The 72,089-nt window shown below is 33.2% G+C and overlaps 3 protein-coding genes and 4 pseudogenes across 3 annotated transcripts; 3 read left to right on the top strand and 4 right to left on the bottom strand.

The window, feature by feature from the left end:
* Positions 1-13,206: 13,206 nt before the first annotated feature.
* LOC114715087 (disease resistance protein At4g27190-like) lies at positions 13,207-18,698 on the top strand. The gene is made up of 4 exons (XM_028899891.1): positions 13,207-15,660; positions 16,499-17,248; positions 17,887-18,582; positions 18,681-18,698. The coding sequence occupies exons 1-4, from the start codon at positions 13,207-13,209 to the stop codon at positions 18,696-18,698; spliced, it is 3,918 nt and encodes a 1,305-aa protein (XP_028755724.1).
* A 787-nt stretch (positions 18,699-19,485) lies between these two features.
* Positions 19,486-23,918, top strand: LOC114715086 (uncharacterized). Its single transcript, XM_028899890.1, has 4 exons — positions 19,486-19,532; positions 19,865-19,914; positions 21,628-22,332; positions 23,100-23,918. The coding sequence occupies exons 1-4, from the start codon at positions 19,511-19,513 to the stop codon at positions 23,916-23,918; spliced, it is 1,596 nt and encodes a 531-aa protein (XP_028755723.1). The 5' UTR covers positions 19,486-19,510.
* A 2,237-nt stretch (positions 23,919-26,155) lies between these two features.
* On the bottom strand, positions 26,156-26,978 carry LOC114715108 (uncharacterized; annotated as a pseudogene).
* A 550-nt stretch (positions 26,979-27,528) lies between these two features.
* Positions 27,529-29,171, bottom strand: LOC114715109 (SAP30-binding protein-like). The gene is made up of 2 exons (XM_028899904.1): positions 28,847-29,171; positions 27,529-27,821 (listed from the first exon to the last, which is right to left on the bottom strand). Exons 1-2 carry the CDS (start codon positions 28,955-28,957, stop codon positions 27,612-27,614), a joined length of 321 nt encoding a protein of 106 aa, XP_028755737.1. The 5' UTR covers positions 28,958-29,171; the 3' UTR covers positions 27,529-27,611.
* A 9,193-nt stretch (positions 29,172-38,364) lies between these two features.
* LOC114715084 (calmodulin-binding receptor kinase CaMRLK-like) lies at positions 38,365-40,854 on the bottom strand (annotated as a pseudogene).
* Positions 40,855-40,991: 137 nt separating this feature from the next.
* Positions 40,992-54,127, top strand: LOC114715083 (CBL-interacting serine/threonine-protein kinase 12-like; annotated as a pseudogene).
* Positions 54,128-57,884: 3,757 nt separating this feature from the next.
* Positions 57,885-62,319, bottom strand: LOC114715082 (CBL-interacting serine/threonine-protein kinase 20-like; annotated as a pseudogene).
* Between the last annotated feature and the right edge of the window lie 9,770 nt (positions 62,320-72,089).

The following is a 72,089-nucleotide window of genomic DNA, read 5'->3' as shown; positions in this document are numbered from 1 at the left end:
ACAACAAAAGTTTATGGATTTACAACCCAAATTTGGCAAACACAAGAGAATGTACAACCCAAAATGTAAGTGTTTAAGTGTAACTGAATAAGTGAAATTTGACCATTTATAAGTGGAATTTAGCAATTTACAACAAAAATCAGGCAATTTACAAATAACATAATCGATGTCGTAACCCTAAATGCAAGTGTTTAAATGCAAATGAGCAAGTGAAATTTAAAGATTTACCACAAAAGTTTATGGATTTACATCCCAAATTTGGCAAACACAAGAGAATTCACAACCCAAAATGTAAGTGTTTGAGTGTAAGTGAACAAATGAAATTCGACGATTTACAAGTGGAATTCATCAATTTACAACAAAAATTAGGCAATTTACAAATAACATAATCGAAGTCATAACCCTAAATGCAAGTGTTTAAATGCAAATGAACAAGTGAAATTTGAAGATTTACAACAAAAGTTTATGAATTTGCAAGTGAAATTCGACAATTTACAACAAAAAATTAGGAAATTTACAAATAACATAATGGAACTCACAATCCTAAATACAAGTGTTTAAGTGTAAATGAGCAAATGAAATTTGAAGATTTACAACAAAAGTTTATAGATTTGCAAGAGAATTTCACTTGCTCATTTGCACTTAAACACTTGCATTTGAGGTTATGACTTCGATTATGTTATTTGTAAATTGCTTAATTTTCGTTGTAAATTGTTTAATTCTACTTGTGAATCGTCGAATTTCACTTATTCACTTATACTTAAATACTTACATTTTGAGTTGTGAATTCTCTTGTGTTTGCCAAATTTGGGTTGTAAATCCATAAACTTTTGTTGTAAATCTTCAAATTTCACTTGCTCATTTGCACTTAAACACTTGCATTTGGGATTATGACTTCTATTATGTTATTTGTAGATTACCTAATTTTTGTTGTAAATTTCTGAATTCTACTTGTAAATCGTTTAATTTCATTTGTTCACTTACACTCAAATAATTGCGTTTGTTTTGTTATATGTATTTTTATTTGCATCTTATGTTTGAATGGGTTGCTTGGCTTGGTGGTTGCAAATCTTTTGGTGTGCCAAGGGAGCATGGGTTCAAACCCTCCCTTGGCCACGTTGTTTTAGACAAAAAAAATTTCAGCCACCGGAGGTTGCCCGGAGCTACTGTTCCGGCCACCCGTGGCAGCCACATGAGGGCCGGTGGTCGGAATAGTATCTCCAGTTAATATTTATTTTTTAATAAAATAAAAAGGGATGGGTATTATTGTAATCTCACTCTAAATTTTAATTTCAATTTGGTTCTTTGATCTTGCAGTGAAATTTCAGAAAGTTTTGGTCTTTGATTCATATAAATTGTCTTCTGTGGTCCTTAACTGAAATTTGTCCCTTTTTTTGTGCCAATCTTAGAAAGAGACGCAGAGTAGGGGGAAAATTGGGAGGATGGAGTAATTAAAACCGTAATTTCTCTAAAATTCAATAGGCATAGAGACGTGACAGCATTCGATGAAATGGGGTATTTAGCTGTAATTTTTGCCGAAAATGAAAAAAGGTTGTCAGATTAAAAGTTCGGTGTGGTTTTTATTTTAAAAATATAGATGTGAGATTAGAAGTTCATCACGACGTGTGGGGAAATAGTTTTTGGGTATATTTGAGGTGGCAACGACAGAGATAACTTTTTTTTCAATATGATTTTTACAGAAATCAAATTGAGTAAAACTTAGATAGTATAATGTAATTTATGTTTGGATTGATTTTGTTAAAAAGTCAGTTTAAAAAGCTGAAATTTGTTTGGATTATTAATAAAAAAAATTTAGATGTAAAATGACTGAAAAGGACATTTCTTATTTTACATTTAAAAAATTTCAGTTTCTTTTTTGTCATTGTCCCTAAATCATAATACAAACATTCTATATCTATAATATTTACACTTAGTATATAAAAATTTATCAATTACTTCTTACTAATTAAATTTTTAATACAACATTTTTCTCAATTTTCCATAGATTTTATAGATATGATAGAAAATAATACATTTATTTCTTAAAAAAATGGTTTTATTATTCAAAAAATAATTTCTTTAATACTACCTCCGGTCGTAATTATAAGGCTAGTTAACTAATTTAAGGAGATTAAAGAAAGAAATTAAGTTAGTTATTTGTAATAAATATGTGTTATCTTTCCTAAAATATCCTTGCTAATCAAATGTATTGGCTAGAATTACCATTGTTAGGAGGACTACTTTGGAAAAAAAATACATAAATTATGAGAAACAAAGTAGATTAGGGTCTTATATTTAGGATCAAAATAAAAATCAAACAAAGTCTTATATTAAGGATCAGATATAGTATTAAAAACCACCTCAAGTGGCTAGGTTAAAAAAAAACGCAAATCATGCATAAAGCATTATCTCTCCTCCCTCACTCATAGACCCCACCTATCCAAACTTGCTGTGGAGAAGTCCAAAGCAATGGATTGGAGCTTTTGGGGGGGGGGGGGAAAAAACTCTTTTTAGATATAAGCCTATTTACCTCTATCACCGTTCCAAACATAACATTTAAACAAAAAATTATTTTTTTCATCATTTTCCAGTGGACAAGTCGGTTTGGGGTATGACCGTGATGCGAAACACACTCTTTTGGATAATAATTTTTAATATTTACAGTATTTTGATAAAGATGCCGTCAAAATTAAGTTTTTATCATATGTGAAGTGTTCACGCCACTAATCTTAAAAGTTGAGAAGTCTTGACGACCTATTTATCACAGAGGATGTTATGTTGAAGGACCAAATTAACTTTTGGCCAAAAAAAAAAAAGGAAAGAAGGACCAAATTAACAAAGTTTTTAGTGCTTAAAGATCTCGAATATACCAATAAGAGTTGGTCCAAGTGGTAAGCGGCTTGGTACCACTTAAGCGAGTTTTCGAGTTCGAGCCTCAGCGTATGCAAAAATCTTAATTGGGAGACTCATCCACCACAGCCAGGTACACAATGCGGGTTGGATCTAAATGTAGTAGGAGCAAAACTCTCGTAAACTGGGTAAACAAAAAAAAAATCTCGAACATGTAAAATCATTGTGAAGGGAAATGGCCTTGTTTAGGAAACTAAGTAACGTATGAAGATCAAACTGTCCTTATGTTTAAAAATGGAGGTGGCAGATATGAATTCTTGAAGAAGTGCCCGCGCTAAATAATGGAAGCTAAGAATTATATAATTTTTATTGTTACTGTTAAATGATAGAATTGCTATGATTGCCAATTTTCCTCAAATTTATTTCTAATAGAGAGGCGTTGATCCTTCTGTTAAAATCATGTGGTAACAGCATCTGCTGAAGTGAGCCCCGACTTAAACCCCCGCCTGACAATCCAAGGTATTAAGTTCTGGTAAAAAAAAAAAAAAAGTAACCATTAAGTTGGATTTTTTTTTGGGGGGGGGGGGGATACATATATAAAATAGCTTTTGACTGACTTAGAAGCAAGATTCACAGGATGAATTCTCAGTAATCACAATTCTCAGCATTTCTCAATTTCATCTGTGTAAATATTGCCTTCCTCACATGGTACTTCCCAAACAAGGAAAGGAAATGTCTAGTGTATGAGGTGAGGGTGCTGAGTTGACAAGTAAACAAAGAGATAGATCTGAAAATACAAGCAGCTGGCACACGCTCATGTGAATCCAAGCTGAGCAACATGAGGTTTTTTCTTAGCCTAGAGGAAAAGTAATTAAAATTTTTATTAAAAAAGTGAAATAAAATAGTAATAAAAATTAATTAAAAACTTTTAATTTTAATTTTTTAATTTTCTAAATCAAACTTTTTAAATTCTTTTCCTCTTTCCTCAATTTTTATTTGTACCAAACAGATCTACATGAAAGAATCAAATTAACAAAGTGTTTAGAAATCTGAAAAAATACTTTTTAAAACTGTTTTTATGTAAATTGAGATAAAATCATGATTTAATTTACACACAAATACCGCATAAATCACTTTAAATAATCCCTTTGCCCGTTGGAGCCTTGCTTTTTCTTGCTTTTTCCCTCTCTTACTACTCTTACAGGCTCACATGTCTCTCCTGCCAGGCTGCCGCCAAGGACACTGACCAAATAAAGCCAACCCTAAACCTGCCCCACCCTATCATGATTCATGAACCACTTTATCAATTTTTTTTGAATTAAAAAAAATTAAAAAAGGTTAAATTTCAAATTAAAAATTATTACAAAAATATGTTTCCATTTATCTTTTTAAATGTAATCATTTTCTTTAGGAGTACAGTGATTAATACTGATTTAAAATTCAAAAGTTATTTTTTAAAAAGATTTTCAAAAATAAATGGATGTCTAGATTATATACGACGTGGTATGAATATATGATATTGATATCCCCGTACATCACGCCTTTTCTATTTTTGTTCCCTATTCTCAGCGTTCCTTTCACTCCTTTCCTTGTCAATTTTTGAATTTTTAAATTACTATTTTCAGTTTTTAATATAAAATTTAATTAAATAATTTAAAAATATTAAGAAAGTTAATAAATGAGTTTAAATTATTTATGTTTATTATTTTCTTTTAAACTAATTTGCTTCACTTATAAATTGATATAAAATATAATAATATGCATAGATATTTTTTAGAGAGATCATGTTAAATATGCTATAATTAAACAATTTAGTAATTTTTTTAAATTACTTGGTTAGATCTTATATTTAAGATGAAATGTAGTAATTTGATAGGAGTGATTTTATGGTATATGACAGCTTTTCACTTACTTAGGAGGAAGATTCACATGATGGATTGCCATAATCAAAATGTTCTGGTTTTGAAAGGAATAACCCAGGATTATAGATTAATAAGTACCCTTTTGATCATTTTTATTTGTCATTTGGAGGAGCTTCTCATTTAAATACATGAACTCTTTTACTTTTGTCCTTATTAAATAACTCGCATGGGCAAAATTGAAAATAAAGAATTAAAAAGATTACAATGACAAATAAAAAGGAACACTCCTCTTATAATTGACAAATTAATACTCTCTTGATCCTTAATATAAGACCAATTTAACTAATTTGATTAAATTAAAAAAGTTAAGTAAGTTAGTTAATTATAAAAAATATGACATATTTTTCCTAAAATACCATAATCATCTTCCTTAATATTTTCCTCCTTTTTCTACTTGATTATGGTTTGGGGATTATCTATATGGGTAATTTAGAAAAAAATTGATAAATATGAGAAATAAGTCTTATATTTAAGACTAAAATTAACTCAATAAACAGGTTTTATATTAAGGACAAAAGGAGTAACACGTACTAGAGTGGTGTTTCTCAATATGGTCTTTCTGAAAATTGCCTTCGTAGCTAAGGGCAATTCTAAATTTTGTCACTTACAAACTTTGCCTTCTTAGTTATACTTCTAATACAGATATTTCTCAATCAAGTCCATCCAAGTAAAACTATCATAAATAACTATCCCTCACATATGAGTACGACTGAATTTGATAGACAAACAGAAATATTCGATAATAAATAGATTTATTTAAAGAAATTTTTTTAGAAATAATCAAAGTTGAGAAACAACTTATGTAGGAGGTGAGGAGTGAGGACTTATGAATTGTAAAATAAGCAGGGAGATGGATTTTACAAAGTGATTATACAATGCTACCTCCAGTTATCAATATAAAAGTTAATTGGAGGGTTAAATTTGATTATAAATGTGAGATTTTAATTTATTATCTCCTAAATTTATAATATTTTCTGTAACAAAGTTTTAAGAAAAAGGTAATCCCAATAAACAACACATGTATAAAAAATTAACTTAATTAATTTTTTTAATATTTTTTGATTAGTTACGTAGTTTTTATACTAAGGAGAATAGGTGATAATAATCTCGTATCGGTGCGCAATATGGTTGTTTCTGGGGTGGTTCCCTTGGAATGGTATGCAGCGCTTTCATGCACTGAGTTATCATGGGAACCAGCAGAAAGCGCTACATAGCGTTTTGAAATAAAGCATACCGGAGGAAGTCTTCCCTCGGTCTTCCCCTAATGTTTCGCGGACCCACACGCTCCTTTTGTCACTTTCAGACCCTACAAAGCCATTCTTTCCTTCTCTCTCTCAAAAAAGCCAAATTGAAACGAAGGGGATAACAATGAAAAACAATGGGGTCTCTTTTTCTTTGCCCTCGTAAAGACAATGGAGTCAGTCTTCACCCCTTGTCTTTGTGGCAAAAATACTTCTATATACAAAAATCATCCTTAACCCTATAAAAATAATAATGGAAGGAAATTAGTATGATAACTTGTTCATGGGCCTGATTAGGATAGTATTCAAAAGCTCTTATAAGCATGTTTAAAGTACATCTAGATAAAACTTATCTGACATACTTATCTCGTATTTCGTAAATTACAATTAAAAAATTATTTATAAACTATTCCAAATAAGCTTTGTATTACTGTAAATTTGCTTTCGCGGATGTTAGTATTGTTAATTAGAGTTGGTGTAGGGCCCAATAAACAACAATCTCCCAGTTATAATAGATAAGGTTATCATATGACGGACATGTAGCTTAGTGTTGTTTCCGTAAGTACTCTTGTTTGTTTTGATCATTATCAAATTTATTTTTGTGATTTTGTTGTTTCTTGAGAAAATTATTTTGAAAATACTTATTCTTTCTCATTCAATTTTTAATTTGATACTTAGTGTGTTTCTCTCTTAATTAAATATTTAACTTTATTCTATTAGCATAGTGGCTAACAGTTCACATGGAGCAAATATCGGGGGTTGCTAATTCTCATAGAATAAAATTAAATAATTTAATTAAAAAATACATAGATAATAAATTAAAATTTTAAGAAAAGCAAAAGTATTTGTAAAAGGATTTTTCCATTGTTTTTTGAAGTAAAAAACATCACAAATGCTTCTTAAAATTCTATTTGAAAATATTATAATTTATTTTTCTTGCAATCACTGAGCGCTTCCGCCATAAAAAACACCCGAAGCGGAACCCACTTGCTTTACGAGCGCGTATCCACTTGCTTTACGGGCACGCACAATTTCCGTCGGTGCCCTCTTGTTATTTAAGTACATCCAACCCAAAGTTAAATAAAATTTTTAAAAATATTATATTTATTATTTTTTAAATTAATTTTTTTACACTTATAAACTGATATAATTTAATAATATGTATAAGTATTTAAAAAAATAGTTAAGGTACATCCAGTATTCTGAAATTTTTTACTATGAAGTATTTTTAGTACATATAATACCTGAAGTATTTTTTTAGGTACATCTAACACCTTAAAATATTTTTTAGTACACCCAATACCAAGGCACAAAAATATACTTCAGGGTTGCTGGATGTACTGTAAAATATTTTAGGATACTGAACACACATAAGGAAATACTTTGAGATGTTGAGTGTACCTTAATTCTTTAAAAAATGGGAAAATGACATAAAATAAGTTGAAAATTGTAATATTCTAATTTAGGCTATAAAAATCTAAAGGGAGAAAGTAATACTTGGTCTGGTATTTTATAAATATAGTTAAATAACAAAAATACCCTAGTATAAAAATTTTTTTTAACAAGTTGTGAATTGAAAATGACAACTGTTGAATGGTAAATGATAAGAAATATACTGACAATGACAAGTTATTTATTAATAAGTTATAAACTAGTAATGGCAAGTATTGAATAATCAATAATAAGAAATATATTGATAATGACAAGTTTGATAATTTTTTTTCAAAAGAAAAAACTAACAGAAGGGTATTTTAATCATTTGATTACATTTATATAATATTATATCAAACATAACTTTCTCTCTTGGGATTTTAACCTCCTCGTTACTTAAATTAGAATATTGTAATTTTTAACTTTTTTTTATATCATTTTTGTGAAAAAGATCATGTGACGTGAGTCATAATTAAGTATTTTTTTAATGAATGATGCGAAAGCCTTAATTTTTTAAACTTTTTTTTAATTTTTTTTGAAGTCACTAGGTTGAAAAGGAGTCTCAAAACCCTTTAAAAAAAAAGAGGAAAAATCACATATAAAAAAGTTGAAAATTATAATATTTTAATTCAAATACTTAAAATTTCAAAATTTTAGGAAAGAAAATAGTACCTGATTGGATATTTTGCAAATATAGTTAAATGACTAAAATGTCTTGGTATCAAAATTTTTTTTACAATTTATAAAATAACAATGACAAGTATTAAACAACAAATAACAAGAAATGTACTGATAATAATAACAAATTATTTATTAACAAGTTGTGAACTAATAATGATAAATGTTAAATAATCAATGACAAAAAATGTATTGATAATAACAAGTTTGATAATTTTTTTTTTCAAATATGATATAAAAATATTTTAATTAATTATTTAATTATATTTATAAAATACTATATTAGGCATTTTTTTCCCCTTCAGGGTTTGGAAACGTTGGCTGTTTGGTCTTTTTTTTTTTTTGGACTCAAGCTGTTTGGTCTGAAATATGGCAATTTCCCACTTCTTTACGTCATTATGTGTCATTATGCCGGGGAAAAAGGGCACGCAAGTAATCCTAAACCACAGAACGTGTTTCCCCCCACTAATAATAATAATAATAATAATAATACTATGAACCGCACAGTGTCTGAACCAAAGTGCAATGACTTGACTCCCATCTAAACCAGAGGTTTTGTATCCACTCCTCCCAAGTAAAAGCTTCAGATCTGCTTCTTCTTCTTTTCTGTTTCACAAATCTCCTACTTTCTCCCCTCTGCATTTCTCAGCTTCTTCTTTTACTTCATCTGCAGTTTCCACTGTCATTCTAATTTCCTTTTTTCCTTACTTTCTGAATCTACTGCTTTTGCAACTTTCGATGGTTCTTAAATCTTCTTTCGTAGTTTCATTGTTCACCTCACTCCTTGCTAATTCTCTCTTTCCTTAACGTCTTTCGGGCACTTTGGGTTTTGCTTGTATTTCCTGATTTTTATTTTCTCTCTACCTCACCCATATTAAAAGATAAGTTCTTAAGGAAACTCTGAATTTGCTCCTTTTGCAGTTTTTTGCTGGCTCTTCTCTGTTGTGATCGTTTTCAACTTTATTTTTCTGGTTTTGTGATATTTCTTCCAGAAAAAAAATGATTAAAAAAAACTGGTTTTCATCATGTTTGTGATGTTGTTTAGTTGATGTTTTTTTCTTGTTTAATTTCACAAGTTCTTCATCTTCTTCGTAAACTTTCACATCATAGTTGTCTTCTATTGTTGTGAAGCATCTATTTCTCAAACTTGTTCAAAACGCCATAAAAAAAGAGGTGTCTCATGGTTTGATCTGTGTTAGAACACTGAGGAAAGCTGATTACTGTTGGAAGATCTGGGGTCTATATACTTGAAATTCCAAAGTTTCACATCGGCCATTACTGTAAGTTTGAAATCATAGATTTTTGCAAAATCGGTGGGTGTTTAATTGATCTGTATTTACAAAGTTCAATTTGTTTTTCAACTTTTGCAGCATATCCTCGTGTTTCTGAATCTAGATAGCAACCAACAAACAGAAGAAGAAACCTGTTCCACCTTCCAACCACATCAAAGGCAAGTTCCTTGAGGTGTGGCTTCCTAGTTTACATTATGTCTAAAGATACCCTCTTTTATTCTTTTTTTTTTTGGTGCTAAAATAAGAGTTATTTTAAAGGAAAAATTAGTCATTTTGGTCTCATAATTTCAACTTGATTATTGACTCTCAATCTCCTAAATATTAATTTTTTTTGAAAACTTTGACTAATTGTAACTTGTTTTTTGTAGCGTTCACTATTCGAATCATTAATTAGTCGCTGAGTTTGAAAAAATAGAGTTCACATGAATTAGACATTTAAATTTAATATATGTATAAGACAAGTTTGAAAATATATGCTGTGAAATTGTATTTTTGAATTTATTTTAAACAGCATTTGTATTAGAGAGAGAGAGATATTTTGGCTCAACATGTGTAATTTAACACTCAATTAACATTTTGGGATATGAAAATAAAATCTTCAAAATACAATGGAGGTTTGTTCTGTACAATTTTCAAAGTATTTTTGCAGTGCTTTGTTCTCGCCTTTTCCTTGAAAAAAGTATCTTCGTAATAGCATTCAACAATCTTAAATAAGATTATTGTATGATTTACATGCTATGTTGTAATTTTTTTCAATGTAAATAATTAAAATCAGTGATATTTTACAAAACTAACTCATATAACCGTGCATACAAGGAACTCACTTGATTTTATTTATACATTTAAAACCAAAAAGAAGGGTAAAGCAACGATGTGCGCATGGATTTCCAAATTGGGGGGGCCCACACACTTCTTTTGTCACTTTCAGGCCCTACACGCCATTCCTTTCTTTTCTATCTCTCTCTCAAAAAGCCAAACAGTGAAGTCTTGACCTCTGATCGCTTAAAATTTAAATCCTAAGGCGTCTTGCCAATAATGTCATGTGCTTGAAATCAACTTTAACAAAGTGCCTTTCTTTTTAATTGCTGCGGGTTTCATTCATTGCCATATACTATATTGACTCCTCTATGCACGAGAGGCTTTGCAATCTACACCTCCCAAAGCCTCATGTCTGCTTCTTCTTCAGCATTTTCTTAGAATTTGTTGTTTTTGAATTTTATTCCTTTTCTTGGCGTTTTTCACTGAATTCTGCTATATTTTTGTTGGTTCTCGTTGTCTTCTTTCATAATTACACAGCATTCCTTACTTCTCCTTACACAGTGTATATATACCTCCGATATGTTTTTCCCAATTATTATTTAAATACGAGAAATAAAATTAAGTTAACAAAACCGACAAAAAAAATTAAATTTAGGAAAACATATGTATATATAATTCAGAAACGAGCTTTGATAAATAACGAGTTCTTCAGAATTTTAATTATTTTTCTTGCAATCGCTCAGCGCTTCCACCATAGAGAGCCACCGAAGCGGAACCCACTTGCTCCAGGAGCGAGTGCGTGCGATTTCGGTCGATGCCTTTTTCCGGGTGTGCGGTAGTAGGGAAACCCAAGGCCTGAATCAAGAAAAGACAAAACCAACATTCCTAACCCTCCATCGATGCCCTTTTGTTATTTAAGTAGGATTTATTATTAATATGAAATTCAGTTAGTTAATTTAAAGAGATTTAAAAAGCTAAATAAATTATTTTAAAATATTATATTTATTATTTTTTTTACAAATTAATATGTCTAGGTTATAAATTGATATACTCTTTCTGGTACTAATTATCAAACCCTGTTTGTAGTATATAAATGAGCTCTTATAATTAGGAATGTAAGTAGTATAATCTAATAATATGTACAACAATCTTTTTCATAAATAATGCAGAAGCCCATTTTATTTCTTACTCAGAACGGAACGTGGGTAATTAAATAATTTTTTAACTTTTTTTGGTTTTCTTGAATTAGTTAACTAAGTCAGTAGTTTAAAAAAGAGTTTCAATTTCAACAATCTTTAGAGAAAATGACGCAAGTAATTCTCCTAAACCGTACAACGTGTTTTTCCTTCCTACTAATAATAATAATAATACTAGGAACCGCACAGCGTCTGAACCAAACTGCATTCTTGAATGCTATCTAAACCACACACTCTACAGCCACTCCCTCCCAGCTAAAGCTTCAAATCTGATTCTTCTTCTTCTTCTTCTTCTTCTCCGTAGTTTCACTAATTTCTTCTGCTTTCTCAGCTTCTTCTTTTACTCCATCATCTTTGCAGTTTTCATTATGTTATATATTCCCACTTTCTGATTTCCTCTTTCCTTTCTCTTTTCTAGACCCAAAAAAAAAAAAATCCTGATTTTACTGCTTTTGCAACTTTAATTTCGCTTGCACTTGAGTCTTATTTCATAGTTTCACTTTTCATATCACCCCCTGCTAGTTCCTTCTTTATTATTGCTTAATTCCTCACCTTGTTCTGTAATGTCTTTTTGGCACTTTGTTTTGCTCGAATTTCCTCATTTCTGTTTTCTCACCAATATTTAAAGAATTCTTTAAAAAAATCTGAATTTCCTCGTTTTGCATTTTTTGCGGGCATTTCTCTGTTGTTGTGATCATTTTTAATTTCATTTTTCTTCGAGAAGGAAAAAATCCCAAAAAATAATTAAAAAAACCAGCTCCTGCAATTTTTGACGGCTCATATATCTCCCCAAAAAAAAAAGACTAGCTTAGTTGATGTTGCTTTTCCTGTTTGGTTTTGCAAGTTCATCATCTTTCTCTGAAAACTTTCAGATTTTATAGTTGTCTTCGATTCCCATGAAGCATCTGCTTCTAAAAGTTGTTCCATCAAAAAGAGGTCTCTCATGGTTTGGTCTGTGTTGGAACACTGAGGAAAGCTGATTACTGCTGGGAGATTTAAGGTTTATATGCCGTCAAATTGCAAAGTTTCACAGCGGCCGCTGTAAGTTAGAAAATATAGATTTATGCCAAAGTCAATCTGTGTTTAATTTATCTGTACTTGCAAAGTTCAATTTGTGTCTCAACTTTTGCAGCATATTCTTGTGTCTCTGAATATAGAGAGCAACCAAGAAAAAGAAGAAGAAACGTATTCCAGCCATAGTGCAGATACTTAGGTTTGGCTCCCTCATTTTAATATTTGAATATTTTCTTCGAAACTCTCACTTGTCACTCCTCCTAACTAAAGCTTCAAATCTGCTTCTTCTTCTTCATAGTTTCACAAATCTCCTACTTTCTCCCTTCTACTAATTTCTACTGCTTTCTCAGCTTCTTCTTTCACTGTTTTCCCTTTTCTTTTGTCTTTTCTCCGCCAAAAAAAAAAGAAAAGAAAAATCCTGAATTTACAGCCTTTTGCATTTTTTGGCTGGCACTTCAATTCTCTGTTCCTTATTTCATTCAATATCCCTTACGTACAATGGCCCACAGCGTCAAGAACAACAGGTCCCTCATGTCTTCCCAATGTGAACATTGAAATAAAAGCCATTTCCTCTGCTTCCCCACTTTCACTGCTCTCACATGTGACATGTCTCTCCTGTCTCTAAGGACACTGGCCAAATAAAGCCAACCTTAAACCTGCCCCACTCTCTCGTGATTCAAGAACCACTTTATCATTTTTACTTTATTTTTTGAATTAAACAGGTATAAAATATTTATAAATTTAATACTATCTATTACTATATCTAATTATAAAATGTGCATTAATTATTTTTGCTATTTCTTTTCAACAGAGCACAAACTAAATGGATACTATTACTTGCGGTTTGGTTGAGAAGTTCCGAGACGTAGTGCTCGACCTAACTTGGGAGCAGCTTCTTTATCTCATTCACTATCGCAGAAACATTCGGCACTTCGATGAACAACTTAAGGAACTCATCCTTAAGAGATGCTCCATACAGCATCGAATAGATGAGGCTACGAACAATGTAGAACCAATTGAAGAGGAAGTTCTTCATTGGTTGCTCCAAGTAGATGGGATATCAATGAAAGTACGAAAGCTTCAAGAAAAGAGTCAGGCAAAAACAGAGTGTAGCATAACTTCATGTCCCAACCCTTGGCTACGCTATAAACTGAGCAAAAAGGCAAAGGAGATTGCGCAAGAAGTTGTTGAAATTTGCGGAAAGGGAAACTTTGATAGAGTTTCATATAGTGTTACACCCCCGTCAATGTCAGAATTAACGAACAGAGACAGCAATGAAGGGATTGATTCAAGAGTACCGATTATGAATCAAATGATGGAGGCATTACGGCATCCAAGTGTTAATATGATCGGATTGTGTGGGCTTGGGGGTGTTGGCAAGACCACCATAGCTAGAGAGGTTGAAAAGAAGGTGAAGAATCAAAAGATGTTTAAAAATGTGATCATGGTAATCGTTTCCAAAGAATTGAACGTTGGGAATATTCAAGGCCAGCTTGCTGAGAAGCTGGGTATGCAACTCAATGAAAGAACTGAAGATGTCAGAGCTTCTCGTTTGTGGGAGAGGTTGAAGAAAGAGAAGAATATGCTCCTAATATTGGATGACCTTTGGGAGGAACTTGATTTGCGCAAAGTTGGAATTCCCTTTGTCGATGTTGAAAATTATAGCAGAAAGAATGAAGCTTGCAAAATTTTAGCAACTTCAAGGAATAAAAGGCTGCTGTCAGACCTCATGAAATGTCAAGAAATTATCGAAGTGGGTGTTTTGTCAAAGAATGAAGCATGGAAGTTGTTCAAGAGGATTGCCGAATTTTCTATTGAATCAGGCAATCCCGATTTGAAACCTATAGCGTATGAGATTGTTCAAAAGTGCGGAGGCCTGCCACTAGCGATTGCTACAGCTGCCAAGGCATTAAGGGGAAAAAATCTAGATGAGTGGAAAGATTACCTTGCACGATGGAAAAATCATCTAAGGCGAAATAACACAGGTATCAAAGAAGTGGATGCCTCTTTGAAGTTGAGCTATGATCCTCTAAGCCAAGAGAACAAAACTATTTTCTTACTTGCTGCCATGTTAACCCATGATCCCTCGATTGAAGACCTGCACATGTACTCTGTGGGGTTAGATATTTTTCAAGGCATAGAGAACATGGAACAAGCCTATGTTGGAATCTCTGCTATTGTGAGTAAGCTAAAATCATTAAACTTATTTCTGGATAGCGTTTCTAGTCATCATGTTACAATCCATGACGTCTTTCGAGATATTGCATTATTAACTGCATCCGATGAATTACATGCATTCATTTTGAGGCATAAAAGCTTGAGAGAATGGCCAGACGAAGATAAGCTAGAAGGCTACAAGGGAATTTGTTTGCAAGAAAGTGACATCATTGTTGACCTTACAGAAGAGTTGCATGCTCCAACATTAGAATTCTTTCTACTGCACAACACAAAACAACATGACTTGACCATACCCAGCATGTTTTTCAAATCTTCAAAGAAGCTAAAACTGTTGGCATTTACTGATGTGCGTTTTTCATCACTACCATCACTCAGTTTCCTACTAAAACTAAAAACATTGTGTCTGCACTCTTGTTTGCTAGAAGATATAACTGAAGTCACAAGGTTGAAGAATTTAAAAGTGTTAAGTCTTGCTTACTCTGAAATTGAATGGCTACCAATTCAATTAGCAGAGTTGACTTCTTTACAAATGTTGAATTTGTCCCATTGCTCCAAGCTCAAAGTGATTCCCCCAAAACTTCTATCTAGCTTGAAAAAATTGGAAGTGTTGTACATGGGAAACAGCTTTAACCGGTGGAAAATTGAAGGATCTAGTGAAGCTAATGAAAACGTAAGTCTTCAAGAGTTAAAGGATTTGCCAATCTCTTCTCTCGATATTCATATTCCTAATGTCTCTATGTTGCCGGAGGCTTTGTTCTTAGACTTGAATTTGAAGAGATATAGAATATTCATTGGAGAGCATTGGGAATGGCAAGACAATTATGAAACTTCAAAGATATTGAAACTTGAGCTAGACGGTAGTATCCATTTGAAGCCTGGGGTTCGGAAGTTGATGAAAGGAGCTGAAGATTTGTATTTATATGGATCTAATGGGCTTGAAAATGTTCTTCACTGTCATGATGGAAGAGCATTTCCACATTTAAGGCATCTTCAGATTGAAAGTAATGATACTAGTGGATCCATTGTTTTGAACTCAGCACACGATGAAGCTGCAACAAATAACATATCCAACAAAATGTCTGAGTTACTTTTCACAAAGGTATGTGCAGATTTTCACAATTTTTTTTCTTATTTTATCTTCTTACAAAACTTGAAAATTATATGCCAAAATCATTTTCACTAGAATTACTTGCTCTACTATTAGGCAACTATGGTAGTTTGCAGCTTTTTATTTTTTTAATTACTTAAAATCAGCTAATAGTAGAAAAAAGCTAATAACTTCAAGTCTTAAAATAAATAATGAAGCCTCAAATTATTCAGTTTACATCCTAAAAACGTGTCAACTTGATATTTTGGAGTGTTTTAATATATGAATTGTTCCTGTTACTAAAACAGTATTTATGAGTATTTTAGATGCTGTGAATAACGACCTTGTTGGAAGGGGATGCTAGACGCTTGTGTTGTTCATTACTGAAAAAAATATTTATGAGAATCTAGCTCATGGTTTTCCAATCCCTTTTCAGCAATAGGTTATATTCATATTATTTAGTTACTTTTTCTTGTTTTAACTTTCCGACAAAATTTCAAACTTAATTTCCCGAAAGAAAAAAATCATTTTCACTACAATTATCTGCTTTGTTGGCATTTTGCTGGATTGTTTTTCTTATTTTTTCTAACGAGATCTACAAAAATTACATTCACTGGAATTACTTAATTTGGTATTTAGCTAGTTACTATAGCATTTTACAGTTGTTTCACTTTTTTAATTACTTAATTTTTTATTTTGTGACCGTGAAATTTCAAATTGAACTTTTAGCAATGGCTTGAAAAGTATTGTGGTAGGTGAGATTTTTATTTTGACATCTAAACAATCTTTCATGGAAAGTAAGCCCATGGATTATAAGTTATTTGTGTTTAATCATATTTTCGTTCAACAGGTGTTACTTCCAAAATTGGAGAGGTTGGAATTGTCCAATTCAATCAATGTGATTCCAATGGTGTGGGACGACCAACTTTCACACACCTCATTTAGCAATTTGAAAATATTGATTGTGAAAAACTGTGGCTTTGTGAAATTGGTGTCCCTTCGTGTGCTGAGATCTTTAAACAACTTGGAAGAACTAGAAGTTACGCAGTGTAACATGTTGGAGTTGGTGTTTGATTTTCAAGATTTGAATTATTATAAAGGGGAGGCGGAGTCGTCATCACTGATTGTGCCGCTGAAAAAGTTAACGTTATATGGATTGCGAAAATTGAAGAATGTGTGGAGCAATCATTATGAAGGAGACGTCTCCTTCCCAAGTCTAAGGAGCGTGCGTGTGTCCGAATGTGAAAGCCTCACAAGTCTGTTTCCTGCATCTATAGCCAAGGGCATGCTTCGTGATCTTGAATTTCTTCGAATACAATACTCTGGTATAGAGGTAATTGTAGCAAAAGATCAAGTTTCAGAATCTGTTGCTACTGTGTTAGAGTTTCCTAGGCTGAATTCCCTTCGGCTTTATTGGCTTCAAAATTTGAAAAGCTTCTATCCACAGAGACACACATTAGAATGGCCACAACTTCAACAGTTAGATGTTAGATATTGTGATGAATTAGAGATATTTGAAAAGGAAGTCTCAAGTTCACTGGAAATACATGAGGAACAGAGCACATTAGCCTCAAAATATCCTCTACTGTCCCATGACAAGGTACATTTCTAAATTGGTCATTAATGTGTTATTTATTTTGAAAATAAGCTAATAAAAGAGCAAAAAATAACTTTAAGCATTAAAATAAATAATGAAACATATTTTGCTTTACAACGTAAGAGCACACTTGAATTTGATATTTGTGAGTACTCAAATATGCAAATTGTTCCTGTTACTAAAACATTTATTAGAATATAACGTAGTTTAAAATGATAAAAAGGAGTAATTCATAATCATTATTTTAATTAATTAATAGATATTAGAATTAATTAAATATTTTTTCTTTTGAAAAAAAAGTGGGACTCCAATCGTCAGGTTTCCATCTTCATCAGAAAGAGGTGTGTCATTTTTTTGGGGTAATAAAAGGGGGTGTCATCTAATCAAGGGAGGGGATTTTTTTTTTTTTTTGGTTTAACATTTTCAAGACATTATAAGCTTTAATTTGATTTTTTTTATTTAAAACAAAAGAAGGGAGGAATAACGGTTGTGTGTGATAATCAAAGATTGAAATTCCAGGCTGGAAATTTATATTCATTTTAATGTATCATAATTATTATTTGTAGTTGCAAAATGCACACAGCTGGATTTTGACGCATTGATTAGTTGTTACATTTAGTTATGATTTATGTATTATGCAGGTCACTCATAATTTGGAGGAGTTGACATTGTGGGGTACAGGAGCTGAGATGATAGGGAGTGGCCAGCTTTCAACGTACCGCTTCCCTAAAGTAAAACTGCTTTGTTTAAATACTGGTTATGATAAAGCAACGACTATTTCATACAAATTGTTGTGGAAGAGCTTTCCAAATTTAGAGACGCTGAGACTGCTCGGTGACATTAAGGAGGCTTCTGGAGGGGATGATGTTCCTCTTCCAGTAAAATTGGCTCTCCAATTTAATCAAACTATCACAAGCTTGGCATCACTCTTAGTTTCTCCACCAAATCTCACACATCTCGAAGTGGCATATTGTCATGAGTTGACCACTCTGATGACGTCATCAGTTGCTCGAAGCTTGGTCCATCTCACAAGTCTCTCAATTAGTTGGTGCTCTAACATAAAGGAAATTATATGGAAGCGGGAAGGAGAGGATGATGACGATGAGGAAGTCGTTTTCAGCAAGTTGCAGCATTTGAAAGTTGAACAATTACCAAAATTGATGAGATTTTGCCGCTACAATTACACTTTCAGATTTCCGTTATTGGATCAGCTAATCATAACAGAATGTCCAAGATTCAAAGTATTCTCTCCAGGACTCATTGATACACCATCTCTTAAAAGCGTTCAAGTGTCACATGAAACTTGGGACACCAATCTTAACAAATTCTACCAACAGGTACGTCTAGAATGCTCCATTCTTCCTATTTCCAGCTTTTACAAAAATATGAATCTATAAATGTTCCATTGTTATGATATTTAATATAAATATACCAGTACATGTTTCGGTTTTAAAGTTTCTACTAAAATTTTAGTTATCATATTTTAATTACACAACTTTAATTACAAAACATCCCAAACAATTACATCATAATTAATTAATTAATTAATGGGATACACAGTGAAATGTTTCAGTAAGAAATGGATTTTTCCCCCGGATATACCCTTATTTATGAGGGGAAAAGTAAGAGAGAGAAATAGAGTAATAATGAGAAAAAGTATGAAAGATAAGATAATATACCAAGTTCTCAACCTTTTAATTAATGCAATGTATAAAATTAATTAGAGACAAAAAGGATAAAAACACATTAAATGTTCAGACAAATCCAAGTTGGCTCTATAAAAAAAAAACCAAGACAATTCAAATTTCAAATTTTTATAAAAAGAGCTGGAGGGAGTAGTTATCATTTTTTAATTACATAACTTTAATTATAAAATATCCCAAACAATTACGTCATAATTTAATAATTAATGCAATACACACCAAATGTGTCGGCATTATTGTTTTTTGTCGTGGCTGATATAATTATTTCTTTTCCAAGATTATTTATGAAAAATAAATGAAATCAAAATGTTTCGGACTTCTAGTGATCGCATTTGATCTTGGGACACAATAAAAAACAAAATAATATTTCTGATTCAATAAGAAGTTGTGACATAATTAATAAATTAATATTACCATGCTTCTGACTCAATATCTGTTTTACAGAGATTTGTGGCATCAAGAGGGATGGTGTTAGATGAGGATGATGTTAGCATGATAAGGAATGACCAATTTCCAGCGGATTGTTTTGCTCAAGTGGAAATTCTGTGCATAGAAGGATTTGATGATGAAGGGGCAACATTTCCGCATACATTGCTTGAAAGATTTCCGCGGCTGACTGAGCTTCGTGTGGAGGATAGTTCTTTCGAGGAGATATTCCCATCACCCGTTGTTCATCAAATTCAACAACTTCATAATTTGACAGTGCTGAACGTGTCCCAATGTCATCAGCTCATCTATTTAATGACAAATTCAGCCGCCAAAAGTTTGGTGAATCTTGAAACACTGGACATATTTTATTGCAAAAATATGAAGGAAATTATAAAGAATGAGAATAATGACGATGTGGAAGGTGGAATCACGTTCAGTGCGTTAAGAAGATTAAAACGCAGTAGTCTACCAAGATTGAAAGCGGAAGAGCATAAAACGGATTTCAACATTGAAGACCCAGCAACAAATAATCATAAGGTATGTTCAAATCAATTTACAGTAAAATATCCTAACTAGTCCTGTGTTTTACCTAAGTTATAGAAACCTTCCTTTTATTTTAAAAATATATATATAACTCCCTTAAAATTAAAATACATGTTGTACAAACCTCCCTTGTATATTTGACTGAAAGTTCCATTTCCATCTACCCAACCGTAAGGTTACAGTTAAGTTTGACCTTTAAACTTGTATTTTGACCAAAATACCTCTCCTTCACATAAAAGTTATTTAAACATTCATTTTTTAGCAAAAATAATTTTTAATACCACAAAAAATAATTTTAATACATGTATTTTCAGACTTTTTAAAATGTAATAAAATTTGTTAATTTTCATAAAAATTTTATAATTTTAATTGTTTGTCACGCATATTGAAATTAATTTTTTAGGTTTCTTTAAATGGCTAACAGATATGTTGAATACATATTCTTTTCGTAATATAATATAGATTATCTAAGTTTGATAGATTATAGAAATTATTTAAATTTATACTTTCAAATTTTTAAACAAATGAGAAATATCTATAACTTACTTAGTCAATTATATATTTATTTAAAGAATTAACCAAATTTCCACTCACTAAATTACTTATTTTCAATCCTAATATGATAAAAACGTTGAACAAATAACTAACTCCAAAAAGTGAAAAAAAATTAAGGAAAAGAAAACATTTTAAATTTTTTAGGCCAAAATTTAAAAATTCAGTATTATGAAGGGTAAATTAGTAAATCAAAAGTATTTTAATATAAATTTTAATTAGAAAAGTATCTTTTTAGAATATTCTCAACAGATTTAACTATTTGGACTTAAGTTTATGTTTTCAAAATAGAAGGAAAATTTGTAATTAGGACAAAATACAAGGAAGGGCAAAATATTTTACTCATCAATTTATTACTGTTTTTTCTGGACAAAAATTCATTTTTTTATCTAGTATATTCTTTCCTTTCCAGGATTTTCTTATTTTATTAACTTCTTAATTTCAAACTTACGCTGTGAAAATTCATTTCATTGGAATTATTCACTCTGTTCAGTAAAAATATGTCCTTATTTTTTCTTGTCTCAATATATGTGGAAAAAAAATTGTTTCACTTAAATTACTTACTTTGGTATTGGGCTAGCTATTGTAGCATTTTACAGTTCTCTCGTTTTTTAGTTAGTTATTTCTGTTTGGTGAACTTGAAATTTGGAGTACTATGGTAACTCTGTTTTTGTTTTTTGCCGAAGGATATTCGTCTAATTATATTTTCTTTCAACAGATGTCATTCCCAAAGTTAGAGATATTAGAATTATTCTTTTTCAACAGTTTGGTGCCATCAATATGGGATGACAAACTTACGCTGTGAAAATTAATTTCATTGGAATTATTCACTCTGTTCAGTAAAAATATGTTCTTATTTTTTCTTGTATAAATATATCTAAAAAAATTATTTCACTTAAATTACTTACTTTGCTCTTAGGCTAGATATTGTAGCATTTTATAGTTCTCTTGTTTTTCAGTTAGTTATTTCTGTTAGGTGAACCTGAAATTTGAAGTTGAACTGTTATCAATCTCTTGAAGAATATTGTGGTACACGAGAGCTATACTTGCACATTTAAACAATCTTTCATGAAAACTAAGCCTCACAAATAAACAGTAACTTCGTTTTCATTTTTTGCCAAAACATTTTCGTTTAATTATATTTTCTTTCAACAGGTGTCATTCCCAGAGTTAGAGACATTAGAATTATCCTATTTAAACAGTTTGATTCCACGGATATGGGATGACAAACTTCCACACCACTCATTGAGCAACTTGAAAACATTGACTGTGAGCTATTGTGGCTTTGTGAAATTGGTGCCACTTCATGTGCTGAAATCTTTAAACAACTTACAAGAACTGGAAGTCAGGTGCTGCAACATGTTAGAGACGGTGTTTGATTTTGAAGATTTAAATGATTATAAAGAGATGGTGTCATCATCAGTGATCGTGCCATTGAAAAAGTTAAGGCTACGGTATTTGCCAAAATTGAAGAATGTGTTGGGCAATAATGACCGCCAAGGAGAAATAAACTTAGTTTCTTCACTAGATGGTTCATGCCATCAAATAGAAGAACTTATGACGAAACAGAAAAAAGAGGACAATGAGGACAAGAAAATCATTTTCAGCAAACTGGAGTTTTTGGAGCTTGATGAATTACCAAGGTTGAAGAGATTTTGCAGCCAAAATTATACTTTCAAGTTTCCATTATTACAACATGCAATCGTATCAGAGTGCCCTCAACTCACAATATTCTGTTCTGGAGCCATTCATGCCCCGCTACTTCAAAAGGTTCGAGTGACGAGAACATGGGAATCTGACAGAAATATTTGGATGACTGATCTTAATGCCACCATCCAACATCGGTTTACTATTCAAGAGGTTAGTCCAACATACTGATATTCTTGTTTTTCACTTTTTAAATAATTCTTCATCATCTACAAAATTTAGGTTCAGATAAATATTTGACATAAATTTAAAGTTTGTACATTCCGTCATCTCCCAAAAATTGTAAACTGTTCATCAAATTACAAGACCCTGATTGCACGCGAAAGCCGACAAGCAAATGATAATTAACGAATGTGGCAGACTGCAAATAGTGTGATAATGTTTGTAGATCTCTGACTGGAAAGAAGTGGGCCTATAAAGTGATTCAAATAATTTTATTTCTGTTTAAAGTAATTTTGAGGGGGGGGGAATTAATGATGAAAATTATAAGTATTAGAAAAAGATGACAGGTCAATTAAGAAAGATTTTATCTACAATTATATAAGAAATTACTATTTTAAAAAATATTCTGACCTGATTTATTAAATTGCCTTCTTATAATAATAATTTTACCAATAATCGTTTTACAGGTTATTTTCATAGTCAAAAAAGCCTAGCCTTAAATGTGAATTCGAAGGGGATTATGGTTTTTTTTTTTTAATTTGATTTAGAGAAAAGAAAGGGGGTTATGAAGTTAATTTAAAGGATTTTTTAAATTTTAATGTGTGGATCTTATTTCATGGTGAAATGATGAAAATTTAGATATTGGCAAAAGACGAGTGATCCATTTAAAAAGTTGATTCTTGAAAACAATATCTTGATGTAATCTACTAAATCGCCTACTCATTATGCTAATTGTTTTATTAATTATCATTTTATAGGTAATCTCCACAACCAAAAGCATGGCTTTAAATGCAGAGAATGTCACGATGATAAGGGATGTCTTTCCTAAAGTGGAAACTCTTTATGTAGAAAGCTTCAAGGATGAAGGGGTAACCTTTCCCTATAGTTCCCTTGAAAGATTTCCCATGTTGAAAAAGCTTTATGTGGAGAATAGTTCCTTTGAGGAGGTATTCCCCTCACAAGATGAGATTCTTGATTTTATGGGAAAAATCCCTTCGTTTGAGGAATTATACATTTCCGATTTGGATCAACTCAAGAGCATATGGAAGGATGACTCTCAGCTACCACCAATTCATCAATGCCTAATAAAATGCCTGGAAGTTATAAGTTGTCATAGCTTGGTCAAATTGGCACCATCCTCTGCTTCATTTCAAAGTTTGGGGAGGCTGTCTATATCTGGATGCCATCAACTCGTCTATTTGGTGACAAGTTCAACTGCCAAAAGCTTGGTGAGTCTTAAATGGTTGGGGATAAACAATTGTAAAAAGATGGAGGAAATTGTATTGAATGAGAACAATGAAGGTGTAGAAGGTGCAATCATTTTCAACCGATTAGAGCGGATTGAACTTACTAATATGCCAAGCTTGAAGATGTTCTCTTCACAAAGTCAAACATTTGAATTCCCTGAATTAGAAGTGATAGAAATAATTGGATGCCATGAAATGAAGATGTTTTGTCCAGGAGTGTTGGAAACACCAGAGTTGTCTAGAGTAAAGATAGAAGAGTATGAGATGAAATGGATGGATAAAGGGGACCTTAACAAAACAGTAGAAATGCTATGCTCAGCAAAGGTATGACATACCCACACTAACAAATATTTTTTCGGAAAATGTGTTGTTAATGACCAAGGAACAATCGTGCTCATGCCAACGAGTCTCTTTTCAAAATTGCCTTCTATTTTAGGTAGCTAATATTATGATTTGTTATTGCAGGATAGTGTTAATATATAGAAGGATAAGTCCATCATCCATGTTATCATTCTTTCCAGGTTCGTTGCTTTTATGATTTTTCTGCTTATCGGCTTTTTTTTTTTTCCTAGTGGTTATTATGATACCAATAAAAGCCTCATATATGAGGGGACAAGCTTGAAAATCAAAAATCTTGCATCTCTTTTTTTCTCCCTGTACGCCAATTTTTTTCTTTTTCTTAAATTATTTGTATCTTTTTGCTGCATTTGTCTGTGCTTTACTATCGCTAAAAGATATGAGTTGCCTGTTGAAGTTTATTTCAATTTCTTTTCCAATAGTAGTTGGTATAATATCAACAACTGCTACATATTAAAGGATGAAACAGGGGAGCCATCTTTTTGTGAGTGTGAGTGTGAGTGTGAGTGTGTGTGCGCGTGTTTTTTTTTAAAAACCTTTTTTATAAAATTTTTCTTTGTTTCTGTACATTCTCTCTGTATAGTATCGGTTGAGTTAGTGAATCACTTTTGCTTATTTTAAAAAGTCAACTGTGATTAGGAAGAAAAGAAACAGCTGCTGTATTTCAAAAAGGATGATTTTGATAATTTGTTTGCCCCAACTATTTAACACATGTTTTCAAATAAATGATATATATATTTACAAAATAGAATGACAAAAACAGAGGGGCTGTTTGTTTCTGTTTTTTTTATTTTTTTCCTCAAAATAGTTTTATAAAATGGTTTTTTAAAACAAGTTTTGAAAACAAAATAAAAATCTGTTTGGTTAATTGCTTCAAAAAACTGCATTTGAACATAAACATACTGAGACTGGAAAGTGAAGTTTTAATGAGAACTCAAGTTTTTAAATGAGAAAAAAGCCATCAAGCGGAGAAGAAAAAGTTTTTCCAATTTTTGCAAACAAAAAAATAGGAAATGTGAAAACAAAAACAAGAAAATAACTAAAAGTTGTTTTTGTTTTTGAGTTTTTAAAAATACTTCTGTTTTTTGGTTTTTAAAAACACTTAATTAACAACAAATTACAAAATAAGCCTTTTTATTTTTTTTTATTTTTAAAAACAAAAAACGGCTCTCAAAATAAGAAAACAAACAAGGCATTTTGACGCATTGACTATAAAATGAATTATATTTGATAACATGAATATATGTAGAATACACTCAATAGCCTTCGTTCCCTTGCTTGATTGATTAATGCAGGCGGCTAATCCGAACTGTGGACTACAAAATCATTGACTACAAGTTGATGAATGTGGACAGATTTGTGCGGTGATGCTTTTGTTGAATTCTCAATCTCAATTATTTGATAAATGAGACTGTTTTTATCATAAACAATGGGGTGATGCATGACAAAACTCTACCCAAAGCGTGGTTTGTTTATTAATGTATGAAATACTCAAATTGGTTTGTTGCGATTGTGAAGCTTTCATTCAACATCTGTGTGGTTTGCTTAATTGTGTTATAAAGATTATTAATTAGTTCAATGAGATTGGTCACAATTGACCATTGAGTTCTTGATCATTGTATGAAACAATATTTATTTTTATGATCTGTGAAGGCACAGAAAAACAATAAATGAAATTAGATATAAGGTTTATGTCCATCGATTACATTGTGTAATTGACTAGGACTTAACTACAAGCAAGCTAGACAAGAGATGAGTTAATTTTTTCACACCAATTTAAAGATTTAAATCATGCCAATCTATCTATTACGGTCCAAATTTCAAAGGATAATGGTAGGCAATAATGAAAATAACTCTATCAGGTCAAATATTAAACTGTTAGCTAGAATGAATGAAACATCTAGCATTTAAATTCACCATATTTTACTTTCTTGATATTAGTTAACAAAATTACTCCGTGATGCCCTTTATTTTATCTTTCACTTTACTTGCTTATGCCATTGGCGCCATTCACACTGACAACTAAAAACCCAAAACATCATTTTTAATGTAAAAAGGTCACTTATATACTCTCTCACATGTATTAAGAATTATCCAAAAAAATAAAAAATAAAAGCTTATACATAGACCACTAAAAAGCAAATCAGTGGTGCATTTTGTACTGTCGCAAGCAATTGGAATAACAATCCTACTCGAAATCCTGATTGAGCGTGCTCGTAAGAAAAGTTAAACAAAATAAAACCAACCATTTAGCTGACTGAAATCCTGCAGTGATAACCACAACACTATTCCTTTCCACCTTTCATGATATATAGAATGGTGACTTAGCAAAACTTACTGAATAGACAAACATTTTTGTCGACTTCAATCTAAAGGACTTCAAAATGGTTGGAGGTATTAGTTTGACAGACCAAAATGAGTGGAGCTCATGACCTTCTTTCCTTCCTTTCAGTTGACCTTCTCTCCTCCACCTCTCGTCATTTTTGCTGCCTGTCCAACATTACAACAATGGTCATAGTATCAAACACATCTCATTCTAGAATACATAAAGAAGCTCAAAGTTATTCATAATCTCACACAAAATGCATGTACCCATCACCAGCATTAGCAGCAAAATTGCAGCGTGAGTAGGCACAGAATCCTTCCCCATCCACCTAAACAGGATTATTATTCACTGAAATATTGTGTAAAAATTTGAAGCAAGTTGCACATGTTGGTGCATTTGTTTAAATGAATACCTCGTCCCATTTTGATTTTTTGTTCAGTCTACCATCACGATTGGTGGCCTCAGTAATAGGAGGCATCAAAGGCAAACCACCTGAAGAGAGAAGAGAGAAAATCAGCATAAAATAGAAAATCAGTAGTAAGAATGACCTTTGCCATACCATAGGTAAACTAGGTTGCTTTATAACCTGCAACGGGTACATTGATCCTTGGAACACCAGTTACAATTCCTGGTTGTGCTCACCTAGAGGCAAATTCAACTTTCTGGGCTTTCTTCTCTTGCTCTCTCTTGTCACTTCCACGTCTCATATCTGCCTATGTGACAGTTAGGGGTGGTAAAGCAACATCAGTATCAAGTACTTAAAAGAGAGCTTGACTACAAGACCAATCCGTCAAGTAGGGACGAAAGTCGACCTTAATGATCTGATGGTGCTGAGAAAAATATGAACAAATAACAAAATATGGCATGACAAATAAGTTGGTTAAATTCACAATGAAAACTTAAACTAGGCTAGTATTTAACTTCCAAAATCATGACCAACATATTCATAAAAAATATAGAAAGAACCCCAAAGCAGATATAACTAGCCATACACAGCCATGTATAGATGTTGGCTTCCATCTCAGCGTAAATAATATTATCAAAAGGACTTTTGAAGAGAAAAAACACAATCCAACGGCAAAACATAATTTCAACATCAGGTTAGAAGACAAACAAGTTCTTTAATACCAGATATCAAGTCCGTTGTTAGTATAACGAACAATAATAGCCTAAACAGCCCAAATACCAGCAAGCAGTATATCTAGAATATGACACATGAAATATTAATGTTTGCAAGAACACAAAAGAAGTATCATATAATTGACAAAATCAGGTAAAATATGAGCATAAAATAAACAAGTACAGGGAAGCACAAGAAAGTAGATGCAGAGAAGAAACAGTTAAGCACCTACTTGGTCGTAGTAGTCACTTGGGTCATATCTATGAGGGTCCAATTCATCCTTATCAAAGCAAGATCCTATTTGGTCAATATCTTGATACCTCCTAGCATGCAATAGGAAGTCAGGGTTCTGATAGTCCTTCCTATTGCGAACTGCTACATTAAAACTTTTTCCAGCCTTCTTATACTCAAGAAATTTATTTATCTTTCTCTGCAATAATAATAAAAAATCATAGCACATTGTCATGAAAGAACAACAAATATGCAAAAGCTAAAATAGTTTTATACAATTTTCTACTCTATCAAAAATTGAGGGAAATTATTTTTTAATGTAAACTATTACTTAAAACTACTAAACTGCTAGTGTACTAATTAAGGAGTAAAGTGATGATCATTCAACTTCCCATGTACAGAATGTCAAGAAGGGAGTAAGAAAATATAATAATATAAGGTGTATTCAATGAGATGTTTAGTGGTCAAAAAACCTGATACAGAGAAGTATTAGCAAATTACCACTTTTTTCATAATTCAAAGATTTAATCACAGAATTAGTAATATCTGAAATGATAAGTCTTGAATTCATATTAAAGGGAACATGTTAATGAATCAAACCATATATCACCACTTAGTAATTAAACAAGAGCAGCTGCTGAAATTCATCGAATAATACCCCCCAAGATGAGTGATTTCCACACTTTTACACCTTAAATTCATTTTGGATGGGTAGATTCTCACACTAAAACACTTAATCAAAAATTTCAACGCCAAAATTCTAAACATAGATCACTATATTCAAGTGCTTCTACAGGACCTTAGAATTATGTATGTACGTGTAGTTTACATTACATATATGCACAATCACTAAACAGGACTGGAAGTCGTAAGAGATTAGAGTGTAATATTGCATTACAACTCTTCCAAAGTATCGCCAAATTGGTTTAATCATATTCACTAACTAACATATGAAAATAATAAAATTAATGGATAAGAAGCTTAAGAATTTAAAGAGCCATAGCAAATTAAAAGCGAAGCTTTGGTGTGGCACAAAGCAGAAAGGGAAAAAGACATCAAACTACACAAGCACACAATAGTTGTTTTTCTTTTAGGGGGAGGGAGCAAAGCACACTAATTCAATTCAATAAATTAGCACATATCTAAAATCTATCGAGAATAATCTATTCATTATTGCAAAATTAATCTAAAGGAATTTATTTGTAGGCATTCAGAGCATTTAACTTTGGGTGGTGGTGGGAGAAATCTATCCAATGGATCTACAAACTTCTGCTCTTCCTGAGCTATTTCTTCATGTTCTGCACCATTTGATCCAGCCATAGCATCAACTTGCATGGTATGAGATGGCTCAGAAAACTAAGGAGTGTTAACTTGACTACTAGGTGTCAAAACCTGAACAGATCCTGATGATGCTCCATCTAGCAAATCACTTACAAAACCACATTCAAGGAAGTTCTTCAGAGGGGAAAAAATAGTGGACCAAGAGGCAAGATGATAAACAGAAAAACAAAATAAAACAATAGGATTGTTCCCATCTAATATACTTCAGGGAAAAGTGAACTAAAACCACCCCAATGTAATGTCCGAGCCTCTTTTTCAATAATCTTATTCTTAAATACCCAGCCAGAGTCCAAAAGATTGGCATATTCTCAAATTAATAGTCTCATACAAACTCTTATGCACTTCAATTATCCAGAACTAAACAGTTAAACAATCAAATATAGGCAAAAAAATTGCATATAAAAGGTCAGTTGAATAATTGTTCTTGATTAAATACATTTCATGTAGAAGTTAATTTTAACTGTTTTATATGTTTATTACCTTATCAATATGACAGATCAGATTCATTAGCTCATATTCATAATTATCTTACCAAAACTGTCTATACAAGTTCTAGAAAGAACAGACTTTTTGGCCAAATGAGAGAACAGATTACTGGTCAAAATTTTAAATTCTTCTGTTCTAAAAAGAAATCAATGACATTGATATATTCTTCTTTACGGCCAACAAATTAATCAAGTAATATTCATTCTCTGAGAATAACCTATAGTGGGATGAGGTGTCCAAAGAAAGGATAAAATAAATTTAGCACAACATACTTTAATCAAAAGGGGAAATACCATTTGTTGTTTGAAGGTTTTCCTCAAACATGAGTCGACCATTACCATCAAGCCCTCCATCCTGATATCAGAACCAAATATAAGTTATTAACTTATAACCTAAAATAAAGAAGGAGAAAATGATTTCCTAGTAGAAGGTAACCTGCCTGGAAAATATGGCAAGGCCAGGGTGCCTAAGGTAACATCAGGGTCTTAAAAATTTTGGCCAATTTTCAAGTTTAAGAGACATGACTCCATCAATGGAAGAAAATAATGATGAAGGAACGTATAGAAGACAAATATAGTATACCAAAATTGATGTGTCCTCAGTCCTACGGAAAAAAACAAGGGGTGGATTCAAGTAAGAGAGAGTAACTCTGGCTCAGGTGACATTGCTATTTCATCATGACCACGGTTTATAATGGTAATTGTACCTCTCCTACTCCTCCTAGATTCAACAGACACTACCTGTTGATCCTGCTGTGAAACCAACATATCAACCAAAGGCTGTGGTGGCATTGAGGTCCCAAATTTGCTCTTCTCTGGGGTCATCCCATCATTTTCAGCCGGTAGAGTAGCCTTATTAGCAGAATCAGTGATCCTCATCATCTCAGCATCACTCTCTAGATTTTCCTCTGCAATCCTCACATCCCCACCATCCTGTTCTTGTCGCTCTCCTCCCTCTATTCCTCCTTCAACATCCTCCATCTCGTCATCTTCCTCATCTTTGTACATGGATAGCAAAGCAATACCCTAGTATTGCTTCTTCTTGGATGCCATGATGCTAAGGGCTCCGGTGACTAATCCAAAAGGTTGATCAAATTCTAGTAGATAGAAGGAATCGAGTGCAAATTCTAGTAAAATACAAAGTGTTAATGCATTAAAGGTAGAAAAGAACAAAATCTTCAAATTTAAATTTTAGTAAAGACAGAATCATTGTCGCTTGGGTTCTCTCGTTGCCAGCCCTCCTATTTGCAGCGCACATTCAGCCTAAAATGACATCAACCATACAAAGAGAAGAATCTTGCCACCAGTCAGTGCAATAATGATTAATAAGCCACTCTAGAAAATTTGATTTCCTATATTGAAGAATTTGTTGAAGAAATCGGGTATTGTGCTGCAAAATAGAGAAGGGAATTAGTTTTAATTTGCAAGTAAATTGATAAAGGAAAAGAAAAGGTAGAAAGAATATTCAAACAAAAGTTGAACTTTCAAATGTGGGAATCTATACAACATGACTGGCAACCTTAACTTGGTAGGCTCAAGACAATATAGACTCTAAACCAGAACCAATTGATATTCAAACAACTTACCCAGCTCTTCGCTCAATTGCATTGATTTTAAAGGTAATATCACAAGCCTTGAGCCTTTAGATGTGTGGCCGCGACCATGTTTAAAACATGGACGAGAATTTCAGCTACTACTGGTCACGTTCCTTATTTAAGTTTGATAATATACATATGCTTAACTTTTATAGACTATAAGATCTCAACAAGCAAGAAAATCAACGTTCAAAGCGTTGCCAACACAATAACTTCCAAAAATACGGTTTAAAATTCAAATTCATCCTACAATTATTGTTCCAATAAATGCGAAGAGAAAAATAAAACAGGGAAATCACCCAAAAAAAATACTTAAGAAGGTTGAATGGTTATAGATCGTTTAAACTTTCGAATTCTCCAAGCTCAAGATGCTTCCAGGATTTTTACTTTTCGGACTACACCGACTTAAACTTTCAAATTCTCTAAGCTTAAGATGCTTCCAGGTTTTTTACTTTTCGAACTACATTGACTCACAGCACAACTTAAGCAAAACGATCTAAAACATCATATTGAAGAACAGCAACAAGAACGGAGAGGGAAAACCGGCGACAAGAACCTGCTGGTGAATCGGTTCGGATAAACCGTCGATGAGACATTTCTGGAGAGGGAGAAGAAAAGAAGCCGCCCTCGTCAAGACTCGCAAGAGCCATGACAGAAGAAACTGATAAAGTTGAATAGACGAACTCGATTTTTCCACTGCTTGAACGGCTACGATCTACCATAAATTAAACGACGTAGTTAGACTGATAAACTTTCTTAATTATGACTTTAATTTAATTTATAATTATAATAAGAAGGAAAAATTGCTGAAAAAGCATCAATTACAAAATTTATTGCCAGAAAACTGATTGAGGACTCGTGTCCTTGAGGGGTATTTAAAAAAAACGAAAGGTTATGTAAAGTTTTTTATATCTATTATGTCAAATTCTTCAATCATACGTGGTCATGTGTCTTTTTTTATTCATGTGGAGAACTTGATATAATCAATATAAGAAAATTAACATAAGTATTATCCTAAAAACTAACTTTCCCCATTTTTTATTTATAATATTTAATATTTAGTTAATGTATTGTTAATTTTAGTTTAAAAGCTATTTTCATCTCTGAAGTGTTTCAAATTTTTGCCCTAAAATATTTATAAAAGAGTATCTACAGCTATAAATTACAATAATATAAAGCAATTGGCATTTTTTATTTTTTTTTATTGAAATATAGTGCATCATGTTTAAGGTGTGCAGCATGCTTATATTTCAATAGAAAAATGTAACACCTTAATCATGCTTAAGTGTTACATAGCTATTAGTCTGTACTGATGACCATTAGCCAAAAAAAATCTATCAGATATGTACTAATATTTAACCAATGGTAATGTAACATGTTTCCCCAATCTATTCTATCAATATATTTAAATGTAAATATATTTGCTCTCCATAATTGTTTTAAAAATTAATATTCCAACCCATGAATTGTATGGGGAGAAATTTTTAAACATCCTGGCGAAGTTCATGAACTTTTGTTGAGAGAGATCAAGCTGGCAAGTGCCAATATTAAAACCCAAAAATCATTAAAAAATTACATTTATCTTAATTTGTACTCCTTATATCCTTAATGTAGAACTTAATTTGAAAGTTGATATTAGTCCTATATGCAAGACATATTTCATATGTTTCTCATTTTTTTTCAAATTAACCTTATTGATATTCTCTCAATAATAATTATATAGGAGTACTGGAAGGGAAAAAATTAAAGAAGATAATTAGGATGTTTTAGAAAAAAAAATATTATCTCCAATCCTAATTATAAGAGCTAGTTTCACTTTTAGTTTGGTCCTAAATAGAATACCCAAATTCGTTTTGTTTTCCATATTTATTTATTTTTTCCAAATTACCCTTACTTTATATTCCATTAACTATAATTAAATACTACCATAATAATTCAAATAAATACTATAACACATGAAGAAATTCTACTTCCTCTCTCCACTTCTCATTTCAACTATTGAATTAAAATTTGACTGGGTTATTTTCAATATTTTTATAAATATATTAATAAAATTTTAAAATAAATAAATAACTCAAATTGTTAGATTTTAACCATCATTGTTTAAATCGCAATGACAAATATTTAAAAGATTAATTTATATCTGGAAAACAAACTAAGAAAGAAAATAATAGAAAAATGAAATTTTAGTCATTAAAAAATTATTTTAAATTTATAAACTGGCGCCTTATGGCTGTAAAAAAAAATCATTTTAAATCTATGAATAATTTATTCTTAAAAAAAATCTATAAACCACATAAAAAATTGTTAGATGAACTTTGTGAACTTGTAAATTCTCCAGAAACGATAACCATCAAATAATATAATATGGTAGATTTCATTAATTTGAAGGACTAAATAGTGCACAGTACACACAATACTTCTTTTGCAATAGTTGGTAGATGAAGCCAAAGGCCAGTTTGCCATCAAATCATTCAATATTGCCACATCTATGAATTGTCCAACACACAAAATTTAAGCACCATGCATACATATCAACCAAAAGAACAAGACAAAAAAAAAAAACAGAAGAAATACTCAAAGAAAGAAAAAATTACCTCAATTACTTCATTACTTCTTGTACTAACTTTGGATCACACTTATATTTGATTTGGTAGTGGACCTTCCTTTTCCATGACTTCTTTTCTTATATGTGGAATATCATATTTATTAGAACCTCTTTCCTTTATGATTTCTACCATGCAACTTTGTAGGCAGCTTAATTATTCTTACTGGCCAAGAACAAAAAGATGATGACACAGATAGATAGAAAGAGAAAGAGGATATTCCCTTTCATTACAAAGAATAAGCCAAACAAGCAGAACTCAGAGCAGAACACGACTTCTATTTATATAGATATGATTACCATAGAAGTCATAGTCTCAAAATTATAAATGAAGCAGATAAAATTAAAACTTAGTGATGGGGTAGCAGCATATATATATATATATGCAAGTAATAATTGTACCATATATAACAAAAATACAGATAAAAATATTCCAAGTCATGCGAATGCAATGTCAATCTAAAGATATAATTGGGTACCATTAGTTTCGGGTGCATGAATGTGTTCCATTCGTTGTTCAGCATCATGTTCAAAGTTTGAAATTTCCACTGAATGAACTTCCAATCCACTTCCTGAAATTGACTAGGCAGTTTGTTTAGGTCCAGGAGAAACTTACCTGAAAGTTATCTCTCTCAAGGCCAACAAAATTAGTAACCAAATTAATGACATAAAAGCGAAGTGATTATAGAATTAGCAATCAAACTATTGACTTAATTATGCTCAAAAAGTTCTTAGTCTTTGATTAAGATAACAATAAGCTGTAAAGTCCTAAAATCATATTAATGCCATCACCTGTTTTGGATTCACCAATTCCTTCACTGTTCAAATCCAAGTTTGTGGGCATTGAGTGAGATTGATTCTCAGCAGCGACCATTTATAGCAAGCAAGTAGGATGCCACATGCACTTCTAGGGAGATAAGCTAGTAATCTTATCGGCGACACTAAAAGGACAATCAAGACAAAAATATGTGAATGAATCTTAAGTAAACACATTAAATCAATAAAAACACATCGAACGGTAGAAGTTCTTAGATCAATGAAAATCTGAAATCACAAACCAAAAATTGGAAATCAAAAGTCTAGAATAAGAGATCAGTCTGTGCTGTCAAGCGGAGGTTTGAAGCGGTTGGAAGAATGCAATGAATTTATAAAAACAAGAAAATCTAAAATCTCAGCTAAAAAAAAATCTGAAATCACAAAGTAGAAATTAGAAATTGAAAATCCAAAGAGATCGATCAGTGCTGTCAAATTGAGATTTGGTAAGGGCGATTAGGTATTGTGCGGGGCTATTTTTTAAAAATTTTATAAGGGTATTTTTGGAAAATAGGTGATATTTTTTAACTAGTAACTAATTTAACTAAATTCCTTAATATCTCTAAATTAGTAAACTGAGTCTTATAATTAGGACCGGATGTAGTATCATATTAACTAATTTAAATAATATTCTTAATTGACTCAAATTAGTTTATTAGGTTTTACATTAAGAACTGAAGGAGTATAATTTTTTAACTTAAAATTGAATCTATTTTGGAGAAATTGCAAATCAAGTATTTTGTAAAAAAAAATGCTGTCAATTGCAATCCAATTATTGTCAAAACGTGTGAAAGCGTTGTAACAAGCCTAATTTGTGATTTCGTAATTTCCACTGTTTACTTTTGTTTTTTGTTGTTACGATTTTTCCATCTATCTTTCCTCAAGAATAAGACTCAATTATATAACTAATGTCCTAATCACAAAATTACTAGAAAAATCCACTCGTTCATAATTTTTTCAATCAAAAGATCAAGATTTAGAAATATAAATAATTGTATAAAAATATGCACGTGGAACAAATAGCAAAGACAAATTACACAATAAAAGGCCTAACAAACCCCCGGGGGGGAACCAAAGTACCAAAAAGCTCAACTAGAGAAGCCCCTCAATCCTAGCAACAACTCATTTCTGGGTGGTCTTAAGCCAACCACACTCAAAGCTCTAATTAAAAAATGGAGCCATTAGACCTTTATATGATCGAGAGTCACTCGCAATTTCCATAGCGTTCACTTTCTACCACTTTGTCAATGAAATAAAAAATGGAGCCATTAGACCTTTATATGATCGAGAGTCGCTCGCGATTTCCATAGCGTTCACTCTCTACCACTTTGTCAATGAAATTATATTGACTTCTGTTTCCTTGGAAATCTTCCCCTTCCCATGCAATGCCCTGCCAAGGATTGTTATTCCTCAAAACCGTTCCAAATAAGAAAACTAATAAACTTTTTAAGTTTTATTTATATGTCAGCCTTCTATATTTACAAGTAACTAGAGTTATATGTAATTGATTTTATTATTTAAAAACTTTGTGTAATTCTCCCTGGAATACACGTGTGCATATATAACTTTTGATATCAACTTACATTGCATAATTTGAAGTGGTTGATTAACCCTATATTGGCCAAGAAAAACCTTTAAGCCAATGACCTAAATAATATTTGATCACTCCCACCTGTCACTAGGAATTGAAGAAATTTTTAAAGTACTCCTCCGGTCCTCAATATAAGACCCAATTATTAAGTTGATTTTGGTCTTAAATATAAGACCTATTTCTCATATTTATCAATTTTTTCTAAATTATCCTTATGAATACTCCCTCAACTATAAACAAGTAGAAGAGGGAGAGAGGATATTAGGAAAGATGATTATGGTATTTTAGAAAAAATATATCATATTTTTTTAATTAACTAACTTACCTAATTTTGTTAATCTAATCAAATTAGTTAAATAGGTCTTATATTAAGGACCGGAGGAATATTTTGTATTCTAACTTCCTTAATCTAATCAAATGTGAGCATGAATTTTGTACACACTCATGCAATAATAATTTACTTAATTTCATTTCGCTCTAATCAATTTCTTTTCTTTGAATTTGTCGATCCCCTTTTGTTCAGATGAACAGTCGAAGATGTGGGGATAAGTTACTGAAAAGCGAGGAATCAAAGCAAATCTCATTCATGTGTTAGAAATTAACTTTAATCAAAAGCTTAAAGGCACTGGATCCCATCATGAAGCTAGAAATGGCCGTTTTTTCAAGTAAAAGAAAAGGTTACATATAAAAGAGGTTGGAATCTATGAGTCAGATCTTGATGTTATGCTGGGAAACATGAAATAAAGCAAAAGAAGAGCAGTATAAATCCAATACTAAAGCACTCCCGCATCAAGTGCCAGGGATCTTAGAATTGAATCTAAGTTTTTTTTTTTTTTTTTGCCAACTTAGTGTGAATATAATGTTGTGATAAACGTTAAAATAAAATATTTTTGTGCATGTTATAGTTATGATACTATACCATTGCAAAATATCCAAAAATCATTCCAACTGCTCAGTTCAAAATTCTTTTATTTTGATTTTAAGGAAAGATCATTTTCTGGATACTTATATTTTAACTCAATATTTAATTAGGTATATGTAATTTTTTCATTCTTTATTTTTTGATATACTTTTCACTTTTTATCCTTTAATTTTGTTCTATTAACACTATTAATAGGACTCAACGGTGTTAACAAAGTAAAGCTAAAAGATTTAATCAAAAGAGAAAAATATAAAAATATCAAATTAAAAATTAAAAGAATGAATAAGTACATGCATGATTTAATAAGTCTTAAGAAAATGTGAGGGAATCTCAATAATTTCGAACCAATATATGATTCCGCATTTACACGCAGGGGCTTATTAGCATGCCTGGGCAAGCAGACCAACTAGGATAAAAGCTGAAGTGCAAAACTGCTGAAGTGCTAATACTACATCCACATCTAACTGCTCCCCAAGCCTGGGGAAAGGAATATTCTTTTCCAAGGAAGAATTAACTAATTTAAAAGAGAACAAAGGAAGGAGGGGAAAAGGCCAAAAAAAGGAGCAAAAGAAAAATAGAAAAATAAAAAGGAAAAAGCCAAAAAGGAGAGGCAAAAAGTGAATAATGTGAGTGGGATTATCTGCACTATTCCCACAAAAAAAGAATTAGGGAAATTTTGTTAAAATAGCCTGTTTAAAAATTTAATTAATTAAAAAGACTTAAATTAAACGAATATAATGGAGGAGTACTACATACAAACACGGCCTACGGTTCTCCCCACTCATCAACATGAATATTGTCCAGATTGTAAATATAAGAGGCAAATAATAATTTATTTTAGCTTTAAATATAAAATTTTAATTGATATTTTCTTTGAATTTATAATTATTTTTAAAAATATTTTTATACTAATATTAAGAAAGTTTTCGATTAAAAAAGATATTTTAAAAAATTAATATATATTTATTACAAATAATTAATTTAACTAATTATTTTATTTTTGTCAATTAACTATTTAATTCTTATATTAAAAGCATAAGAATTAGTAATAAATTAGAGTAAGCATGTTGGATTAGAGATTTTGTATTTGTAAGAAATTTGATATGAGATGCATGTTACACTGTATTTTTTTTTTTAATACATAACACACTGCAAGGTCTTTTACTACTTCCATGTACAGAATAAATCTTAATCGTCACAAGCATCCTCCTCTGGGAGCAAGAATTTCCTTCACGCCATATGATGCCTACAATAAATTTTACAAAATGAAAAATGTATACTTGAGGATTAAATTGTGTATTTTTTAGGGGGGGAACAAAAGAAGCAGAAAAATATTACCAAAAAAAAAGATGTAGAAAAAAAAAATTATGGAGAACAAGTTGTTCAGAATTTAGACTTGAGATTGACGGAGTCCACCGCAAGGATGAATGTCTTTGAGCAACCCCAAGAGCTGCCGCATTGTGGGCCTCTTTGCTGGTGACTCTGCCGTACACAAGAACGCCACTCGGAGGCTCTCTGCCATCTCCCTCTCCGACTCGTCGCCCTCATCTCTCAGCCTCTCATCCAACACGCCCACCCCATTTCCTTCTTTCACCATCTTCCTCACCCACACGATTGTCTCCACCATGCCGGCCCTTCCCTTTAAGAGCTCCATCAGCACGACACCAAAGCAGTAAATGTCTGTTTTCGTTGTGCAATTCAACTTATCTTGCTACCCAATTTTTCAGAACCCAAATTCCGCGATTCGGGGCTGGAAGTCGTCGGCTAGCAAGATATTAGAGGTGACTAGGTGGCCATGTACGATGGGCTTTGATCTGGCATGGTGGAGATATGCCAGGCCACGTGCTATCCCAACAGCAATACGATGTCGTGTTCGCCAACCCGTGGTTTCTGATGAGGACGCCTGTGATCCGACACTGTTTTGAATCTCCCACGTGTCGCTACCCCAATCCTCCAGTTAGTAGTCCCCATTGGCACCTAATGAAGCCACCTTCCTAAATTGTCGTTCGGCATGAACTCATACAACACCAGCTTCTCTTTTCCTGAAATTGCAATAAACATAATCAAATTTCAATTTTAATTAAATTCACCACATTTAATTACACTCATATTTAAGCAAATTTCTCAATTAGGCCAAACATGAATCAAGTTTGCCAACTTCCATAATTTTTTCCAAAAAAAAGATTAATATTAACAGAAAAGTTTTGTTAGGCTAAAACCATTTGAAATATTTTGCTTGTTTCAAGAAATAGACATTTCAATTACGAAACCAAAATGTACGACAGGACAGACACGAATTCCTATACGTAATCATTACAAGTGTAGATTTAGGGAAAATGGGTTCACAACAAGTTAGTGAGTGTGACATCATCAGATTAAAACCCGTGAAGGCAATTAATGGGAGCAGGTTCAATTCAATTTCAGAATGTACGCTGCTTCTACCAAAAAAACAGAATTGAAAAAAAAAAAACAAGTAAAATTTGGAAGAAAGCATTTGGATTTTGGAACAGATGCAACTCGGCGCAGTACCTGCAATGCAGTAACCAGAGAGTCGCAGTACGTTTGGATGCTTCAGCTTTGAGAGTTCAACAAACAATTCAACCGCGTCGTCATGTTTGACGTCTCTGGCGTTCTCCAGAACCTTGATTGCCACGTGGATGTCTCCGCCGGCAGGTAAGACGGCTCTGTAGGGGGGGCCACACCTCCCTTCAGCAAGCAGCGAGTCCTTACCGAAGTGTGATGTGGCCGCGATCAAGTCCTTGAAGCTCAGGTTCATCAGTGGCTTCTCGAACATCACGACCGGTGCTGATGATGGCTCCTTCAGATCAGCCACCCACGACGTACCTGATTCGGTCTCAAAAGCAAACAGTCCGGATTTGTCCTTGAAAGGCAATGGAGGGACTGGTTTCGAGATTGCCCATTTGTTTTTCTTAGCCAATCGTCTCTTCCTGTAGATGCATAATACTGAAATACACACTAGAACAATGATGACTCTTGAAGCAGAGCAAACTGAGAGAATCAGTGTTTTAGATTTTGATTTGGGTCGTTTCTCACTGATCGAGTCTCGTTGCGGAGGGTGATGAAACGTCGACGTTTTAGAAGCGTTGTAATTTAAGTTAGCACCGGCGTGAAGGAAAGCTGATTTGCCGAATTTCTTCTTGTACCCATCGAAGCTAAGTATGGCTTTGAAATTGTTGTGAGAAATGTTCAAGAAATGAAGGGTATGAAGACGAGGGAAATCAGAAGGAAAAGTACCATTCAACTCGTTATTTGAGAGGTCCAAGTAATTCAGCGACTTCAAAACAGAGATAGGTTTGACATTTCCTTTGATTTTACAGTTGGACAGGTCAAGGTAGTTCAGGTTGGTGAGCTTCTGAAACCCAAAAGGGAGGTATTTCAGATTGTTGTAAAAAAGGTCAAGAACTTTCAGCTTTGAAAACCCAGAAAGCTGAACATGGTTTGTGAACCTATTGTGTGAGAGATCAAGCATTTGAAGAGAAGAAGCGAAGGAGCCATGAATGCTACCTCCGAACCTGTTATTGGAAAGGTTGACCTCCAGTAACCTCGAGCTTGCCTAGAACTAGTCAGGCACTTGACCTTGAAGAGAATTCCCAGAGAGATCAAGAACCTGCGAGTTTGAAAGGTTCCTCAGAAACTTCCACCAAATAGGGCCACGAAGATTCTTGGAAGGAAGCCTTATGGCCCTAAACTGATCGTCGTCGGAGCAGTGAAATAACCAAGAAACGTTGAATCCGGAGACTGATTTGAAGGCCTTGGACACAAGGTCGCCTTCTTCTTGACTAAGTTTGCAAGAGGAGGAAGAAGGTACAACAAAAGCAAGCAGAGCCAGAAGAGTGAAGAATCTGAAAAAGGGTCTCATTTTAGCTACAGCCAGTGAGAGACTCGAATTATTTCTGTCATATATACCCCGTTTGGTCAGTGAGAGGCTTTGAGGGGGAAGGTAGTGGGGAGTTGGAGTTGAAGTGGGGCAGTTCGCGCGAATACAAAGAATTGACGATGCCATGGTTGACGGAGAACTTAACGGCTCGGGAGAATGGGAAGAGGGTGAGGTGTTGACTGTTGACCATTGCACTTAACAAAGTATTATAGCTTCTTCTTCTTCTGTTTTTTTTTTTTTGCCGCAAAGTACTATAGCTTCTAATGACACGCTTATTTGTAATCATGTGAATCGGAAGATATAAATACGTTTGAAAAATAAATTTTGTTTCACCAGCGCTTGAAAAATAAATTATACTATTAGTATATTACAAATAATATATTTTTATATATATTTATTTATGATGTGTAGTAGTTGCAGAGTAGTCAATCCATTATTTGTCATTTAAAAGAATACTACCTCCGGTCCTAATTATAAGACCCAGTTGACTTATTTGAGGAGATTAAGGAAGTAAGTTAAGTTAGTTATTTGTAATAAATAAGTATTGTCATTCCTAAAATATCTTGCTAATTAAGTATATTGGCTAGAACTATCATTATTAGAAGGATTATCTTGAAAAAAAATGCATAAATATGGCAGACAAAATGGATTGGGGTCTTATAATTAGGACCAAACAAAAAATCAAACGGGGTCTTATAATAAGGACCGGAGGTAGTAATTAATTACTACAAGACATGATGTCATGCGAATAAAAATTGGTAAATGTATTCTGCAAAGTTATGGATTTAAATCATAATCCATTGCGATAACTTTTTTTCAAGAGGTAATATGTGACTATAATCATCTCTATAATAAGTATTATTTGAGCTGGAGGACACATCCCAACCCTACTAAATTTGTAAGATTAAACTTATTTAAAAAAATTTTATAATTTTTTTTTCTAAAAAAACGATGTTATATGTATACTTTTATAAAGGAATGGTGCTGTTTTTTTCCCCTGGAAAATAAGAAATATGGTAGCGTTGAATTTAATTAGCAGAACTAACGAAAAAATGGACAGAGAGTTACGTTGCAGGAAACTGGAAGTCCGAGCGAACGCAGAAGGCAGGAAGGTCACATGAGGAGGTGGGAAGTCAGATGATCCCAAAATAGATGTGAAGGCGACTTCTCAAGATTTCAAACTCAAGGGGTCCCACTTTTTATTTCTCATTCATTCGGAGAGTTACAAGCATCATGTTCATGTAGTATGGGCAGATGCAATCGTACGTGACCTTGTGATAGACGATAACTTTTTTCAAATAGTCAAAACATAAAAATATTTGTTATTGAGATTTTTTGGTGATATATTCTTTTCTTCGAATCTTATAATGAATCCCCCAAAATACTAGCTTTATAATACTAATTAAAAAGCTTTTATTCAATATAATATTATATTTTATAAGAAATAATTAATTTTAATCAACTTTCTTTCGCAAAGCAATTAATTGAATCTTATAAAAAAAGGGGATGAAGTATTTTTTTTCCACATAGATTTTTTCATCACACTACTCTTCGTCTATAAATATATTTTATGCTATTTTTTGTCACCTTTTCTTGTGATGAGCAAGGGTGACGCTCTTTAATTTATATGTTGTATATTGATTGACATTGATATGATTATTATTGTTAATGGCATTGATGATTGATAATGATGATGGTAGGGAGTCATTCTTTTAAGAGTAAATATTATCTTTACTAAATTGATAAATTAAAATAATAAAAAGAACAAGAGAAAGACACCATTGCACAAAGATTATGAAAAGACCAACGGAGGTGAGGAAAAAAGAATATAAAGAAATAAAATATGTATATATGAAGATGGCATTTTGGTCTCTAAGTAAAAAGTACATTAAAGACAATAATAGTTAATTATTGTATAATAACAACAACAAAATAAAACACATCTCATTTTATGTGCATTTGGAAGGCAAGTTTTCCCTTTATCATTGTTAGTTTTAAATTTTAAGACCTTGTAATGTATGGACATATTCGCTCTAAATTAAATACTTAACGAACAATATTTTTTTGGTTGACTTTTGAAGAGCTCTGAGAAGTCATGAATCATGATGCCTTCACTTTAACTCCATTCGTTGGGTAAACTAATCTCTTCATATATTCAACTTGGTCTTTAATTAGAATGATGAATCATATCTGAAGCTGAAAGTAGCAAAAATAAATGGTTACAACTACTCTGTTGAACTTCTAGTAGTAGTTGACGTGAGTAGAGACAATACGCCCACACATTTCCAGTTCCCTTAATGATAATAAATAATACTTTAATAAAATATTGAGAGAAAAAACTATGCATGCCATGTAATATAGGTCAAATGTAATTAATTCATGCTTTTTAAGAAATACTTGGTCATTTATATTTTTTGTATTATAAAAAATATCATTCCTTTTCGATTTGTCATTTAATGCAATAAATTAACAGCATTAAGTGGGCAACTAAAAACAAACAATAACACAATAAAACAAAAATTCTCAATTCAAACTAGTAATAATTGGATAAGGGTATTGAAAAAAATATAAATACTTCACCATAGGTTGCCCTAGATTTTAAACCAACTGTAGCTTAAAAGTTGTCTTGTATTTACTACGAGATATAGCAATGTGAGCGGCAAAAAGAAAAAAAAAAAACAGAGATAGATATAGTAGTGTGTGTGTATATAAAGGAAAATTTCATCTAAGTTTCGCACATGAAATTTAATTTTCAATAAGTTCCAAAAAATTATGACCTTTCAATTTAGTAGTAAATGATAAAAATGAAATCTTTTTTTTTTGGTTAATCACCAAGCCATCAAACTCATTTAGTTATATTGTGCAAAAATCTATATAATACACTAATTTTCCTAATTTGCATCCTAATTCTCTTATGTATTATTGTTAATTTCCTTATCTATACTTGTTAATTTGCTAATTGTTGTTATTTCAGATTTCCAAAATTTCATAAGAACAATTGCAATTAGGAAATTAAAACGTACATTTAGAGGAATTAACAATAACCAGCAATTCCTATTTTCCATATTCTCAAAATTTCACAAGTTAATCTTTTTACGCAAAACAATAATTTTATTTTTATCCCTTAATACCTACTAAAAATTAAGCGGCATTTGTAGGACTCAAATGAAAATGTTCATTTAAAAGGAGTATATTTCATATCACAAGGTGACAATTTACATGCCAATGACCCATCGATTAATCAAATCAAAATAAAGCAATAAAGCAGTGATACAAACAAAATGAGGTCAAAGTGACAAAAGACCACACATAGTGATAGTAGATACCCAGTGGCGTCACACCTGCTCTGCACGTGATCTTGGCTTCTACCATTTGCTCTTATTATCATGTTCATATAATTTTACTATATTTGATCTAATTTTGTCTAAATTTAGTGGGGTAAGTTAAGTGGGTGGCATCACCTCATCCACAAGCATACAAATCAAGGCTCCAAGAGAATGACACGTCAGTTTTTGTCTGGCAATAATATTCAACTTACAAAAAGACTGAGTCATCATTAGAATGATGAATCATATCTGAAACTGAAAGTAGCAAAAATAAATTATTACAACTACTTTGTTGAACTTCTAGTGGTAGTTGACGTGAGTAGAGACTATACGCCCACACATTTCCAGTTCCCTTAATGATAATAAATAATACTTTAATAAAATATTGAAAAAAAACTATGCATTCCATGTAATATAGGTCAAATGTGATTAATTAATGCTTTTTAAGTAATACTTGGTCATTTATATTTTTTGTATTATAAAAAAAATCATTCCTTTTCGATTTTTCATTTAATGCAATAAATTACCAGCATTCATTACAAAAAAATTGAATTTCAACGGGGACAAAAAGTCACAGCTAAAAGTATAAAATTCGCCGTTGAAAATTTTTAGTGGCAATTTGTCACCGCTGAAAAGACATTGCCATAGCGACCGCGGTTGAAAACTTTTAGCGGTGACAAAAAAGTTCCCATTAAAAGAGACTTTTAGTGGCAACTTTTAGAAGTTTCAACAGCGACATTTGTCTCCACTAAAAGTCACTTTCAGTGGTGACTTTTTTGTCGTTGCTGAAAGAATTTTTAGCAACAACAGTTTGTCGCCACCAAAAGTAACTTTCAGCGGTGACTTTTTTGTCGCTGCAGAAAGCGGTGCCTAGGTTTTACTGAAGCCACATCATCGCTGTCGGTCACCACGTCATCACCGACCAGACACCACATCATCACTAACCACCTCCACGTCATTGTCACATCACCACTCTCGTGCCACCACGTCGCCCTCTTGCTGCCACGTCACCATCCAAATAAAAGTTCAAACCCATGACAACCTCCTTGCATGTCCAATCTTTTTACCATTGAGCTGAATTGAATTTGTTTTGTTATTATTATCAAATAAAATATGTATTATTAGATTATACTTTCAACAGCGATATAAGAAAGTTGCTGCTGAAAGTCAGACCTTTGGCGGCGACATATAGACCTTCAGCAGCGTACAAACCTTCAGTGGTGACATTAGAAAGTCACCGCTGAAAGTCAGACCTTCAGCGGTGACACTAATAGTTGCCATTAAAAGTCTGCTTTCAATGGCAACTCTAAAAAGTCGCCACTGAAAGTGAACCCTTCAGTGATAACATTACCACTGAAGGTCATAGATTCAGCAGTGACAAAAAAGGTTGCCGCAGTACACTCACACTAATTTAACTATAATCATCTTTCCCTCATAAACTTAACTATGCTATCCCTTTCAATTGAATGCATTCCTCTCACACACACCATCTCACTTTCAATTATATTTTAATTACATTTTACATCTCTCTCTCACACACTCTATCTCTCACTACCTTCCCATCTTTCCTTATCTCTCAAACATACATCTTGTGTCTCCGTTGAAGGTATTTTTGGCAGCGACAAAATATCACCGCTGAAAGTCAACTTTTAGCAGCGACATTATTTGTCGCCACAGAATGTTGTACCTTTTAGCGGTAACCACATGCAGTCATCGCAAAAAGTCCTACATTCGGCGGCGACTTTGATGTCGCCACTAAAAAGTCCCACTTTTGGCGGTGACAATAAAAGTTGCCATTGAAAGTTATACTTTCAGTGGCTACTTTTTTTATCGCCACTGAAAGTCATCATTGAAAGTGATTTTTTTTGTAGCGATTAAGTGGGCAACTAAAAACAAACAATAATACAATAAAACAAAAATTCTCAATTCAAACTAGTAATAATTGGATAAGGGTATTGAAAAAAAATGTAAATACTTCACCATAGGTTGCCCTAGATTTTGAACCAACTGTAGCTTAAAAGTTGTCTTGTATTGACTACGAGATATAGCAATGTGAGCGGCAAAAAGAAAAAAAAAAAGAAGAGATAGATATGGTAGTGTGTGTGTATATAAAGGAAAATTTCATCTAAGTTTCGCACATGAAATTTAATTTTCAATAAGTTCCAAAAAATTATGACCTTTCAATTTAGTAGTAAATGATAAAAATGAAATCTTTTTTTTTGTTAATCACCAAGACATCAAACTCATTTAGTTATATTGTGCAAAAATCTATATAATACACTAATTTTCCTAATTTGCATCCTAATTCTCTTATGCATTATTGTTAATTTCCTTATCTATACTTGTTAATTTGCTAATTGTAGTTATTTCAGATTTCCAAAATTTCATAAGAACAATTGCAATTAGCAAATTAAAACGTACACTTAGAGGAATTAACAATAACCAACAATTCCTATTTTCCATATTCTCAAAATTTCACAAGTTAATCGTTTTACACAAAACAATAATTTTATTTTTATCCCTTAATACCTACTAAAATTAAGCGGCATTTGTAGGACTCAAATGAAAATTTTCATTTAAAAGGAGTATATTTCATGTCACAAAGTGACAATTTATATGCCAATGACCCATCGATTAATCAAATCAAAATAAAGCAAAAAAGCAGTGATATAAACAAAATGAGGTCAAAGTGACTAAAGACTACACATAGTGACAGTAGATACCCAGTGGCGTCACACCTGCTCTGCACGTGATCTTGGCTTCTACCATTTGCTCTTATTATCATGTTCATATAATTTTACTATATTTGATGTAATTTTGTTTAGATTTAGTCTAGCAATAATATTCAAATTACAAAAAGACTGAGTTTCTGATATAAAATTATAGCAAGATCCCACCAACTCTCACTTGTGGGCATTATGAAATTGAAAGCTACTCTGCTTAATATACATATGAGAAAATGTCAGAGGTAGTTATTTGTTCCATTTAACTAGGACTGAATGGAGAGGCTCCAATAAATAATACTTGTACTATGGAACTTAGCTCCCCCTTTGTTTAATTGTTTTATGAGCCCTCTATTTTGACTGAGAAGAAAGAAAGAAACTAAGCAAGCCCCCAACACAGGATAAGGATGGAAATACCAACAACTGTTGGACCAAGTAGAAAGAATTTGGGTACCTTAAATATCATGTCCTGGGTTTGATCCTTGGGACGGTATGTATGAAAAAAACACTATTGGGAGGGGTTTCTTCTACGCCGCCTAACAGTATTCCTAGAGATTAGTTTTTTATCGTTTGGGTGGGAAGATACTTTGAGCAACTGAAATAGAAACAAGGATGGAAATATGAGAAATTTTCTCAGCAGGCCAGCCCGTTAATGTAGTTTTGCCCTAAAGTTCTATGACTATACGTGTTATTTTTAATTCAAACCAGAGTCAGTCCAACATTAAAATTGCAACTAGAAAGGTTAAACTTCAAAGATATACCTAGTTACCTCTTGCATTCGATCATTTTCCAGCAACTCCCTCCATAAAACTGATGTTTTATTAATTTTCTATTTCACAAAATCTATTACACCAACTTCACCTATATTATAACTTATTCATATTATATAATTAATCTTTTTTATCAAAAAATTAGAGTCGGAAAAAGAAACAAAAAATATTCAAGCCAAACGGATCAGCAAGTCGCGGTCCATCCCAATTTTTCTTATCAATACCTTTTAGGAATCTTATACGAATTTTTCAACATTTAAATTCAGGTATCCGTTTATTTAATAAATAATAATACTCAATATATCAGTCTATCTTCTCTGATAATTCTTGTATTTGTAAATGTAAGTTTTTAACAGTTTACAACTGTTTTTTTTTTTGGGGGAGAATTACAATGAGCAAGTAAGGAAAACAATTAAAAAACAAGTCCCAGAGATTATTATTCTCACTATAAGATTTGTCATTATAGGCTATTGAGGTTGTTATTAGGACTTTTTGGTAATTATTTCTTTTCTGTAGGATTTAATTATAATTTTTTTTTTTTTTTTGGGGCCAAGAAGCGTTTACAACTTAACACAGTGTGCTATGTGGTGACGGTATTAACTCAAATCACACCCTTGAAGGAAAACTTACATTAATGACTTCAAATGGGCCGAATAATTGCTGATCTGGATTGGATTGTCCTCTCTAGTTTGGGCCTAACATGTTATCCTGAGTGAACGCCCATTTGCAAAAAAACTGTTCGGAGGCTCAAAGTCATGATTTTGAACTAATAAGAGTTGAATCTAATAAAAAAAGCCAATTTATTACAACATGATGAACTAATGTTCGAGTTCTCACTACAAAAGATACTCACATTTAGTATCAAATAATGTTTCAAACAGGATAACTTCCGAAAAAAGAATATTTGTGGTTAGAAAAAAAATCATGAATTTGAAGCCTAATCCATGTTTGTTGAGAGTGGCTACCAAGTAACACAATTTTCAAATTCATAGTTTTGAATTTTAAAACCAAATAGTACCTTTTTTTTTTTTTTTCCAAACCACGTTTAAGCCCAAAACCTTGTTTAGGAATAGAAGCAAATTGTACCTGCTTTTGGGTAACTTCAGATTTGGCTAAACTCAATTTGGGCCAATTTTTATTTTGCTTAGAGCCAAGTTTGCAAAGTTAGTTAATTCTACCAACACACAACAAAACTAAACAAGCTTTAAATACATAAATAATTAAAGCCACGTGATATTTATCAACATTCTGCTAATTTAGTTTTTTTTTCCCAATTACATCGAGGAAGAAATCACCACTCTCCTGCATTCAAGGGGCGTTAAAAAATAATTAAAAAAAGTAAAGGACTTATTACCAAATATTTTTAGATCTGCGTTTACCACTTTAGAAGACCATCCCACACCCCCCCCAACAAAAAAAAGCCGATATTATTGGAGCTTCGTTTATTTATCTTTTGCTTGATCAGCCTTGTTTACTTATTTATATTTTTTAAAGCAGTTTCGTTCTATGTTCTTGCGTGTCATTAAGGCATCATCATAAAGCATGAACTTGACTTAAGTTTCAATATTATATTAACCCTTTACGTATAATGTATAGGACAACTTATTTGCTTTTTCAAATATAATTGTTTTATAATTAATCTTATCAAAGTCAACAAATGTATAGTGGTTATGTCACATGATTCATAGATCACATTTGCAAAATGTGAAAGTCACTTCTTCACCATGTTAGAGATATAGGTTTTATATCTGACTTCGGAGAGTATCATGGTCTTTTCAGTAATGTGCTGGTCATTATCTCAATTGAATAGTTGTTGATTTTAAGTACTCTTCTGATCTTAATATGAGACCTAATTAACTAATTTGAGTAGATTAATTATGTTATTTAAATTATCCTCCGATTCTAAATACAAGACTCATTTTGTAGTGTAAATTATAATACAAAATGAGTCTTATATTTAAGACTGAAAGAATGGTTAATATGATATGTTTTTTTCTAAAACACCCTAAGCATCTTTTTTAATTCCTTTTCTCATTCTCTTATTTGATTATTGCTGGGAGAATACCAATAGGGTTAATTTGGGAAAAGATTGATAAATACGTGAAATGGATCTTATATATAGGATCGATATTAACTTTTTAATTAACTCCTAGATTAAGGACGTACGGTAGAAGTAATTATTACAAATAGGGGTTTGATTTATTTATTTATTCTTTTACATTCATCGTCTTTTTTTTTTATAATCTTTATCTGGCATTATAAATAGATGGGAGGATAAAACTAAAACTAAGTCCTTAAGATTATTTGGGGGCAAAAATCTTAAAAAAATCTTGACTAGCTAAATACATGTTTGGTTATGGCGTAAAGCTTCTCAAACTTGGCCTTGATCTTAGGAAACTCAAGTTGGAAGAGGAAATTGAAATAAAATCTCAAAGTCCTAATAACAACTGAGCAATCTGTAATAACTAAGATTACTTCTCATTTGTTATTGGAACTTTTTGATAATTATTTTTTTCATTTGAGATCTCACAGTAATTCTCCAAGTTGGCATATTGCTTTCATTATGAAAATTCCCAAAACCGAACAGGTCAAGGTTTTAAGGGGTAAGTACAAATGTAACAAACCTACCATTCCCTTGTTAAACCTCGCCCATCTGAATTTTTACTTGGACTAGAATCTTCTTGGGACAAACTCATATGGGAAATGTAGGATTAGGGATTGGGAAAAGGAATCAAGTTTCTTTATGGTTTGATAGATGGTCATCACTTTTTCCTCAACCTCTTGTTTGATATGGTTCTAATGCGGATGCAATATTCTTAATGCCAGGGTCACTAATTTTAAAACTTTAGCAAGGGGTTGGGACTTAAAACAAGATTATCCGTTATCCTTCTATGAATGTCATCAGCCAAATATTTCTTGTTCACCGGCCTGATTCGAATGAGGATGGATGATGATGACGCTCTTTGTTGGAGACCTTTCGTTGATGGCAACTTCTTAATCAATTTCTGCCTATAAAGCCACTGAAAATTAAAATTACAAAAAAAAAAAATCGCTTCCAACCCCGACATTTGGAAAAAAAAAGTGGAAATGGCTCCCCTATGATGAGATAATCAAAACCTTCCTTTGGAAAGTTAGATAATTGCAACTGAACCATTGGAAAATGAAGGCCCTCAGTCTTCTGGAATAAAAAGCTTCTACGAGAGTCTGTTTCCTACAGTTCCTTGAAAGCTATCATTATCTTTTTCCCCCATTTTTTGGATATGATTATGCATGAATCTTCTCAATGCGAGATTGGATTGTCTCTTTCGATCACCCTTTGGAGAAGAGAATACCTACTAACTAACTCATAAAGCAGACCATTATAGCTTAAATGTTACGATTTTAAATAACCATATCCCTCGAGCTATAGGGATTTGTTAATCTCTGATTTGACTTAATCCCTATTTTATGCGCACCGTCCTAACTGTGGCTTCAATTGTTCAAAAAGAAAAATTGTCAAACTAGAGCGTGGCTTCCCTTGAATAAAGTATGGGGTAAGCTATACTTTTTGAATATAATATACAGGTAAATACATATACATACATCTCCAACTCTTCAATAGCTCTTCGGAAAAATTGTAGTCTCTGCGTGTAAAGGAATATAAAATGGATTTTGGTGGCCCCAAGCAAACATGGGGTAAGAGAAGGGAACATGTGCCAACTGATTAAACAAAATCATGAATATCCCCTCTGGGCTCGAAGATTTGAAAACATAATGCCTGCAAAAGCACTCCTGGGAGACCTTCGGCCTTCAACACATTCTAACCGAACTGGATCAGTTGGTTATTCGAACATCTGGTAAAAGGATTCAGAAAAGGTACTGATTATCGGTCACCAAGTTTTTTTTTTTAAAAAAAAAACCTTGATGTATGTTTGGGAAAAAAAAAAGTTAAGTGGGCCCTTTCTGTCCAACGATGCTATTTGTGTAGAGAAGAGAAAGTCAAGGAAGGAGTTGACTATTAGGTCGTAGATGGGAGTGCTTCCTGCTGGGGCGACGACCGTACGGTAGCCGCGATCACTAGTTCCCTTATAATATTCCACTTCCAGTTACATGCCAACCCTATAAACGTGGAGCTAGTTAGGTTGTTACTCAAACTAACTATGCTCTTAATATTCTATTTTATACCTCCCCATCCTTGGATCTCAAATCTTTAATTTGATCTTTCTTTTTCTCCTCTCTTTTCTTTTTGGCACATACTCTATTCAATCTCCATTTCAATTTAGTAATTTACCGGTAAGTTACTCTGAGATTGGCATGTGAGAAGTAAAATAGTTGATTCTCTGAATGCATCAATAGAATAGTAAAGGAACTTGGTTTTGATTCAAGCTAACCTTATCGGCTGATAATATCATCATTAATCATAATATATATATATCATTCCCGTTTAAAGAAAATTAAATTGCATTCGTAGGTTATAATTTTCAAAAAATTCAGTTTAATTCATGAGAGGTATGTTAAAAGCTTCAAATTCAACGGCACGTTTGATATATTTTGCTTTCAGTATTGAATTAAGAGATTTATGTCAATGCAAATAAACAAAAGCAATCTGCAGGATTGGATTTGATTGACTAAACATATATTGCTTATTTGTTCTGATTCAACATTGTTTGAAAAATTATTTAAATATTTTAAACATCAAAATAAGATAAATTATTTTAAAAAAAATGAAAAAATACAGTAAAATTAGAGTTAAATAAGTTAAAAAATAAAATTAAAATTAAAATAAAGTTATCACATTGAAATTAAATCAGAATAAAATTTTAAAATTATTACACACAAAAATTTATTTAGCCTAACCAACCCCGCAGACACACACACACACAAACAAACCTCAACAAATCAAAACCACATCTTCGCCTCCAAACAACTCACATCATCACCACCTTCAATGGCGGAGAAGCACGTCGACGCCTAAACCTAAACCAGAAAAACAGAACAACAATTTTGCAGCTTCTACATTTTTCACCACCGCATCCATGGCGGACGAAGAAGAAGAATAACGCCAATCTTTTACTCGGCCACTATGAAATAGGAAAACTCCTCGGCCATGGCACCTTCGCGAAGGTTTACTACGCTCGAAACATCAAAACCAACGAAGACGTCGCAATTAAGATCATCGACAAAGAGAAGATCCTCAAGGGCGGCTTAGTCGCTCACATCAAGCGCGAGATCTCAATCCTCCGCCCCGTCCGCCAGCCCAACATCGTCCAGCTCTTCGAAGTCATGGCCACGAAGACGAAGATCTACTTCGTCATGGAATACGTCGGCGGCGAGTTATTCAATAAAGTCGCAAAAGGCCGATTGAAGGAAGTAGTCGCCAAAAAGTACTTCTAGCAATTGATCTCCACCGTAGAATTCTGCCACGCCAGAGGCGTGTACCACCGCGATCTCAAGTCAAAAAACTTGTTACTCGACAAAAACGGCGATCTCAAGGTTTCCGATTGCGGACTCAGCACTGTCTCCGATCAAATCAGACAAGACGGATTGTTTCATACTTCTTGTGGAACGCCCACCTATGTTGCTCCTGATGTTCTGGCAAGAAAAGGATACGATGGAGCCAAAGTTGATCTCTGGTCTTGTGGCGTTATTCTCTTCGTTTTAATGGCAGGTTATTTACCATTCCATGATCAGAACGTTATGGCTATGTACAAGAAGATTTATAGAGGCGTTTTCCGGTGTCCCAAGTGGTTCTCGCCGGAGCTAAGCTTATTATGCACACGTCTTCTCGATACAAACCCAGAAACCAGAATCTCAATTCCAGAAATCATGGAAAACAAGTGGTTCAAGAAAGGGTTCAAACAAATCAAGTTTTATTTTGACGACGATAAGCTCTGTACCAGCGTTGATGATATTGACAAACTGGATTTAAACAAGGATGACATAGAATCATTCTCAGACTATTCAGTATCGGAATCCGATTCAGAGCTAGAGGTTAAAAGAAGAAGCAACGCTTCATTGCCAAGGCCAGCAAGCCTGAATGCATTTGATACATATCGTTCTCTGCAGGCTTCGATCTTTTCGGTTTGCTCGAGGAGAACGGGGACGAGGCGAGGTTCGTGTCCGGCGCGCCGGTGTCGGAGATCATATCAAAGTTGGAGGAAATTGCGCAGTTGGTGAGCTTTACAGTGAGGAAGAAGGATTGCAGGGTAAGTTTGGAGGGATCCAGGGAAGGTGTGAAGGGGCCATTGATGATTGCGGCGGAGATATTCGAGCGCTTACTCCGTCGCTGGTGGTGGTGGAAGTGAACAAGAAAGCAGGGGATAAAACCGAGTTTGAACAATTTTGTAACTCTGAATTGAAACCTGGCTTATGGAAGTTAATGATGGAGTATGAATCAGCAACTTCTTCCAAGAGAAATTCTTCTGATGAGACTCCTCAATCCGATTCTGATTCTTAGAGTTTTCCAGACTTGTTAACTCCTGGATATTGATTCATCATTTTTTTTTGGTTTTAAATATAAGATGTATTTTTCATATTTATCAATTTTTTCTAAATTACTTCTATAAATACTCCTGCAACCATAATCAAGTATGTGGAGGGAGGATATTAAAAAAAATAATTATAGTGTTTTAGAAAAAACATATTATGTTTTTTATAATTAACTAACTTATCTAACTTTCTCAATCTAATCAAATTAATTAAATAGGTCTTATATTAAAGATCAGAGGAGTATATAGGAGTATATATCTCTGCCGGACTTGTATAACTTCATATTTACTTCTCTTATTGGTTTGAAGTATAAGAAAATCTAAATGTGGTTCCTTGAAAGGACTGTAATGGGGTTTTGGTTGGATTACTCCCTTGATCTTAATTCTTTACATTACAAGTCTATATTCGTAAGATATATGGTTCATTAAGTATATATCTTGCCATATATCTCAACCTTCACTATAAAAACATGAGACTTCCTGTTCGAACCAAAGATATATTCATATTCTTTTTTTGAAAAAAAAAATAACTCACATAACTATCATATCTTTTGTTAAGGATCCAGACTCAACTTTATGCAAGAAAAACTTTAAGAAAAATATCAACAAGAATTGGGTCTAGTGAAAAAGGTTAGTTCCCCACAACGTGACAAATCAAGATTTAAATCCTCGTTAGGAGAGATGTCCATATTTAATACTCATGTCTCAAATAGAATTGCCACCAATAAGAAGATACCTATATTTTAACCCCAAAAAAAAAACTCTTAGAAAGATGCTTGGTGTTAATTGAGTTATAAGGGCCAAGCTCCACATATCCATATCCAATCCAATTATCAAAAGAATGTTTTGTACTTTAATTTCTACCGATATTATTATTTAATTAGGGTAAAGTCTTTCTTCAAGACAATTATTGAAATTACATAATTTTTATTTATTTGTCAAATTGAGAAGAAACTATACCTCAGTCTTGGGTCTTGTGCGTAGATCCTAAGGCTAGAAACCCCGTGACCTTTATTCTGCCGCTCTCTTTCAATACGAGAGAGTTTTGGAAAACCTCATTTTGGTCTAAACGATAAGACAGGAAGAGCTCAAACCTGTAGCATCAATTTATATTATTGTGTGTGTATATATACACGCATATGTAAAATTGAATTATTATTTATCACTATAGAACTAGGTCCATGCTAGCCTTAGGCGTGATTTGGCACGTAAAATAAAAGCAAAAAAGGACAAAAATTTAAGGACTAATTTGTCTGCTAAAGAAAGAAAGCTACCTCTATTATTGCAACCTTAAAAGGGGAAAAAAAAAGAATGAGAAAAGAAAATGGATATAGAAAGAAAAGTGGGTAGAAAATATTTTCACTCCTGATATTAAGATGAACAGAAAAAAAATCAAAGGAAAAAAAAACTAATTTGTGCTTATTTTTATTGTAATTATTTAAATTGAATTGAAAATTTAATTATAAATACACTATCAACATAGAGCAATGTCATTTGAGCCAAGACTCATTTGCATTCGAATTGAAAACTCAATTATAAGTACACTGTATAACCATAACTAGGACACTACTTCCGGTTCTAAATATAAAAGCTAATTGACTAATTTGAGTATAACAAGAAAATAAATTAAATTAGTTATTTGTAATAAATATATATTATCTTTCCTAAAATATCTTTACTAATCAAGTTTATTTGCTAGGACTATTATTGTTAGAAAGACTATTTTGGAAATAAATAAATAAATATGAGAGATAAAATAAAGAAAAATTAGTAAAAATTCCCTGTTTGAAAGTTTAATTAGCCAGAATAACTTGAATTGTGCAAGTACAAATATGATCTGTAGGTGCAACATATCATCCGCTGTGTACAATTTGCTAGAGTAACTCCCATAATATGTGCAACAGGGATTTTTTACTAATCTTTCTTAAAGTAAATTGGGATTTTATATTCAGGACTAAAATAAAAATCAAACAAGATCTTATATTAAGAATCCAAAATGGTACTTTCTAGAAACAATTCCCCCACCTCCTCAATAAGGGGGTAGAGCGATGTCATTAAAGTCAAGGTTGATTTGTATTGAAAATGATTCTCTCGTAAATAACTCCCATAATATGTGTAATTAATTAAAAAAATTAAAGAAGTATAAATTTAGAAGACGAATTAAATTGAAATATTATATTTTAGACTAAAACAAATATTTTTATTATATCTTATATTAAGGATAAAAGAAATAATATACAGTACATGATAACAACTTCATAACTGGGTAATGAGGATTGAGCTAAAAAAAAGGTTAAATTAAAATTCCCAAAGAAATCGAATTTCAACGTTATAAGATGTAGAGACATATTCGGGAGAATTATAATACGATCCTAAGTAAAAAAAATATTTATCAAAAAGTCTCTAACATGTTAGAAGTTTTAATTTCTTACGCTATAACTTATCATTATGTGCTGCTGAGTTGTCATTAGGACTTTTTAGTTATTATGTTTCTTCTTTGAGACTTTGTTGCAATTCTCCTTGTTGAAATATGTGATTTTAAAAGTGAGTGATGAAATCTCCATGGTGCCAGCAACAATCACTATGCAGATCCACCGGCCAAATGTCCAAAAATTAATGAGAAATAAACCAACAAGGACAGGATAGGCGATATATGTGATTATGCCATTCTTTTGCTCTGGGAGAGACAAATTTTTTTTTAATTAAATGACCTATTTATATGGCCTTATTGATATTTTCAGTTCCTTTTGACCTTATTTCAATTTTGAAATCTAAAATTTAAAATTAATAGTTTTATTCCTTGAAATTTAATTTTTTTTTTCGGGTCTCCCAAACAAGTATGATCCTATATGTACATAACTCACTACTTGTAACTAATTGATCAAGGGTAATTATTATTTCACCCTCATATTTTCGCATATATCTGGTTCATTAGCTCTATTGCTTCTTTTGGAGGAGTGCATGTAAATAATTAGCATTATTATGTACTTAATATGGGAAGTTCTCACACGTGGTTTAACATAACTGACGAGCATTATTTGTGGTGACATAATTTTTTGCACGTACAAAGTTCGATTCTTAACCTCAAATAAGATTCCAATTATTTTCACTCAACTCTACTAATGCTGGTAAATTACTATTCTAAGTATCAACCAAAAAAATGAGGACCATAATGATGATGACCATAATAATAATAAAATTATTATTTGTACTTCTTAATATGATATCTACTTAATTAATTAATTTGGGTAGATAACAGAAAACTAGTTCAATTAATTATTTGTCAAAAATATATTTTGGTCTATCCAAAATACCATATTAAATCATTTGTATTGAAACCTTTCTTGATGCAAACTCCCCATTTATTGATGCAAACTCCCTTAAGACATGCAATTAGTAAAAACAGTTTGGAGAAAATAATAAATATGAGGAATAAAATAGGAGCTAGCAGTAGCAAAAGCACTGTCTTTAGAGGCATAAAATTTGAACTCTACAGTTACAGTTCCGTACAATATTACTATACACAACCTGGACGCAAGAAAAGAAGAACAAGGTATGCAATAGAGACAACCTTCACAACTTTGCAGCAAGTGATTCTGCAGAGTGGAAGACCATGTATCTGAACAAAACAGAAACAGAAACAGAACGTTTCAAATTACCTATTCCGCAAGCAAATTAAAAACATAAACCATATCTTCTGGTATATATGGGTGCCAAATATTGCTGCTACTGTTCACCTCCTTGCCAAGCCCACACTCTATCCTTCAAGGAGGGCTTCAAGTTCTTATCCCGAAATTGGATATACTCAAACGTGTCGCCTGCAGTTTTCTTCACCTCCACAACATGAAACGTTGATGTCACCTCAAAAATCTCTGCATCAATACCAAGTTGTCCCTTCCGACCACTCTTGCTTCCATCCAATCTCACTAACCCATCTTTCTTCACAGCATTGAATTTTCTCTCTGCTTGTGCTATTTCTTCCAGTTTCGAAACAATTATTGACGCGGGCTTCGTGGTGGTGAATCTAGCATGTTGTGTCCGACACGTATCTTCCTCAAACAGACCAGAGAGATCAAATCCTGAAGATAGGGATATTAAATCAAACGCATTGAAGGCAGATGGTTTCACTTTCATTGGGGTTTCTTTGGTTTTTTCCTCTGAACTTGATGATGAAGAAGAATCAAAAAGAGCCTGAACATCACTCGCAGGATTGGACATTGGTGATTCGGGTGGTTCAATCTGCTGGTACGCAATTTTAAACCAGCCACTTTCTATAATCTCAGCAATACTTACTCTTGTTCTTGGATTTGGATCGAGAATTCTGGTGATAAGTCTTCTGGTTTGAGGTGAGAACTATTTAGGCCACTTGAATTATACAGTAGAAATTTTCCTATACATTTCAATCAGATTCTTATCCTGAAATGGAAGAAAGCCTGCAAGAACAAACAGAATAACCCCACAAGACCATATATCAGCTTTGGCTCCATCATAGCCTTTCTTGTTGAGCACTTCGGGGGCCACATAAGCAGGTGTTCCACAAGTTGTATAGAGAAGACCATCGTTCTTTCTTGGTTCATGCAAAACACTCAACCCAAAATCCGAAATCTTCAGATCCCCATTTTCGTCCAGAAGCATATTCTCCGGTTTCACATCTCGGTGACAAACCCCTCGGCTATGGTAGAAATCGACGGCATCAATTAGCTACTAGAAATACTTTCGAGCCAAATCCTCCTTCAATTTCCCTTTCGCGACTTTGGCGAAGAGCTCGCCGCCTTTCAAGTACTCCATCGCGAAGTAAATCTTGTTTTTGCTCGCCATTGCTTCGTAGAGCTGAACAGCGTTTGGGTGCCTCACAAGGTGCATCCGGGAGATCTCGGGCTTGATTTGGTCGATCAAGCTGATGCGAAGAATTTTCTGCTTGTTGATGACTTTAATGGTGACGCTCTGGTTGGTTTTGATGTTTCTGGCGTGGTAGACTTTGGCGAATGTGCCTTGGCCGAGCAAACGGCTCGGCTCGTATTTCTCCATCAGAATTGTTCCTTTCTTCTCCGTTTGCTCTCAATCCATTGGGTTTGCAAAGGAAGGAACTGTGGGTTTCAAGGTTGAGATTTCAGAATGAAGAGGAGGGAGGACGACGACGACGAGGAAGAAGAAGAAGAAGAAGAGTTGAGTCAGGCGGAAGCCAACAGATTCACAGAATAATTATGCTGAAGTCCGTTATTTTGCTCTATTTGTAGAAAATCAGTATATAGATATTACTATTCAGTTTGTAGAAAATTGAGAATGCTGTCCGTATTCAGATGTCATTGGCTCATCGTTTTAGTGCCAAGTTCAACTGCTTAAAGCTTGGTGAGTATTGTATTTTTGAAGATAAATGATTACAAAAAGATGAAAGAAATTGTAATGAATAAGACTAGTGAAGATGTAGAAGGTGGAATCACATTCAACCATGGAGAATTGGACTTACTGATATGTCAAGCTTGAAGATGTTTTCTTCACGAAGTCGCACCTTCAAATTCCCAGAATTAAAAGTGATACAAATAACTAGATATCCTAAAATAAAGAAGTTTTGTCCAGGGGTGTTGGAAACACCAAAGTTGTCTAAAGTGAAAATAGAAGAGCATGAGATGGAATGGAAGGATAAAGGAGGCCTTAACAAAACGGTAGAAATGATATCCTCAGCAAATGCATGATATATCCATGCTAACAAATATTGTTTCGAAAAATGTACATTTAATTATAAGGAAATAGAGAATTGATTATATTGTGCTTATGCCAATTTCGTCTTTCTTCAAAATTACATATTTTCAGGCTAACCAACCCTATGATTTGGTATTGCAGGATAGTGTTAGCTGTTAATATATAGAAAGATGAGTCCATCATCCATGTTATCATTTTCAGGTTGGTTAGTTTTATGATATTTTTCTGCTTATTGTCTATGTTTTTCTCTAGTAGTTATTGTGAAATCAACAAAAGCCCCATATATGAAGGGAGGAAGCATTAAAAAACTTGCATCTTTTTTTGTTTTTTAATTATTTGTATCTTTTTGCTATATTTGTCCGTGCTTTCCTACCGCTGAAATAGTAGTTACTATAATATCAACAAATGCTACATATATTAAGGGATGAAACAGATAACTCTTTTTATATATGTCAATTTTTCTTTGTTTTTCTTTGTTTTTGGTTGACACATTGGCTACAATATGATTATGCTACTATATATGATACCATGGATACACTCAAAATATAAACATGCCTTTTTACTTTCCTTGCTTGATCAATGCAGGTATACGTTGTTGGCAATGATGTTGACACTTGATGAAGGATGTGGACAGAGGTTTGTGCAATGATGCTTTTGTTGAATTCTCAAATGATATGTTTTGGTAGTTATATATGTTCCATTATATTTGATAATAAATGACACTCCGTTTTTATCATAAACAATATTCCCAGTTTCCTACCAATAATTTGGCTGATCAATGGCTTGGCCACGGTCGAAACTCTATTCTTAAAGCGTGGCTGCTTAATTATGTACTATGACTCCAATGTATTGAAGCCTCAGAAAATTGGTGTGTTGTGATTGTGAAGTTTTTATTGAACAACTGTGTGGTTTCTATTAAATAATTGTCTAAGGTGCGTCCAGTATACTTGTGTTGTAATTATTTCGGGTTTATATTAAATTTCCTACTTGACAAAATTATGTTGTTAATGATATCAAAAAAAAATATGTTGTTAATCATAGATGAAGTATTGATGCCGCTATATGTTGAAGGTTGACATGTTTTGCTGACTAGACGTACAGAGAAAATTATATTCAAGGACCAAATTAACAAAATTTTTATCTCTTAATAAGGGTCTCGAACATGTAAAATCATTATGAAGGTACATGGCCTTGTTTGTAAAATTATGTATGAAGACCAAATCCTTGTGTTAAAAAATGGAAGTGGCAGATATACATATAAAAATTCTTGACGAAGTACGAGTGTTAAATAATGAAAGCTAGAATTATAATTTTTTTGTTGTTAGTGTTGAATAGTAAATAGAATTGGTATAATTGCCAATTTTCCTCAAAGTTGTTTCTGCAATAGCGTTAGAATCTGGTGAAGAGTGAAGCATGACCCATTGCCCTCTCCTCCGATCACTTCCTGTGAATGCTTTAGAAGAGAGAGCAAGGAAAAACACACGCCCGCGCGAGCACACACACACACACATGTATATATGACAACTTTTCACTTACATAAGAGCAAGATTCACACGATGAATTGTTAGGAGTCAAAATGCTCCGTTTTCGAATGAAAAAGATGGGTGATTACAAAGAAAATGATGAGGTATTTCTGAATTTAGTCTTTCTGAAAATTGCCTTGATTCGTTACTTCACAAATAAGACAATTCTCAATTTTGTGAATGACAACATTGTCTTCTTAATTAGGTTTTTAAGATATAGACATTTCTCAATCAATCCCCTCCTAAATATAAATATAATTAGTGGTCCATCACATAATGTGTCCATCTGAATTTGATAGAAAAACAGATATTCGATGATAGATTTAATTAAAGAAACCAAATTGAGATATTATCAGAATCGAGAAGCAGTTTAGGCATAAGGCGAGGACTGAATTGAAAAACAAACAGGGAGATGGATCTTACATAGTGAAAATATAATAGCAGTAATCCTGTACCATTGCCCAATAACTTGCTTCTGGGTTGCTTCATTTATCATAGGAACTGGCAGAGACATGAACTCGAAGAAGCATTTTGGTTTCTGGAAATCCAACATTCAAGTGAACCCAACCAGGAATTATAGGAAGCAGGTACAGAGCCGACCTTAGCAACTAAGGCTAGTGAGACGATCACCACTTTCACCAACACAGGTATTGATCATGAGGGCGAGTTTCTGGAGTTTGATTTCCCTCATTGGGTTCGAACACCTCTTTTCCGAAGGCCCACATAGACATTCATATAAATAAACACATTCACAAATCACTGGATTTACAGGAGAAGTGTAACATTACGACGATGCAGAGGAAAGAACAGATGAGAGGAGGGAAGGTTGAAACTTGAAAGCGATACGACGGAGTGCCACCGAACGGAGAGGCTGATATATGGATAGACGCATGCATGCATGTATCTATAGTTGCTGCTTGGGCTTCGGCAAGAGCCATGAATCTAACGAAAAGACTATAATGCTCCCGCTTGACGTTGGTAGCTGCTGAAACACAAAACACAAAAAATCTTTCCGTTGCCGGGAATCCAACACGGGTCTCTCGGGTAAGAGCCGGGTATCCTAAGTCCTAACCGACAAGACTACAACAGATAACTTCTATAGTTTTAAGATTTAATAATAACTAGGTCTGATATGTAATACTAACGAAGCATATAATTACATGCCAAGTAGCTGACCCACGCAATGTGAGTCCAAGTTGTGTAGCAAGAAGTCTTCTCTCAGTCTTCTCCTAAACTTTAGGCACTGTTTGGGTGACATCCCAAACCATGGTTTGGGTGATAAGTCACCCAAACACCCACCCAATTTGCACAAACCATGGTTTTGGCTCTAAAACCATGGTTTTGGAAAAAGCAAAAATTTTTTGCTTTTGGAGAAAAAAGGGAGAGTGTGAAAGCCTATAGGATATGTATCTGGTTATTTTTTTTATAAACATATTTTTTTATAAACATATTTAATCTTATATTTTATAAATATATATAAATATTATTATTTATTAATTATATTATCTTATGTATTATTAATTATGTTAATAAAAATATATTATTAACAATTTTATTCCTTCAAATTAAAATATATCATAAAATCTATTTTTTCTATAATTATCATATTAACTTATGTTTTTTTTTAGTAATTTGTATATATAAAAAGTGCTTCTGATAACAACTATCTAAACACTCTCACTTCTCAAAATCACTTTTTCATAAAATTTGTTCTTTCCAGAATCTATTCTTCCCAGAATCTATTCTCCATAATCACTTTTCCAAACCACGGTTTGGTTTCATCCAAACACACCCTTAATACCGAACATTTGGTAGCCCACACGCTGCTTTTGTCACTTCCAGAATCCATACTCCACACGCCATTTTATACCATCTTCATGAATACTTTCAGGATAAAAATATGTTTAGTCTTAGAATCTTTATTATTTCAGAATTATAAAGAAAATAATCGTACAAGAAAATTATTACTCCCTCCATTCCTTTTTATAAGATGCAATTGTTGGGTATACTTTGTTTCATTTTGTGAGAGACTCTTAGAAGTTATTTCAAAATTAATTTGTAAACTTTCAATTTTACCCTCATTTAATTACACATTTTCTTTTTTCTAAGATAACTTTCTCTTTCTCTGTTATACATTCTCTCTCCACTACATATTATCTCTTCCACATGAATGAGGGCATTTTTAAAAAATAAAATTTATTTTTTACATATTAATTGTACTCAACCAGTTTTAACTAACTTTTGAAACAATGGGATTTGGTTAATTATATCTTATAAAAAGGAGTGGAGGGAGTAGTATGCAAAAGTGTGATATTTTAACTTTAAAAAATATACTTTAGTTCGCTTAATCCTAATATCATTAACATAAAATGATAACAATTGAAATAACCTTAAATATTGAAAAAACATTCTGTAATACTAACATATTAAGTTTAATTTTCAAAACAACTATGATTATTACAAAAACTCATCATTTTAAGCCTAACAATGTTAAGATTAGAAGAATAAATGTATTTTTTTTGGTATATATTACCATAAACTTGCGTTAGTAAATGTTAATATTATTAATTAGAGTTGGTGTTAGTCTGAATAAATAAAAATCTACAAATTATAATGGATAAGATTATCTCTAGAAAAAAAATAAAAAAAAAAAGAAGAAGAGATAAGATTATCATATGGTGGGTACGTGGCTCCAAATTAATTCATATAATTACTCGAATATGGGATGACAGTGAATACAAGGGTTGTTATCATCCTGTTCCCTTTTTCATTCAGTATTGTTTTTCTTTTCGCCCACTTCAATAATTCTCTTCGGCGAAAATTCAAAGTCGCCCCGCGCAGTTAATTGGACCAATAAGAAACCACACAACAAAGTAGTGCGCCAGGCTTATTAGTTTTCCCTTTTTTTCCCCTTTTAACTGATTTTCTAAATTTTACAAGTTTTTTTATTTTTTACCATTAAATTATGTTTCTATGCATTATTTTTCCCTTGATAAATACATAAAGAGGTCATCACGTGGAATGACAATTAAGTACTTCATAAAAAGCTAATGTTAACATTAAAAAAAAAAAAACTAAATATGAGGAATCCGAACATGAGGAATTTGAACTTTTGAGTAGTGATATTAATTAACTTGTATAAGGTCATAAATTGTCATGCATTATCCCCATAATATAAACCCCACAGCATTGATCAAATTGTGTTGACTTGAATCCTTATCTAAACCAGAGAATTTGCTGGCACTCCTCCCAAATAAAGCTTCAAATCTTCTTTTTCTTCTTCGTTTTCTTTTCCATGGTTTCACAAATCTACTTTCTCCCTTCTCTGCTTTCTATTTCTTCTTCGTTTTCTTTTCCATAGTTTCACAAATCTACTTTCTCCCTTCTCTGCTTTCTATTGCTTTCTGGGCTTCTTCTTTTACTTCATCATCTCTGCAATTCCCTTTTTCTTATATATTTCGATTTTCTGATTTCCTTTTTGCTTTTCTCTTTTCTTGACTTAAAAAAAAGGAAAAAAAATTCCTGAATTTACTGCTTTCTGAATTTTTTGGCTGGTACTTCTCTGTTGTTGCGATCATTTTCAATTTTATTTTGCTAGTTGTGATATTTCTTCAAGAAGGAAAAAAAACCCAAAAATAATATTAAAAAAAACTTCCTATTTCAATTTGTGATGCTTAGATCTCAAAAAGAAAAAAAAGGCTAGTTATTCTAGTGATGGCCCTTGTATTTTTCATTTGGCACTACTCCTCCGCTCTTAACCTAATTATTATGTTAATTTTGATCTTAAATGTAAGACCTATTTCTCATATTTATGAGTTTTTTTTTAAATTATACTTATTGATACTTTTTCAACCATAATCAAGTAGAAGATGAAGGGAAAATATTAAAAAAAATAATTATGGTGTTCTAGGAAAAATTATCAAGCTAATGTTAAAATTATACCCATGCTCATCTTCCATGCTCCTCCATATAGAGGTGATTTATATATCGAAGTATAAATTTTAAACCTAAGTAAACTTTAATCTAAACATGCACAGGCATATACATGTATATGCAGTCTGGAGTAACTGAAATTAATATTTAAAATAATAATAGGTTAAATATTTACTCTTTCTCTTTAAGGAATTTGCTCCTACTGTTAATACATGGGAGAAGAGGGTGATTAATGGCCTGGGCCTACAAGGTGATGATGCTTTTGTTGAATTCTCAAATTATGCTTTGGTAGTTACATATGCTCTATTATTTGATAAGCGAGACTCTATTCTTATCATAAACCATATCCCTACAAGTAAATTGGGTGATGAATGGCTTGGCCCTCCTCAAATCTTGACCCTTAGGCGTCGTTTGTTTCATTGAGTACTATGAGTCTATGACTCTAATGTATGAAAGACTCAGAAATTGGTGTTTTGTGATTGTGAAGTTTTCGTTTAGCGACTGTGTGGTTTTCTTGATTATGTTACATTAAGATTATTTAGTTCATTGAGACTGTTCACCATTGAAAAGGTTTCCGAGTCTAGATTTGTGGGGTGGCTCTTTTTGGTCGAGAGATTTTGTCAAGTAAGGAGTCATATGGAAGCCATAATTATAAGACCCTTTCCTTCACTCAATATATTCTATCCAGGACAATGACAGATACTTTGGTTCAGGTTGGCAGAGAATGAAAGGTTTTGGAACATCAGTCTTAACAGACACAATCCAGTAATTGTCTAAGGGGCGTCCCAAATATTTCTGTTCTTATTATCATGGGATTTCTCTAATTAAATTATTCATCTGCCAAAATTAAATTTTTATCACTGATATGAGGTGTCGATGCCTCTATATGTTAAGGGTTGAAATGTTTTTGTGACCCATTAATTACAGAGAAAATTATGCTCAAGGACCAAATTAACAAAATTTTTATTCCTTAAGGATCTCGAATATCTAAAATTATTGTGGATTCACATGACCTTGTTTGTAAAAATTAAGTAATATATGAAGATCAAACTGTCCTTGTGTTAAAAAAAAAAAAAAAGAAATGGTAGATATAAATTCTCGGCCGAAGCTGGAATTATAAATTTGTGGTAACAGCTTTAGAATCTGCATGATTTAGACCCCCAACTGACAAATTCAGGGTAGCTATGAAATTAAATACTTTATGAAACAGAGCGGGGAGAAAAACACGCACGCACACAAACAGCTTTTCACTTGCTTAGGAGCAACATTCACAAAATGAATTCTCATAAGTGAGAAATGATCATAACTGAGAAACAATTTATGCACGGGGTGAGGGTGCTGAATTGAAGAATAAACAAGGAGATGGATTTGACACAGTGATTATATAACAGTATTAATAAAACAGGATATAACGCTTTCAATAAAACAGAGATGTTTAGTGGTCAAAAAACTTGACACAAAGAAGTATTGGCAAATTATAACTTTTTTTTTTTCATAATTTGATGATTTAATCACAGAATTAGTAATATCTGAAATGATAAGTCTTGAATTCATATTAAAGGGAACATGTTACTAAATCAAACCTTATATCACCACTTAGTAATTAGACAAGAGTGGCTGCCGAATTCATCGAATAATACCCCACAAGATGAGTGATCTCCGCACTTTCACACCTTAATTTCATTTTGGATGGATAGATCCTCACAACAAAACACTAGATCAAAAATTTCAATGTCAAAATTCCAAACCCAGATCACTATATTCAAGTGCTTCCACAGAACCTTAGAATTATGTATGTACGTGTTGTTTACATTACATATATGCACAATCACTAAGCACGACTGGAAGTCATAAGAGATTAGAGTGTAATTATTACATTACAACTCTTCCAAAGCATCGCCAAATTGGTTTAATCATATTCACTAGCTAACTAACATATGAAAACAATAAAATTAATGGATAAGAAGCTTAAGAATTTAAAGAACCATAGCAAATTAAAAGCAGAGCTCTAGTGTGGCATAAAGCAAAAAGGGAAAAGGACATCAAACTACACAAGCACACAATAGCTGTTTTCTTTTAGGGGGAGGGAGCAAAGCACACCAATTCAATTCAATAAATTAGCACATATCTAAAATTTATCGAGAATAATTTACTGATTATTACAAAATTAGTCTAAAGAAATTTACTTGTCGGCATTCAGAGCATTTAACTTTGGGTGGTGGTGGGAGAAATCTATCCAATGGATTTACAAACTTCTGCTCTTCCCCCCACCCCTGGGTCGGGCCCCTCAAGCAAAAGTCGAAAATCCCAACCCATATATTAGGCATGACAAACAAGTCACTAAAACACATACAAATATTTTGTGTGTCGAGGTTAAAACCGAGTATTGATGTGTGCGCGAGCGCGTGTTTTTTTTTCGCCCCCCTCTGGGGCGGGGGGTTTGAAATAGTACTAATCATAACACAGTTTGCCATGTTAATTCAGGTACGTACTATGAATAATAGTTCTGATGATCATGTAATGTAAATACGTAGTGTACACAAGGAATCCCAGAAGCAATCGATACCAAGGTTTGTGTCCATAGAATCTCAGGGTACAGTACTGCGACAACATTTTAATCATCAAATACATAGGATACATTGGAAACATCTGCTCTGGCCTATATGTGCGCCACATTAACAATAATGTCATTTAATTACATTAAGCGGATCAGAGATGATGATATCATATATATGTGCATTCAATTCAGGTGGGCTCTGATCGCGGCAAGATTGCCAGGACTAAACAGATAATGAGAGTTCAAGAACTTCTGGAAGCTGGAATTATAGATTTTTGTGGTAACAGCTTTAGAATTTGTATGATTTAGACCCCCACCTGACAAATTCAGCATAGCTATGAAATTAAATACTTTATAAAACAGAGCGAGGAGAAAAACACACACACACAAACAGCTTTTCACTTGCTTAGGAGCAACACTCACAAAATGAATTCTCAGTAATCAAAATGCTCTGTTTCTGAATGGAAAAATGAGTGACTACGGAGCAAATGAGGTATTTCGCAATTGAGTCTTTTTGAAAACTGCCTTCCAAATTGTACTTGGTACTTCACAAATAAGGAAATTGTCAATTTTATCACTTACAACATTGTCTTCTCAATTATATTTTCAAGATATGGATATTTCAATCAAGTCCACCCCAAATAAAACTGATATATGTAGTTAGTTAGCAGAAGGGGTCTTATAGTAAATTATCATTAGAGTTTGTTATAGAGAGAGAATATCAGGAATGACGTGGCTAGAGTGATATATGCTCTGTAACCTGCCTTGATTTCATTTTGTCGAATGAATATTCTCTTGTTTCTTACTGCCACTAACAAAAAGGTATCAGAGCCTCCGTTTCCGGCCAATGGCACCTCCGGAGACGCGATCCTCCGATCGTCTTGCTGAATTAGAGCACTGTCTAGATAAGCAACAATCGCTCCTGGACCAACAGTCACAGTACATTTCCGATCTCAAGGTCCTGCTTCAGGACATTTCTTCCAAGATTTCTACGATGAACCAGAACGTGTCTAAGCAACCGGTATCTGGAGAAAGTGGACCGACAAGTTCTCCCCGCATTCCTGCTTTCGGCTCCTTCCAAGAACTCCACAATAACAACTCATCCACTTCCTCTTATTCTATAGCCACTAAACAGAGCCGAGTTGATTTTCCGAAGTTCGACGGCACTGATTTCCGTGGATGGGCATATCGGGTTCGCCAGTTTTTTGCTGTAGACGGGACACCGCCGGATCATCGAATCCATCTTCTGAGTATTCACCTCGAGGGCACGCCCTGCGTTGGCATTAAACCTTTATGCGCCACCGTTCTTTCACCGATATCTCCTGGGCTGAGTACTTTAAAAATATGGAAACCAAATTTGCTGATGTGAGGGAGGAGAACCCGACTATCGCTCTGAAGAAGCTACAGCAAGCTACTGATTCGGTCACTGATTATGAAAAAAAATTTGATGAGCTTTTATCTGAAGTGGATATCCCTGAAGAGGTTGCTATCAATCTTTTCATCGGAGGCCTACGGACAGACATCCAGAAATTCGTCCTCAATGCGGCACCACCCTCTTTAGCTGGCGCAATGTCCTCTGCTCGGATGCATGAAGCAATGATACAGGCGCTTCATGATCACTCACCGGCAGCAACTCGTCGTTCTGGGTTTGGGTTTTCAATGGGCCCCAAGTCCAGCTCATATATGGACTACTCTGCACAAGACAGGCCCAAAACGCAGACACAGGCATTATCAGCTAAACCCCCGAATTCTTCTACTACGTCGTCTTCCCAGATATCTTCAGCGGTCAAACCCACACGTCAACTATCAAAGAAAGAAATGGATGACCGACGCATGAAAGGCCTGTGTTATTGGTGCCCGGAAAAGTATACACGTAGCCATAAGTGTAAAGATTCTCACCTATTTACACTAATGGTTGATGAAGATGACGATTGCTTTGAAGATGCGATGGGGGACGCTCAAGTCGACGTTGTGGGAACGATTAATGCCATCGAAGGGGACGATAAAGCTTCTACGGTGAAACTTTTGGGTCAGATTAAAAACCAGCAGGTTATCATTCTAATCGACACGAGCAGTACTCACAATGTACTGGATTCCTCTATCGTTAAATGTCTCCAGTTGAAAGCCCAGGAACGTAGCGCTATCCGTCTCATCGTGGCAGACACCCGAAAGGTAACGGTCTCTAAGCATTGTCCGAATCTCTCTTGGGAAATGGGAAATTCTACTTTCTCTGCTGATTTTTTGGTAATGAAAATAGGGGGTTATGATATGATTTTGGGTACCCAATGGTTGAGAACTATCGGTCGATTTTCTATGGATGTGGAGTTGAAAATTTTTGAGTTTCATTATAGAGGGACCCGAGTAGAATTGCGTGGGGTGGCTTCCCAACTACCATCCCCTGCAAAGGAATTTACATCTAAGTATGATATAATGGCAGCTGTACATGTCTTTCTGCTTCAAGCGTCGTCTCAATTACAACTGGGGTTGCCTATTACTTCTTCGTTGGACGAACCTCAGCAACAAGAGTTGAATCAACTCTTAAACAAATTCACTGATGTTTTTGTGGCACCTACCGAATTACCTCCTTCACGTGTATTTGATCATTCCATTCCCCTTCAACATGATCGACCTATTAACTGCCGCCCATACCGTTATGGTCCAGCTCAAAAGACCGAGATTGAGCGACAGGTGAAAGAGATGCTTGGTCATGGGATCATACGGGAGAGTTCCAGCTCCTTTGCTGCCCCAGTAGTTCTAGTTCAGAAGAAAGAGGGTACTTGGCGATTTTATGTTAATTACAGAAAATTAAATGACGCTACAATCAAAAACAAATTTCCCATACCAGTCATTGAAGAGCTATTGGATGAATTGACAGGGGCCATGTTCGTTTGTAAATTGGATCTAAGGTCCGGTTACCATCAAATTCGAATGAAGCATGATGATATTCCCAAAACAGCTTTCAGAACCCATGAGGGTCTCTATGAGTTTGTGGTCATGCCTTTTGGGCTGACCAATGCCCCTGCAACATTCCAAGGCCTTATGAATTCAGTGTTCAAAGCTTTCTTGAGGAAATTTGACTTAGTTTTTTTTGATGACATATTAGTGTACAGCAGAGATTGGGGTTCACATTTACAGCATTTGGAAACTGCCTTATTGACTTTGAGGCAACATAAATTATTTGCTAAAGCCTCTAAATGTATTTTTGCTGCCACCCAAATTAACTATTTGGGTCATATTATTTCAGCAAAGGGGGTTCAAGCAGATCCAACAAAGCTGGATGCAATTTCTTCTTGGCCTGTTCCGAGTTCTATCAAAGAGTTAAGGGGCTTTCTGGGCCTTACTGGATACTACAGGCGCTTTATTCGAAATTATGGGGCAATCAGTAAACCTTTAACAGAGTTATTACGCAAGGATACTCCCTTCATTTGGTCCACTGCTGCAAATGATGCTTTTGTTCAATTAAAGCAGCTTCTGACTTCACCACCGGTTTTGACACTCCCAAATTTTCATGACACTTTCATTGTGGAAACAGATGCCTCTGGTACTGGTTTGGGGGCTGTTCTATCGCAGAATGGACATCCTATAGCTTTTGCTAGCAAGGCTTTACCTTCTAAAAAGAAGCCTTTGTCTGCATATGAAAGGGAGTTGCTGGCCAATATTTTTGTTGTCAGGCAGTGGAGATCCTATTTGTGCAGTAACAAATTTATAATTAAAATGGACCATCTACCCCTGAAACATCTATTGGAGCAGCGTGAATTGAATCAGGATCAATGTAAGTGGCTCCATAAATTGTGGGGATTGAATTATGACATTGTCTACAGGAAAGGGAGCGACAATACTGCGGCTGACACCTTGTCTAGACGCTCTGAAGGTTCTTGTTTTGCCTTATCTATCCCTGTTTCTCCACTGTATGACCGGGTTCGAGATTCCTGGCTTGTTGATGACCACTTGCAGCAGCTAATTAAGGATCTGGAAAAGGATCCTGCGTCCCACCCTAAGTTCACATGGCAACATCAATTGCTCAAACGCAATGGTAAGCTGGTTGTTGGGGCTGACCGTAATCTTCGTAATGATTTATTATCATTTTTCCATGCTGACAGCATTGGTGGACACTCTGGTATGAATCCTACTTTTAAAAGGCTTTCTGCTTTCTTCTATTGGAAGGGTTTAGAAAAAGATGTCAGGAATTTTGTCCGGGAATGTTCTGTGTGTCAACAA

The sequence above is a fragment of the Neltuma alba genome, unplaced genomic scaffold (assembly GCF_004799145.2).
Source record: "Neltuma alba isolate B1F8T4 unplaced genomic scaffold, ASM479914v2 tig00011574_pilon, whole genome shotgun sequence".
NCBI lineage: Eukaryota > Viridiplantae > Streptophyta > Magnoliopsida > Fabales > Fabaceae > Neltuma > Neltuma alba.
This window is presented reverse-complemented; position numbering and strand designations above follow the sequence as displayed.

What these genes read in the sequence shown, in the direction of transcription:
- LOC114715109 (XM_028899904.1), bottom strand. Translation starts at nt 28,957, where the DNA reads ATGCAAGTTGATGCTATGGCTGGATCAAATGGTGCAGAACATGAAGAA. An exon ending in TTCTCCCACCACCACCCAAA is followed by an intron (nt 27,822 to 28,846) that starts GTTAAATGCTCT and finishes TTATTATTGCAG; the next exon opens with AGAAAGATAAATAAATTTCT.
- LOC114715087 (XM_028899891.1), top strand. Translation starts at nt 13,207, where the DNA reads ATGGATACTATTACTTGCGGTTTGGTTGAGAAGTTCCGAGACGTAGTG. An exon ending in CTGAGTTACTTTTCACAAAG is followed by an intron (nt 15,661 to 16,498) that starts GTATGTGCAGAT and finishes TTCGTTCAACAG; the next exon opens with GTGTTACTTCCAAAATTGGA. An exon ending in CTCTACTGTCCCATGACAAG is followed by an intron (nt 17,249 to 17,886) that starts GTACATTTCTAA and finishes TGTATTATGCAG; the next exon opens with GTCACTCATAATTTGGAGGA.
- LOC114715086 (XM_028899890.1), top strand. Translation starts at nt 19,511, where the DNA reads ATGATGAAGGGGCAACATTTCC. An exon ending in GATGAAGGGGCAACATTTCC is followed by an intron (nt 19,533 to 19,864) that starts GCATACATTGCT and finishes TGAAAGCGGAAG; the next exon opens with AGCATAAAACGGATTTCAAC. An exon ending in ATCGGTTTACTATTCAAGAG is followed by an intron (nt 22,333 to 23,099) that starts GTTAGTCCAACA and finishes ATCATTTTATAG; the next exon opens with GTAATCTCCACAACCAAAAG.